This window comes from Corvus moneduloides, chromosome 3 (genome assembly GCF_009650955.1).
Source record: "Corvus moneduloides isolate bCorMon1 chromosome 3, bCorMon1.pri, whole genome shotgun sequence".
In the NCBI taxonomy this organism is placed as follows: Eukaryota; Metazoa; Chordata; class Aves; order Passeriformes; family Corvidae; genus Corvus; species Corvus moneduloides.
In genome coordinates, this window is record NC_045478.1 from 102,919,893 (window position 1) to 102,991,981 (window position 72,089).

Genomic DNA, 72,089 nt, shown 5'->3' on the forward strand with positions numbered 1-72,089 from the left:
CTTAGCTATTTCCTATTCATCTAGAGGACCACAAGAAATAGCTTTCCTCTGTGTCACAGGAAAACCTTCCTTTAGAGTTTTGATCTGTGGCCTTGCCCCAGAGGGGGTCTCAGATGGCTCAGAGACCTGGCTGACAGCTTCACTGGCATGAAACACATGAGGATCCTTTACGCAGATGGCCTCTGAGATAACACTCTCTGTTTGGACCTAAGGAGGTCAAAATCTTGAACTATTTTAAAAGAGGCTGTTCAGACGCAGCTAGCGGACTAACAAAGCCTGGAGAGCAGGGCTATGTCCCTTTCTTGCTGGGTGGTGGTGATGGGGCCTGTTCACACCTCACAGATGAACAGTTTTTTCATGAAGACAAAAAATATGAGAGGCATCTGTATTTATTTGCAGCAGCACTTTCATAAGAACAGCCTGGAGCAATATTAGGATTGTGTCTCCACGGAATTTATTAATCATCCATAAAATACATACATTTCTCCCCTGGGACTCATTAAGAGCCTGGGGGTAGATGGGGCCGAGCGTGCCCTTCTTGGTAGGTGGGAAAGGGAGCTTTGCCTACTGGAAAGGCTTGGGAATCACTGCCAGAGCAGGCTGTAATTTAATGCTAGGAAAAACTGTATCCCCTCAGTAAATGTACTTGGACTAGATTTTATGTAAGCAAACTCAGAAAAACCCTTACTCATTCTTATGTCACTAATCCAGGCACCTCATAATTTGCAGAGGGTGGGGGGAGGAGAGGAAAATCGACACACTGCTGCTTGCCAGCCAAAACACAGCACTGATTTCCCACTGCTCGGATCTCATTAATTTTCTGCAAGACAACAGCAGAGTATTTACTAATACCCAGGAAGCCACACACATCCCCCTGCAGGCATTTATTGCCTTTGCTCATCAATAAATGCTGTGTCTAACTGGACGTGTGCACAGGCAGATGGAGAGGCACAGCTTTTCATGACATGCCATGTTTTAATGGTCATAATGAAATGAAAGTATGCCAGTGGCTACTATTAGGGATGTCATCTGTCTAATTTCTGTGTTGTTGAAGCTCAAACATTTTACAGACCAGAATGTAGTGTCTTAATGTATCCTAGAGACAAGTCAGTCTTCCTCTGCATCCTTGTGCCTTCCCTGCTCTTGCCAAGAGAGCACAGTCATTATCTCCTCCGCTTTTCCATCCTTCCCTCTACCCACAAATACTTCAGAGGCATTGAGTAATTCAGTCGCTGATTCTCAGAGCTGCCTCTTTACCCGCTGTGAGAACGTCCTTCTGAATAAGAGCAAACAGCTTCAGAGTGTCTTTGAGGACATAAGCCAGCCTGAGTGCATGAAATGCAGGATGTCTTGATCAGCAGGAACACACATGGACTGAGCCCCACATGACCCAACACACATCAGACCCACAGAGCCTCACTCAGAGACTTGGAAAACTTCGGCTTCACGAAGCAATGGATGTGTTTTATCGACCACTGGCAGGACCCAAAAGCCATCTCTGCATAAGCAGAAAATTAATCAGTTGCTGAAACCTTTCCCAGGAGCCATATTACCCTCAGACATAATGGTCTCATCACTCTGGTTGCTGGCTTTGTGGTTCTCCTTAACAACTCCTGGTTCTCTCACTCCTCTTTCCCTAAGAATGCTGCTTTTTTCACACACAGGCACATAACTGTCAAGGCCAAATGCTGACATCCACTCTTTCCAAAGTTATTGCTCCACAATCACACCACCATGTTAGGAAAAAGTCCCAGCATCCACAAATCTGTCTCGTTCCTTCTTAGTCAGGCCCTACAAGCCTTTAGGAGCTCAGACAGCAAGAAGGAACTGAACAAATGCATCCACCAAGCAAGCCAAAACAGAAATATTCACCAAAAAGTTTCTAAAGTGTTCTCACCCTTGGAAACTTTGCTACCAATTGCTGAAATTAAAAGATAATATCCTGACCTTTCTGCCCCATTACTTGGTGTTTGGTCAGAAGGTCTCCCTGCCTCTTCAGCAGGGAGCAGCCATCACCCAAATTTTGCTTTAGTGACTTCCACACGGAGCTCCCTCCAGCCAGCATCTGCCTCACCCACCCAGGGGTGGGAAATGCCTGTACCATCAGCCCTGACACATCTTGTTCACAGGAGCACTTTCACCATGGATACTGGCACATGTGGAGCCAGAGGCACCCTCGGCATTCCAGCTGGAAACAGCACAGCTCCTCTGCCATGAAGAGCAGGATCTCCTCCCCCCCATTGAAAGGGGAAGAAGAAGGTGAGTACTCCTCACTCTCTGGTCATACCCTGTTGTAACCCTCCAGGAAAACCTGGTATAAGCTCAGGGGTGCTTCACCCTGCATATTTACCTGTTTGGTCTCCACCAAGCAGGGGAAGACGGGGACTCGGGATCACGAGAACCTGAAGGGAGATGACGGATGCTCCCAGCTCTGCCTAGCCACAGCCAGAAACCCATGCTTTGGAAAAGAAAAAGTCAGTTTGGAGACCCTCCCAAGGAAGCCAGCTCCCTGTTTTCTGGAAACAGGGAACTGGTGTACAACCAAAACCCCAAACCCAGCCCCATGAAAGTCACCCATCCCTCTCTGTCAGGAGTGTTTCACCACAGCTGCTGCTTTAGCCACTTCCAGCAATGAATGCATGAAAACTGACACCAAGTTTCATGAGCTTTAGCTGTGCTATGATTCACACTTTCCTGCAATTATTGTAATTTACTGATATTGTTATATTCTGATCCTATTACATCTAATTAGATAAGACATGGGTTTATGATGAGACTGTATTTCACACCACTCGATGACTATTTAGTTTGACGTCACATCCAGTGTTTTAAGCATTTTAATTCCCATTTAATTTCATCTTTACTCCAAGTTCATACCACATTTCTAACGAAAGGCTGGATTCCTGCTGCCTTTGGGGCTCCAGGTCTGTAGGCCTGGGGAACACAGCTTGCCAAGAGCAGAGGCAGCACAGGAGCCACATCTCACCGTTCTGGTGTCACCGAGGTTCAAGTCAGGAATGTCCTCAAACCTGGCAGGGAACAACAGGCTGAGGACATGGTGACACAGACTTTGGTAACTCAGCATTGACACTTCATATGTGCATAAAACAGCATCTCATCCTCACTGAGCACCCCCCTTTGCGAGGCAAAGCATCGGGAATGTCAGGATCTCTTGGGAAGACCCAACATTACGTTAGGATGAACTAGAACATTTATCACAGTATCTGGTGCAGACATTTTCGGGCAAGGTACAGATGTCCCAGACTCAAGGCTGTTTCCGAGTCACTTTGTAAGCTCTGCATAACAATTCTATCAACCCATCGTTTCCTCTGATGGGAATTTCCATTCACAACTGCCCACTTCCTCTCTTTCCGATCAGTTAGAAAATGTTATTTCTTGAGCAATCTCAGCCATAACCTATGTTCCCATAACCAAGTCCCCGCTTTGTTATCAACAAGGGACAGATAAGGAGAGAGGATCGTGGTTCTGCTTATTATCCAGAAGGCTACTTACTCTTTAAATGTCTTCAATTTGCTTCTTTTGAGGTATTTAATTCAGCTTTTCTCACCCCAAATTTTATGCCACTGAGAAGCACTATTCAGTCCTGCCTGGCAGCAATTACTATGGCCCCAGTTTGCTTCAGGATTTATGAAAAGGCTTCTATAGATTCTGGCAGCAGATTTGTTTGTTATTTTTATGGAATACTCAGACTGCAAGTGATCACTGCAAGAGTGTTGCTGCTAAAGAACTTCCTTCAGGCTGGCAGTAGCTCAGTTTCCCTGCCCATGCATACAGACCAGGAACAGCAGTGCCTTTAAATTGAAACTGTGAAGACTGAGCTGCCAATCATTAAATTTCTTACACATTAAAAAAAGAAAAAAGCATATTTGAGTAGAGGACTGCAAGTTCCAGCCTCCAGCTGGGCTTTAGTGGTGCTGAAATCCATTCACTGCTGGCATATTTCTCATATGCCACAGGTATCTCTCAGTTTTGGGAAACTACCTAGCTGGACTGGATCTAAGAAGTGACCTGACAATAGAGATGGACTTACCCTGCCACCCTTCTGCTGGGCCACATGGTCAGCAGGAGATCCAGAGTTAACACCCCAACTCAACACCAAATCAGTTTCTCAGGGAGAAACTTAAAGACCATGACGTCCATTAGGGAGGGAGGAGAGCATAGGAACAAGGTGCTTCAGAAACTGAATTTGTCAGGTCAGAGTAGCTTAGAAGTCAGGCATAAGGTTTACTTCTTTCTGATTAGAAGTTAATTTAAGTTATTCTTTGGAATTTCAAAACCCAGCATTGCCATCAGGACTGTAGTGCAGTAAGTATAAGAAAACCTCAAAACAGTTAAGGTAAAAAATGCTGCAAAGTATGTTAATAAAATAATTACATTGAATAATTATCCCCTTATTTGCATTCGAAAAGAAATCCTTTAAAGGCTTACTGAATAAGCTTGAAATAAAATTAGTCAATCATCCAGCTAGTCTGTGATTAGGAGGACAGAAAACAGGCTGGCTAAGTGTTTGTGGAGGATTATTTCTGTGGCATCCAACCTCAGGATCAGGTAAGGAGAAGATGATGAAGGAAGAAAGCCGAGCAAGTGCAAAATAAACAGGATGAACTTCCAGTAGTGGGAAAAATACAGTCAGTGGATTGAGGTGGGTCAAATTGTGGGCATGACTGAGGGTCACCACCACCCATGGAGTCAGGGGCTAAAAGCAAGTGATAAAAAGCTGGTGCTAAACATGGTAAGGCTTAAAACTTGGATTTATAAGTATCCATTTTCAAACAGACACACAGATTTTGGCTCGAACTGCCAATGTTAGTGAATAATTTTGAAAGCATGGGTACAGAGAGGCACATATATTTTGTAATAACTCCAACACTGTGATTTTGATAACTAGATTGGAATCTGAACTTTCACTGATTTATTTTCTGGGTTAAAGTGGGGCTGATAAGGAAGAAAAAAAGGACCACCTCTTCTGAGAAATACTGCATCCTGCCTGGAACAGGATAATCAAGTGGTTAAAACATAATATGGAGGGGAGGGGAAGGGGGAAAAGGAAAAAAGGGAAAAGGGAAAAGGGAAAAGGGAAAGATTCTTATCTCAGAGTTTCCATTTAAAGAACAGAGAACCTGGGGAGAGGAGCAAGAGGAACCAGGTGTGTGAAAAGAGAATCAAAATTTCCAGGTCCTTGCTTCAGGCAGCATCCACAGGACTTTGAGATCAGCCATTTGAGAGGGTTTCACTTTGCAGAAGCTCAGAAACTTTGGGGACTTCAGCCCCAAGGCAGTAAAAAGGAAAATATGACGTTTCAAAGTGGGTTTATCCCTAAAAATTTGCTCAAACTGCTAATTGCAAGAATGCTTTTGAGTAAATTAGATTGTTTAAATGCTGTGATCACAGGTCTGTAAAAATTTTGCTAGCAACTTTCAAAAAATGCTACAAACCTCTACAAAATAATTCAGAGGAGTCAACCCTGGTATTGTCCATGCAGAACTGAAACTGTGCATACAAGACACAAAATTCTGAAATTTTCATTTTAATAAAGAAAAGTTGCTGAAAAGTTGTTTAAAATAATACCTTTTACCTCATCAATGGAGTTATCTGTGTGAAATGTAACCAATGTCCCTGATACCTGTCCTGCAAAAAAGGTGCTGATGCTTTTATAAGAAGTAAGAGGTAAATTACCAACTAAATAATATATATGTCTGAATTACTAAAATATTAAAAGCCCTTTGAGGCATAATTTGCTTGCTTCTAACTCAGCCTTAGATGGCAGGTTCTCCACAGGGTAATGGTCTTACCATAATTATGAACAATTTTGCCATTTTGTTCTTTCCAGTGCATTTTGGGCTGATTTTCTCACAGTGTATTGTGGGTCTTTCTACCAGCTTTTACTGCTTGTTCTCCTTTATCACAGAGAAACCAACTTCCACGTGTTGCTTTCTTCCCTTCTTGACTATGTTAAACACCAAGCCTCCTTTAATTCAGCACCAACCATCCCTAGGGAATAGTTAAACCCCTTTGCTGCACCTCTGAATGTCCCTGCTCTAACAACAAGCATTCCCACCCTGACACCACATGCAGCACACCAAGTGTTTTCAGGGTGAATCCAGAGAAGTGCACCAAGGCAGGAGTGGAAATAGATGATCTTTAACATCCCTTCCAACATAAACCATTCCGTGGTTCCATGATTTGCTCCTTAGGCCACAGCTTCTCCTGAAGGACTTCCAAACTATCTTCTTCCATCCACATTTTCTGCAAGCAGAACTGAGCCCTGAGATGTAATTCCCTTCCCTCATCCTACAGAGGGAATGCTGAGCGTGAGAATTAAGGCCACACTTCAGCACATAAATGCCTTTCTGCCCAGAAAGAGGAGCAGAAATAAGAAACCCTTCCCTGACATAGGTGCAAGTTGAGATTCCCAGGTCAAGGAGACCAGTCCCAGCTGTAACTACTACCCTGGCTGGAGGGCAGCCCCAGTTCAGAACGTGTGTCAGGAGCTCACATCCCTCAGAGTGTGAGCACAGCATTGCTACAACCACAGCAGCACCACTGGCTCCGTGCTTTGCTCTTGATATTGGCTTGGAGTGGACAGTGTCCAGGCCCCCCAGCTGGGCTGGACCCTCACAGGGATATCCAACACGGAATGTCCAGCTCCAAACATGTCTCAGCTCAACAGCAAATGAGCAGTTCACTTGTCAAGACTACAAACACAAAACTCCCATAAGCCCTTCTCTTGCACTTTCAGGGTATCAAGTGAAGGATTTTCCCAGCAAAGACAGCTGAGTGCTTCCAGTCTAAGTGCTCCCCCAGAGGGGATCAGACAAGCATTAGGAAGGAAGAAGAGCAATACCTGCATAGAGTTTGTTGTTAGAAACCGTCATCTAAAAGGGAAGCTTCACTTCCCTCACAGGCTGGCAGAATAAAGAGACTGAAGTAGTAGTTTGGGAAATCCTGAAACTCTGGGGAGCCTCTGTAAGTCAATATTATTTTTAAGATCTCTCATGAGCATGAAAATACATCATTATTTTCCATAAAGAGAGTTTCGCCTACACATTAAGACCCAATTCAGAGATTTGTGTCTATTTGTACTCCCCTTTGCCACCGGATAGACATGGTAGAAAAAATACATTGCCAACATCCTCCAGGCAGGGCACAGCAGCCTTGCAAGTGCTGTCCAGCACTGACACAGGATTTTCCCCTTTTCCTTTCCCACCCACAGCCCCATGAAGTCTGGTTTAGCAGTAGTACGACTGCAGAGCCCGTGCTGTGGGACAAATTGCCTGAAGACAATACAAACCCAACACAGGAGCCCCTTGTTGTGTTTTCCCTCCCACCATGGCCAGGCTGGACACTTCTATTGGGTTCCAACCACAAGTGACACCTTGGATTCCGCTGGAAGAGCAGCAGCCACATTTCAGGATGTCAGCACTCGTGATGTGGGCAGTGGAGGCAGGGGCTGTGCCCCGGTGCTCCTGCTGGCCACCCACATAAGCCCCTGGCGAGGCACCTCCACACCCTCAGGGGGCTTCAAAGACTGTGAAACAACCAAGTCAGGCAGACAAAGCTCCCCTCTCTCTCACATTTACTATTTGGGATTATTATCCACCAGGAAATATTGACATTCCTTTTCAGAAGAAACACAATCTTTTCAAAAACTACCTACATCAAGCCATTTAAGAGATGGTTCCTTCACAGATGACCACAATGTTTTGAGGAAAGTCAAAGCACTTCTTTCAACCAGCAACTTCATTTCATTTTTGATGTGCATTCAGAAGATGAAGCCCTTTTTTGGGGCGAGCAATTGAGCGGCTTCATCACCAAAAAGGTCAAAGTGACACACTCTGACCTTATCAAAAGGTTTCTTTTCAATTGTTTTCTAAACAAAAGCCTTAGGAGAATTATGCATTCTATGCAATGTCTTGCTGTTAATGAAATTAATAGTTTTCCTAATGAAATTTAAATTATTTTAATCTTCCTCATGAATAAAATCAGAACATCTTATTCCAAGCATTCTCACCAGTTAAAGTTAAAAGAGAATTACCTACAAATACAATGGAAATAGATTAAATGAGCTTCAGATGTTCATAAAGGGGTGTTCAGCCTTGGCACCTAGCCAGCATGGAAAATTTTAGCCTCAAATAGCTCAGGTTCAGACAAATTACAAGGAGCTGAAAGCTGAGCCTTCTCATGATAAGTGCAAGGAAACCACAGTGAGACAGAGCCAGTAGGGTGATGACAAAGTGCCCAAGCACCCTCCGTGAGGAAACAGAATTTAACCTTTATGGCAAAAGGGCTGCAGGGAAGACAAGAAGGACCTCAGGTGGGAAAAGCTGCCGATATCTGGGCATCCAGCCTTGTCTCCCAGCATTAGGATGCCAATTGGACCCAACCAGCTTTCAGGCAGCTGGCCCCACACCCACCCTGGGAAGCTGGGGATCTGACAGGTTCTCAGACCCTCGGATGGGCACACAATGACTCCACCTCCTTCTGCAGGTGTCTGATCTCAGCCCAGCTGTCCCCAGAGCCCAGAGCAGGGACTAAGGTGGACTTTTGGCCACGCAGAACCTCCCTGTCTATCTGGTCACTCTTTCCATCTCTCTGAATCAGGCCAACATCATAAACAAATGGGTGAAGCAAAAGGAGTGGGGTTTTCTCCAGCCCAGCTCCCAGGACCTATTTCTATCCCCTGTCAAGAGGTCCTGCTATGAACTGCCAAACGTGGTGTTCCCAAATCCCTAGCACTTGGCAGAGACCTGTCATTGTCCCTCAAATCCATGTGAGGGGGGACTCTCACTTCTGTGCCCAATTTTCCCTGTATATGCCATCCTTTGCTTCTCAACATCTCCCTTACTTTTCAGCAAGGTGGTTATATCCTTTTCACCCTTCAATCATTAAAAGCCTGATTTTTTTTTTCACCCTAGGGGTGAAAAAGGAAGCAAAGAGAAACACTGTTTCCAGCTGAAACACAAAGGAGAATTTCAGTAGGCAAACCATCTTTATTCTGTGGGTGTACACCACGTGCCTGGAATGCTACTGGAGGCACCTGGCAGACAGAAACGTAGAATAGGAGAGGCTGAAGAAGCAAAAATACTAAACTTCCTTGGGATGTTAGGATGATCCAGAAATCCGTTTGCCCAGTTTACCCATACATGACCTTTACTCTGACAGATTGCACTGAGCCGTGGTTCCTCTGCTTCATCATGTTCAATGTGTGGTCATCCCAGCAAAAGGGGGACAAAGGTAGCAAGAGTTTATTTACTCAATTCCCCAATGGTTTTTCCAGCCACATCCAGCCCAGCCACCCCAGGAATTCAGCTGGGAGGGCATGAGGTTGAGCATACCCTGGGCTGGACAGCTTGCAAGATGCTCTTTGCAAGGTGGTGAGTGGAGAAGGGCTCAGCTCTGCAGGTGCCCACCTCGAGATGGGCTGGCACTGACCAAGTGGCCCCAGGCAGCTGCCAGCACTCAGCTGACCCATTCCCACCTCAGCAGTGTGCTGTAGGATGCTGCCCACTCTGCAGCCTTCACAGCCAACACAACATGCATAGTTAAAATGAAGAAAAAGGATGAGGAAAAAGCTCCTAGCCTTCAACAGGCATAATTAGCCTGTCCCCAGAGCAAACCTCCTGCCTGCATAACACTTGGTGACCTGCACACTACACGGCTGCAGAAGACTAAATCCCCATTTAGCAGCCAAAGCAGTGGTGCCATCACACCTGTGCTTGCCCTGCTCTGCATGACCTTCCTCCCTCCTGCCACGCCAGGTGGGCAGAGCTCTGCATCCTGATGCAGTAATGTTTCCTGAGCCACTGTCACACCCCAGATTTCCCTTTCTGCTCTGTGTAGTTCCTGACTCCAGGCTCCTACCACAAGGATTTCAGGATGATTGCAACAGAACTGAGTGCTGCTAAAGACTCAGGTGCAGTTTTCAAGAGGAGCTCACACATCTCTCTGGAGAAAATTTCTGCAAGAACGGCTTAGACTGAAGTCACTGAGGACAGCAAGAAAACACAAACCTGGCTTGTCAACAGCACTCATTAAAGCCCCTGAGAGAGCTTTGTGCAGGTGTTCAACAGAAAAGGGGGAAAAGAGAAGGGAGAAACACAATAGCATGGGCCCTTTGCCCAAGAGTTCTCTCTGAATTGCATCCCCTGGCTCTAAAGCAGAGGCTGTGACAGTGTAAAGCCATGCCAGCTCTGTTCAGTGGGGTGAGGGAGAGCAGCTCCCACCACACAGGTGCTTTTGCTGCACAGGCAGCAGCCCCACCACCCTCTCAGCCATGGGAGATGCCGGTGCAATGGTTCATCCCTTGCCAGTGGTGGTCGATGGTCAGACTTGGTCTTAGAGGACTTATCCAACCTTAACAATTCCATGATTCTCTGAGTGCCTGCACTACAGCACCTGCCAAAGCAGCACTCTTGCTCAGCCTAAGGTCAGGGTTACACAGACATGTGTGTGCACCCTGGCAGCCTCCCGAAACGCCGCAGAACCCCTCACACCCTGGGTCGTCTCTGCCGTGGATGGTCAACCCAGCCAAGTGGAAGTCCCTTTGGGGCTGTGCTGGAAGCTGGTCTTTTCCAAATACGTCGAAAACAGAAGGCCAGGGCTGGATGCAGGTTTGCTGAGATCAGGGCTATTCTGGTGCAGACAGGCTATGTGCTGCTGATAGGGAGGATTAATGAGCCAGGCTGCTCATCCGTTGCAATTAGAAACAACACTACAACTATTTTGGTGACATTTCTCTGCTGAGCACTCAAACAGCTTATCAGCCCCTTCTATATCGGCATGTAATCACGGCTTTGTTAAATATAGGAGGGGAACAGCCATATGTACACGTTGCTCTGCCCCTGGAGCTAAGGTGTGGAGGACCACTTGCTAATGCTCGTACAGCAGAGAAAGGGGTTTGGGTGATGGCACTAACAAGCCTTCTGTGTCACTTTGTGGCAGCTAAAATCGCTCTGGCATTTTCAGTGCTCACAGGACAGCTGGACACAATGAGCACCTAATTTGCTCCAGCTGTAAGGAGAAGGCCCTCAGTGTCTGAAGCTGTAGCTGATCACCACATTTATCAGCAACCAAATGAAGGTTTAAGAAATGGCGTTGTGACATTAGTCAAGGAAGAGGAATTCCAGCTCCTGGGCTCTGTTTCCCACTCTGGCCTGTGACCATGGACATCACTCTCATCCACCCCAGCTGCAGAATGGGAGAGACAACACCTGTCTAAAAGACGATGTCTTGCCTCCTGCTTCCATGTTGTTATTTACAAGTGTGGGTGATACTTCGAGGCAGAGAGGACTTCCAAATAAACCAAATCCTCTCTTAAATACAACATACTGTTTTCATACACATCCCACAGAGCTGTAAACTTCTTATCTGCCTAGATTCCCTGACAAAGGTTACATATTTGTGACTGTCCATCAAATCCTCATACTTCAAAATTCAGAGTAGGAACTGGACTCCTCAAACTTTCTAAGATTGTTACTGTTGCTACACACATGAGAGTTCAGCCAAATCAGCTGGAAGGAACAGCTCACCCAGGGCACCAGAGTTTCCCTCCCAGATGCTGTCACAGACCCCAGCACAGTAGGGTTTCACCCTAGATTGCTATCCAGCAACAGCTGGACTCCACACCCTGGCCCGATGGTCACCACAGCCCTCGCCACTCAGGGAGCACAGCTGAAAACTGAGGAGGATTTGGAGAAGAGGCATAAACCATCAGTGTGCCCCTCGGCACCTGCTTGCCTCACACTGGAAACCAGTCCCTACCAGCTGCTGTCAGTAACTGCAAAAGTTCAGTCCCAGGTGTTGAAGGGTTACAAGACAGAGCAAAGCATAGAGGCAGATGCACAACACTGCATCAAAGCTAGATGCCTTGAAAAGAGCTTCCAAATGGATGCTAGCAGGCCAAAGCTTGGTTCAGAACTGCCAGACCTTGTTCAGACCTCTGAAAACACAAACAGCTCCCCAGCCAGCTGCCAGTATCTCAGTTTTTCACACCAGCCTCCTCTTCCATCACCCCACTGGATTTTAACAACCAACCTGAACGTGCCCTCATTGAAGCTGCTGCCAACCCTCTGACTAGACATTTTGTACCTCCATGTGTCATGGACCAGAGAAAGATCCTACAACCCAGCAGCCCCTCTATCCAGAGTCCCTGCATCCCAGACAAACCTCTGCCCATCCTTATAGCAACTTACTGTGCTGCTCTACAATGTGATCTTCTTTCAATGCTCCACTGCCGTCTGCCAGAAGCGCAACTTGATATGAAACTCGCAAGTGCCAGACAGCTCCTTCATCACTCCATGACAAATAAATCTTCAGGACAAACCCATGCTCTCCAATGTCACTTCTTATATATAGACAATCAAAGAAACTAAGGTACAAAAGTGTGAAGACAAGGCATACGAGTCAAATTATATTTAACCTCTGGTTTAGCGATTTATCTAACAGAAATAGTTTGTTACATTTTTAATTTTACTCTCTGATTCAAATGAAGGTTTTTTCAAGAGTTTCTGTACTGTGCTGAACTCTTCCCCTCCAAGATACAGCCATCCTTATCCTCAGGAATAAACCTTTAGGTCATTTTTCCTTGCCACTGAAATGAACCCAGCCCTGAAGCAGGAGCTCACAGGCTCTCTGCTCAGTCTGACAAATTCCTGGGCACAGCCCAGGAAGACACTGAACAGATGGGCATCTCACGGGGCAGGGTTTAAGCCAGACTGGATCCAGCCAAATTCAACAGGACCTCAGATATCTTCCAAGGCCAGGGAATGCATCTCTACATATTGCAGGATACTGACTCCATAAAGATGCCAAGAGCAGGGCAGTTCAGTCACTGAGTGAGCAGTAGGATTTGTGGCTGCTCCTTAGTAAGTTCTGCTACTTTTCCTCTCTCCAGCTTACAGCTCACATGACAGGCTTCCCCACCTGGGTAGCACCAACTAGAGATGCTCAGCAGGTGATTGAAATACGCAATTTTGCCACCCCAACAGTGCCCTTTGTTTCTAGCAAGGAACCAGTTGCAAGCTGGAATTGCTGCAGGACATCTTGGGCTCTGGGCTCCCAAGAAGATTTGCTGCCTGATAACAACCAAATCTAACCAGGAGCCCATCAGGGTCATTGGAAACATTCATCCTGCTGCAATATGCCTTAAAAATTACTGACTTTAAGTTGCTTTCCTCCAGTCAGAGGAATGACAAGACTGGAAAAGATGCAGAAGACAGCTAAAGCATGACAAGAAAGGAGCCTGCTCTTCCAGCTCATGCTCCACTGGGACAAGAGCCTAACTGAAGGAGGGGAGACAGCAGAGGAAAGGAACCCTCAGCAAAACGAGCACTGGACTAAGCAGAGAGATTAATACTGCACCCAGCAGTAGGAGGATGACAGGGGCTGGCAGCACCCAGGATCACTCCTGGGAACACAGCAGGACCTGAACTTTGTTTCCAGCAGCTGCACGCTCACTGGGAAAACAAATGGCTCTGATTACCAGCTCCTGATCTCAGGCTGCCTCAAACCACTTGGAACCTGCTCATCAGTAACTCCTCTGTGGTACCTACAGGAATGGCAGACAAAGAGGCCACAGGAAAGCAGATACCTGCTAATGAGCCAGCCCTCAGCTACTTATTATCTCTCTTTGATTCCCTCCTTCGCTCAGCCAAGAGATAGCAGGCTTTATTTTTGTCCTCCCTACTGAATCAGCATCTTCAGTTCCCAGAGGCTTTTTTGTTCTCCCTACTGAATCAGCATCTTCAGTTCCCAGAGGCCTTCCTGCTGCTGGTAGTACACATGCCGGGAGCCAACTTCACCATGGCTAAACAGGACTGGAGGCCAAAACACTCCCCCCATCTGCCTTTTCCCACACCCCTTGTGGATCAGTCTCGTCAGCTCCTGCCTGTGCTTTTGAACACACCTCCCTGCAAGGAGTCCTTGGCAGATCTTGTGACCAGAAGGCACCACTGCACTTCCCACACGACTGCTTCGGCTCAAAACACTCCGAGTCTGTATGGGTCAAGAGGGTAGGGGAGGGACCTTCCATCTGTCTTTTCCCAAAGGATGCTGCCACATCTGTGAAAGGTAAAGCCATAGGAAGCCTCAGAAAATCATCTGCCAAAACAAGAAGGGGGATTCAGTTATCCCCAGTGTGACCAAGAAGAAAAAAGTGTATGAGCTGCTTAGCATGGAAAGTTAAACAATCTCTTGGCTCTGGAAGTCCAACCCTAAAGTCAGAATATCTTGCAAGATGGATGAATCAAACAGTTTTAGCTTGAATAGAGCTTTAGAGCAGGTCTCACACACTGCTGTGTCACCATTTGTAAAGAGAAAGCAAATTCCCAACCAGAAGCAGCACTTGCTCCCAACATGCTGCCTGCCTTGCTTTGCAAGGTGGCTCTCAGGGACCCACTCACAGGACCTGGGTGATATTCTCAGAAACAAGAACTCAGGGGAGAAATGGAAAATGAATTATGAGGCAATCAATTTTACAGGACTGTGCCTATTTTCACACACCTCACACAAGAGCACAATGCTGACGCCAAGCAGGGAAAAGCAGGTCCTGATCTCACTGCCACCCATGTGTGAATAAAAGGCTACTGAGTGATTTTCCCATTTTTTTTAACCATGCCTCATCTTGGAGGGGCTGAGGGGGTTTTTACAGCCAGCAGTAAGAGCAGGAGATGGGTGATCAAGCCTCAATTCTGTCCTTAAAGTCATAAAGAACCTTTCTGGTGTTCCTGTGCCACAGGAATAACACCACCTTTTTAAACCCATCACAATTCTGGCCCCCATCCCTTCAGCCTTGCTCCCTCCCAGAAATGAGGGCAGATTTTTTTTTTTTTTTTTTTTTTTTTTCTGGCTAGGAGGATGGAGTGCTCAGGCAGGGGCTTTCTACTGCCATGCAGGCACATACTGTGCATCATACTGGGCAGCAGAAAAGGATGCAAAAAGTGCACACAGGCAGGATTCCTCAAACCCTCACTGAATCTCTCCTGCCCCTAGCATAAAGATGCTAAGTGATCATTTACTAGCTTCAGTAAATTCTGCCTTAATAAAACCAGCATTTCCCTCCTACCTGCTCCCTGGTGAAGCAATTTCCAAGCTTTCCCAGCATTGCCTTCAGTGAGACATAACCCTCCAGAGGTCCCCTCCTGCGGGGTGTCTCCAAGGAATGGTGTGCACAAAGGAGGGGTTTGGTCATCTCATCTCCACCATCAACAAACACACAGCAAACTCCACTCACTCACAGCCTTGAACTGCTCTGCCCCATCATTTCCAAGACCATCACACAGGAGAATAAAATCAAGCATTGCTCCTCAGTGACAAGCACAGGCTGACAGGGTTCCTGCAGCAGAAACTCCAGCTCCACATCCATGCACGGAGCAGCAGCAGCCAAATTGCTGAGCCTGACTGAGGCAAACACATCAGATCCTCTGCTGTCAGTAACTCAGTCAAGGCTGCAGGAGCGACTCATTGGCTCAAGTAAGAATTAAACACCAGTACTCACATGGCTGCAAACTTCATCCTAATGTACTCAGCCTGTGGCAGCCAAGGCTGAACCAGAGAGGATGCTGAGTTGTGTTGGCGCAGCACAACCTTCCTCCCTCTCAAGATGTTCGACAGGAACAAGAAAAGCAGTAACATGGAAGACCAAATTTGAATCAAGTCCTCCTTCCCTTCACGCTGGGCTCCAGGTATGCAGCTTGCATGCTCCCTTTGGTGAATAACCCATTTCCCCAGCAGAGCATCAGCACTATCACACAGTGTTTCTGGCCACAAACAGGCTGCAAAGACCAACTTTTCAGCCAGCCCTCAGCCCTGCTGCTGCTGCTTTTGGCCCTCTGGCAAGAAGGGTTTTCTAACCTCCTCCCTCCTACCAAACAAGGGGCACCTGCAGCTCAAGGAGAACAGCTGGAAGAGGCTGGGCCCACACACAAGAAAAGCTGGGAGGGAGGGAAGCAGAGCAGCTTTGCTAAGAGAACTCCTTCTTTCCCAAAGCACAAAGGCTCCCAACCAGCAAATGGCACCTTCTCTGTCTAGCCACTCTCTCCTTAGCTCCAGGAGCAGTCACAGTCCAAGAGGTTTTGCTGCCTGGGCAACACTCACTGCCAAGGGTGTTTTCAATGAAAGGGCCAATAATAATCATAGAAAAGAAAATAAATTTTAAAAAATCAACTCCAGTAGAAAAATAATTTAATAAAGGGATAAGTTTCAAGAAAATATCTGTATAGTAACAACATTTTAAGTAAAATGTCCACAAAAATATACATGTCTAATGTGATTATACATTAAGTTTTCCAACAGGTCCTGTTTTACACTTGGTTCAGTCCATGTAGGTTTTCGTCTAGGAAAAGCCTTCACTGCTGTCAGACTTCCTGGGACAGATCGGTTTGCACAACAGAATCATATGAGAAATGTTTTCTAACTCATTTTAGGCTCGTACAAATAAACTTTAGAGGTGGTAACAGTCCAGAACAGATCAGATTATACCATATAATTAAAAAAAAAGGGAATACAAACAAGGAAAGCAAAAGTCAGCTGCCCAAGGGACACTGTCAGGCAGAAACATCAGCCCTACAATACACACCACACAACACTGACACAGCTGGAAAAGGAGGGGCAAGAGGGAAGGGAAAATCCCAGGAGGATGATTCCCAGGAACTGTGGAAGTGCTGAACAAGGGGGCTATAGAAAGATCAGGGAAAAGCACACGTGACCAACATATTTCTAAAAACTGGACATTTTTGTAACATAGAAGGTAAGTTAACTACAGGAATATGGAAGGGAATCAGTGGAGACTGTTTATTTCTTACATTTCCAAATGGCTACTGAGCTGTAGAAATAACAGGTCTGTTCCAAAGAGCCCTCACCAATAGTGCTAATTCAATCGAACCAGAGAGAAAAATCTGGTTACAGAGAGATGCAAGAGTACAGCAGAAAGTAAAGAAAACATGTTCCACCAGCAGAGGACAGGAACGCAACACTAAAGGGGAGATGCCAAACAAGAGAGATCAATTTTGTCCATGGCAGAGGTACAATGCCACAAAAAAACAAACCAAAGGGAACAAAACAAAAACCCCAACCCATAGAAAGAAAATGGAAAATGGCTAAAGAAATAAAAGGACACACACTTTCCAAAAGATTTTTTGTTTTATAATCAAATTTCTTCTACATAGACAACTGAAACACACCAATATTTTGTGCGAAAAATATTTTTAAATAAACTTTGCTCGTTCTAGATTTTTGTACATTCTGATATACATATGTAACAAGGTTTACGGCACTGTAACCAGGATCAAAATCATATAAAGGAACGAAATAATTGCTCTCATTTATCCTTTCTGAACCAAGCTGGCTGCTGTTGCACTATTAGACTTTAAAAATTATTATCTTATTATTAGTGGGCAGCCAACTCTGAATTGGTTTGAACACTCAAAACAAACCCCAAATTATTATTGCACAAGAAGCCAGTGAAGGCATATGGCATAGAATGATCGAAGTCCCTTACTGTTAAAACCTTACACCCCAAAATAGAAAAATAGAACTGGAACATGAAACACGCCAAATAAACTTTGTTTTCTTCTTTAGTTTGAGTCAGGAGTGCGAAAAGTGCCTTGCAGACTTTTAAGCTGCTCTGATTTCCTTTGCATCGGTGAGCATTTTGCCAGGTTATCTTTAGCAAAGCCTTTGCAAAACGAAGGCCCTTCTGTTTCAGGGAGGTTTTTTTTCTGCTTTGTTTTGGCTATTTGTGTTTCATCTTCAACTTAGGTTTCTTCAGTCTATGAACCTGCACAGACTACTTAGCCATAAACTCTACAAGTAGCCGGAGAGGAGGGAAAAATGAAAATTAAAAGAAAAAAAGCCCAACGTTTCTTCTTCTTCTTCTTATTTTTATTCTAAAAAGTACTCCTTTTGCTCTGAAGCCTCCCTGCTCTGCCAGCGTCTGAGAAGGAAATCACAACAGCATCCCAAACGCAGCAAAGTTCTCGGATCTTTTAAAAACCTTTCCTTACAAAAAAAGGTTTTTATTCACAAAAAGTTTGCCACAAAACTCCCCTTTGAAAGCTAAAAAGAAAACCCCACAACCCACCCATCACTGCCCCAAATCAGGTGAAGAACAGGTTCCGCCCCCTCACAGCTTGGCCGTCACACGACAGTCTCGACACCGATCAGCTTTGGTGTGAGGATTCGAGGGGTGACTCCATTGTTCAGGTCTTCTTCGAACTCCAGTAACTGCCCCATAAAGTTAAGGTTGGGGGAAATGATTGGTCGTTTGCCTTTGACAAATTTATAGGCATCTGTCATGGTCATGCGTGTGTGCTTCATTAAGTACGCGATAACGATGGTGGCAGATCGGGAGACACCGGCCTGGCAGTGGATGAGGAGACCTTTTCCACACTGATGAGCTTCCTCTGCAAACGAGATAGACAGAAGAAAGTAAGACTTTTGCTAGTTTGTAAATTAGAACAAGCTCAGTGCAATTAAGAGTAACTTAATGTGAAAAGTCCCTTGATTTGATTACAAGCACAGCAGCATCTCTTGCCCTTCCCCTCCAGCCCATCTTCCCCTGAGGTTTCTGAGCTACTGAATGTGAAATCCCCAGTCCAGTCTGACACTGAAAATCCTCACGTCCACTCTCATCTCTTTATTAGAGGAATCATGCATTGAGAGATGCTGCTGCACTGCCAGGGAGCATTCTGTGAGGAGGGCAAGGCCCATGATGAGGAATCTCGGGCTCCATTTCCACCTCAGTTGCAATGCCACCGCATCATGTCAGCATCTCAACCTCCCTGTCTTCCAAAGCAGGGCACCACTCTTTTAAAAACCAGGTATTTTCAGATTCAATTCAAAACAATACATCTGTTTCAAAACCCTGTTCTCTGAAGCTTTACAAAACTACTCTTGAAATGACCTTCAATGGAGCTCTCTGCTGTGGGGCCTCTGCAAAAGCAGGAGCTGGATACACACACACCCCCTTCTCCACCGAGATCCATCACTTGGAGGTACCCTGGGCAACATTTAGGGGGGACAGAGTCCTTCTAACCACATGCTAACAGGACATGAGAGAGGAGAGTCACTACCATACCATCCTCATCTGCCACAGCTTGCTTTTAAACCAGGAGACAGAACTTTTAGGAAGTGACACTTCAAATGACTTCTTTTGTTTCAATCCACAGGAGTGTGAATTTAGTTTGTAGGTTTTGGCACAAATCCAACCCTACCACGAGTACAATTCAACCCACCCTACATGTTCAACCTGTACTGTGAAAGCATAAATGAAGCCAACTTCCCTCTAGACATTTTTGCCAGTTAGTATTTCAGAAAGCTGAAACTCTCTAACGCATTTTGACACACATTCCCAGAGCGTTTCTGATGATTTCACTTCCTATGGCTTTAGTCTTAGCTAAACCTAGGATTGGTTGTGGTTTTTTGAAGACATATTTAAAGAAACACAGGCCAACAATCTGCTGTTTAAACATTTCCAAATCTTCTCAAATGCAATTTAAAGTTTACCCTGAGGAAGGGAAAGCTTTGACTGGTTACCTCCCCAGCTGGTTAAATTTGATATGGAGAAAAACTCTCAATGGAGAAATATTTGTTTATTAAAAACAAAGACAGACCCTCAAGCTGTAATTATTAAGGAAAGTAAAATGGGTTTTGAAACGCTTTCTAAACCTTTCCAGAGCAGAGCTGCTTTCTCTGCTCGTGGTAAGGTCACAAGCCAAACACTATCTTTCAGTGGTTTCGAGAACTCTAATCCTGCAGTTCACGAGGATGAGGGGAACAGAGATCTCTCTCTTCTACCTCAGAAGGACCTCTGTGGAGCTTCCCAGTCTCTTTACCTAAGCTTAGCCTATTGCACCTCCCCATCTTGTTGAACTCAAAGTCTAAGGTTTTAATGGATTTCTTGAAGCAGCTTTTTTCCCAGAGGATCAAAGCAAGGTTCCCTCTGCCCTGCCCTTCACCTAAACAAGGATGTTCACCTTCCCAGGCACACAGCAAAGGGCAGCTTGGGGAGCTGACAGCACTACTGGTAGAGCTGGGGCTGGGTTAGCAACACACAGGAAAATTTCAGTTTAAGTAGAGATCCTTTGATCCTTCACACTGTAGAAGACAAGCCCAAGGGCTCCCCGTGGTAAAACTCAAGGTTTAATCCTGCCCTCCAGCTGAACTGCAGCATTAGCAGTGATTTCTCTACTCACTCCACCAAAGCAGTGTGGCTACAGAGCACAGGCATCAGCACACCACGACCCCCTGCCAGACACAGCCAGGCGAGGCTGAGGTCAGCAGCTCTGGAGCCAGCCGTCTGCTCCAGAGCTGCCAGCCCTGCCTGGCACGCAGCAGGGGCAGATGGGCTCATAACAACATGCTGAGCCTGGCCCTCCTGCCCTGGCACCCAGACCCACAGCTGGGGCCAAGTCCTTGCCGAGCCCGAGTGCACCTGAGTGCAGAGCCAGCACAAAGGAGGGCAGGGAGGAACATGGCTCTGCACCCACTCCAGTACGGGGTCAGTCAAGGACCTGCACTGCGGTGCAGCACACAAGCACACTTCTTCCTTTGTCTAGCACTCCTCCACTGAGCCTGAAGTACTGGTAACAGGACTGGCTCAGCCTCAACACAAGAAAAGAGAATATTATGTCAGCAATCCCCCCAGCCTATTTCCGAAAACATCTCAGGACACATACTTGTGCTGGGGAAGCACCTTTACTATGCCACAAAAGCAGTGTACACAAAGACAAGGGTTTTTATCAACAAAGGGGCAAGGGAAGGTCCTCAAAAGCTTTCAGTACCACATGCTGAAGTCCTCTCTGACCAGCCCAGCTTAAGGTGGCCATTTGGCTTTAGCCTAGCTGAGTGTGGCCCTAAACTTGGCTGAGGGCAGTGCTGTGTTGATCGTAATGAGGTCCAGAACAACGCTGCTGGGTCACTTCTTCAGCAATCTCCACAACAAGCCGCATGTCTGTGGTGAACTCTCTCACACAGCCTAAAGGGTTTAGAGGCTTATTAATGCAAGTTTTCATCACTATCCACTCAACCACACGTACACTCCAAAGCTATAAATCTAATGGTGAAACAAGCCAAGTGTGAAAGTTTGGCAGTTTTCTCATTAAATTAGCAAAGACTGAGACACCATTAAGAATAGTCACTATGAGAAACTGGCTGGAAGCCACTGTGTGGAAACTAGGAATGCAAAGGAATAAAAAAGAGGGGATGGCGAAAGTCTCAGTTTTGTGGGGTTTCCTGAATTTAGAAACCTGGAGGTAGGCGTTACTATCACTGGATAAAAACTGTAACCTTGGGCTACTTAACCGGATTTGCCAGAGATGAGAAAGGACAGAAATATGAGGTGCTCAGCATTTCTGACAACCCAAACAAAAGGAAACGTGGCCTTAACCAGCCTTCGGAGTTGTTGGCAAATCATAAAGTCCACTCTAAATGGTTATAACTGGTAAAAATAATAACAATAAAAAAAAACCAAACTGGAGCATTTCCAGGCAAGGGTAATTACCAATGAACTCAAAAGCCTCTTCAAAATACTGCCTGAGATTCTGCTTGTTGCTGTCAGTGGCCGGGAGCCGCTTGTAGTTGAACATGCCTTTCTCGTAATGGTACAGGGGCAGGTGGGTGGTCACGTTGATGACGTAGCCGATGTTCATCCTCTGCATTTTCTCCAAGTCCTGAGCATCGTGCTCGTTTCCGAGGAAGAGGAAGGGCAGGATGGGGGTGAGCTCAGCGTTCTCGATGTCTGGCGTGGTGGGGATGGACTGAGGTAGCACGGGGGGCACAGCGGAGGCACCGCCCCCTCCTCCCCCCTCGGGACACTCCTGCAGCTGGAGGGAGTTGTCGCAGAGGTTTTCGTGGTTCTGCTTGAAACCGCTGAGTCCTCCTGGGAAGAGAGACCAAGCAGATGGTTTGGTTAGATACCTCGAGGTTTCTTCAGAGCACACAGTGGGGCCACAAGGGCTGGAGCTGGCTCTACTGTTCCCACCACCACTGTAGCAGTGTCACTGGGCTGTCAACAGCAAGGGTGGCATGAATCAGCAGCAGGCATTGTCCTCCCTGTGTGTGGCGGACGGCGCCAAGGAATGGGCTCACAGACAAACAGCCTCTGTGCAACATCAGCCTGCTGGGCTGCCTCACCTACCAGCCTGTGCCACAAGGAAGGTGTTTTTCCAAGAAGGAAAACATCACTAAAGGCAGGGGCCAAGGGGCTATCAGCACACTAAAGCAGAGCAGCGAGCCAGCTGGGACAGTCTTAGCTTTACCTGCCCTTTAGCAGCCCAGCTTGAGCATTCCCCACCCAGCAGCCTGAGGAGGATAGGAGCAGCTCACCCCGGCATCGCTCCAGGGAACAGCTCGTACCCGTTTGTGCTCCCAAACAAAAGAAAACCACTCCTTGTAACCTCACAGTGACTGAGGTGCTTGCCTAACATGTGGCAAACAGCTCTCCTTTTGCTGCCCCGGCCACCTGAAAATATCTGGCAAGAGTTATTTTTAGGACATTAAGATGGATGGGGAAATGGATCTGAGGGGGGAGGGAAAAGTCACTTTTTCAGCTCGTGCCTTGCCTGCTCTATTGCCAGCTTTTTCAAGCACCATTTCCCTTCCCCCTCAATTTTTTTTTTTTTGAGGAGGGTGGCTTCGCAGAGCCGGAGCAAGCAAAGTGGACCTTCTTTCTACACCTCATTCTGCACTGACATCAGCGGCAGGCTCCCCACCTGCCCCGTTTCCATGGCGATCACACAGCGCACACAATGACATCAGCTGGCATGACATCAGCTCTTTGAGTGCAAACAATACACGAACTACTACTTTGTTCGAGGCCTTTGGTAGGAGGCGGTGGCGTTCCTGGGAGCCGCTGATGTAATGCTAACAGGTGGCTCCTCCGAAAGAGAAAGGCAGAAAGAGGAGAAATGCAGGGATGCATTCTCCCCCACCTCATGCACGTTGCTGTTGTACCAGGATACTTGAAGTCATGCTCGGCATCAAGACGAGCCAAGTGCTCAGGCTCAATTGCACTTTGTTAACTGCAAGCCAAAAAAAACCCAGGAGAGGGGAGAGCTACTCTGAAGTTACTAGAAAGTGCCACACTAGCCAAAATAAATGCGGAGTGTCGCCATCCCAATAATGTTATTTAAAGAGAAAAATAAAAAAATAAATGAGAGGCTGTTTGTCTTTTCCATGCTCTTTCACAGTGATCTAGTGACAGTTTTAAAGTGAAGCAGAACATGCTGCCACTCAGGCCCTGGATCAGACACAGCAAGGGTTTCAGTGCCTCCTGCTGAGTGCTGCAATTCAAATGTCCAATTTGAGTGTCCGTGACGTGCCTGCCCATGGGGTGGGACCCACCCAGGGCCATTTCGGTGTCCTGTGCTATATTCCATGAGCATGAGGCACCCAGACTAGGTTACAATCATCTGAGCCCCTCTAATGCAAGTGCCCTTTTCCACATCCAAACTTGTGTCCTTCACACGCTGCTAGTAACGTAATTTCCCAGAAATCCTTGAAATGCCTACAAAGTGCAGAATATTTCCCCTGCCTCAAAAGTGTGCTTGTCTTCAGCTATTTCTGCTGTTTACGGGACACAGAGCAAACAGTTTTGCCTTAAAGATCTCTATTGTCAAAGTTGTTACAACAGGGAATCAGGATAGAAAGAAGAGCAAGGGCAAAAATCTGAGCTCAGCTGCACCACCTGGCCTCAACGGGTCTGAAAAGTTTTCTCAGTCCACCCAAGAAAACAAACAAGATGAAGGTCTCCAAGCTGAAGATATTTGAGGTCTCATCTAAACCAACAACCCCAGCCTATAGCCTAGGCTAAAGGCTAAACCCTAAACCATATTCCCATCTTTCTGAATGGGCAAGCAACCCATTCAGCTTGAATATTGCTGTTTAAACAATAACCAGAGCATGCTGGGATTCCCAAGAAAACCCCTGAAAAAGTTGTCTTAGTGACCCCAGAGCCAACACTCATTGTCCACCTGTGCTGCAGACTTCTGGGAACAAGCAGCCCCAGGTGGAGGTAGGATCCCATTGGTTCATCACTCAGGTGGGGACACACTGATGGTGTGGCAGAAACCATCCTGCTTCACCAGCTGCTTTGTAAGACATAGCAGAGCATCAGGGCACAGGATGGGAAGAAACCCCAAACACACCATGTTGATGATGCCCAAACAAGTGGAGTAGCCAAACATATAATACCTTCAGCCACAATTTTTTTACAGACATTTGCCAGTGTCACCATTCCTAATGTCAGTTCACATCCCCCATTCTCCTTGTTCACCTCCACATGTGGGAGGAGAGTTAAAAAATCAGTTCAAGCAAAATTTAAAGCAACTCTCAGAGCAAATGCTCCTGGAAGAACATGTTACTGGTGAGAGGATTACTAACCTGAACTGGCTCAGAGATGTCAGCAAGGGAGGACTGGACAAGAACACTGGTACCCAGAAAGGATGCAGCAAGATGCAGTCATGGAGGGAAAGCTGAACCCTAAGCCAACAGCAGGAGCTTAGCTTGGATCTGTACTGCCATATGAGTCATGCAGGTCCCAAAACAGGACCCAGACACCTCCTGAGTGCTGTTCCATTCTCACCACACACGATCCTTGCACAAACTGATTTATGAGGCGCTAGGGTAATTTAAGTGGAGCTCATGCAAGCATAATGCTCAGGCTTTTCTAATGTTTGAGACTATCTCCCAAAACAGGTCCAAGCAAAGTTAATAATGATCAGTCAGAAAGAGAGGGATGGACTCTCCTACTGAAGGTAAATACAACGTACAAGGTAATCAAATGCATTTGTATTCCCTTGTCAAGCAGCTGCTATTTCAGCATTCATGCAGGAATGGTAGAAGAGGTAGGAGAGAAGAGGCTGTACCCAGAGGGGAGGCCAACACAAAGCTCCTGCAGGCCTGGTCTAAGAGTTGATTCATTAAACTCAGTAAGGTGCAAGACCTATCACTGCTACTGACCACAACTCCAGATCACAAAGAAGCTTGAGGCATGGATGCAGAGATTCCACTCAGGGTTGTAATAAAAGCTGTTTTGTGGCTGACCCTGCCCAAACCTTTCCAAACCTGAGGAATGAAGGAAGCATTACAGAGGGCAGTAACAGCACCCGTGACCAAGCAGCACAACTTAGCAGAAGCCTCTCACTAGCACAGAAGCTGCATTTTAAAAGCAGACTTTCGGATGCCATTTGCAATATGGGAAAAGCCTTCATCAGACAGAGGCAACCCAAATAGAGAGGCAATATCATCGATCCACCAAGAAAGCCCATGGGAACGCATGGCTGTGCTGTTAAAACCACAGCCATGGAGCCTGGACTCAGGAGTGTGGCCACCTTCAGTGACAAACCAAAATGCCAGCAGGCAGATGAACCACTTGCGTCCACTTCAACAGAACGTCCTCCCTGCACCATCTCTCCTGGCTTTAAACACTCCACAGAGCTGCAATAACCAAAGCTTGGGGAAAGTGTGGGGAAGTACACCCAGCCAGTGCCGTGCAGCCTGTGCATGGGCACAGAGAACATCCCAAGTGCTTTTACTCTGTTCCAGAATGGCTGCTGGGCGGGCGTTCAGAGGGCTGAACCTACCCAAACCAAAACAGAGATGGACATACAAAGACCCTCAGCACTCTGAGGAACCCGAGGTATTTCTTCCATGAGGAAATCAATCCATGAAGCAGAACCCTTGCTGGCAGATGGCCTTGCCTGGTATTTAGCAGAATACAACAGAACACCAAGGGCTCTTGCTCACTACTGATGCAAGACCCAGGTTGCAGAACCATTTTTGCAGTTGTAACTGCATGACATTTTCCAACATCCTGCCCTGCCAGAACACTTAGTGAGTGACACCAGACTTTGGAGTGTCTGAGACCTCAAAACTTTTGGGAAGTTTCAAGTCAGCACCGTACGTGCTCCAGCTATTCCCTCTCATTCATTCAAGTTCTCTGCAGCCATCTGCCCATAAACATCTCACTTAATGCTCCTCAGACTCCCCCACCAGGCAGCTCCCGAGCAGCAGCTGCACACAGGTTTCCCAGCTCCAAAGCCACCCAGGAGCCCTGGGCTCACATCAGGACTGCAAGACCAGGTGAGCAGCTGGACAGCAGCCAAAGCAGCTCCGAACAAATAAAAAAAGACAAGCAGCATGGTGCTGGCATAAAAGTCATGCTTAACACAGTGTCTGTCATTTGCCAACAGAGGAGGGAAAATATGATGCAAAACAGACACAAAAGATACAGCAGGAATGAGGCAGCCAGCTTTTTATGAAGAACTGTGACCTTGCAATAGCATCATCCTCAAAGAAATCAAGAAGAACAAACCTTACCCCGCACAAATTTATGAAAGTGGGTTGGCTGGTTGGGGATTTGTTTGCTTATTTTGTTTGGGGGAGGTTGTTTGTTTGTTCCATTGCAGCTTTTTAGTTTGGGGTTTTCTGTTGTTTGTTCAAGAATGTTGCAAATTTAAAAGTACAAGGAGTACAGTAACACCTGCCCTCCTCTGTCTCTCCTTTGGCATCTCCTTCAGCCACCACTGCTGCTCTCTGGCTCTGTGACTATATGCAAACTAGGATGTAGGTTTACAATATGCTTTGGCATATTTGCAATGTGTTTCCTATCTGGAAACAGGCTCTTACCCCACAGTTAAGGGAGAAAATGACCTTGTTCCTTCTCCAGTGGGAGAGCTTAGAGAGAGGCAGCTACAGTGAAATATCCCCACCACAAAGCAACACCTTTGCATTACCTCATCGGTGTGGATATACTTTGTTCTGAGCGTGGCAGGTACTGGGTGTTCCCGCTCCCACTGCAAACAGGAACATACTTTTATACATGACAGACTGCAGATGTGGGAGCCACATTTAGACAGAGCACGTGGTCTCAGGGAGACAACCAGACCTTTTATACAGCTTTCAAAGCTGTCCAGGCGGATTTCTGGCTCTGCTCATCCTCGATTACAATACCACACAGCCATCTCAGGAAGAAAAAAAAAAAAAGAAAGAAAAAAAATGAAAAGCAACACACACACAAGCACAACGAGAGCAGAAATCCCAGGACACTGGGACCTATCAGCAGAAGAGATGTTTGATCTGTAACTTCCCCTCCTCTCGTGTTGCTGGGCTCTTGTGGGGTGCGCAGCAGAGAATTTGGCGATACCACAGTTCTGGCCACCAGAAGCGTTACTCCCTCAGGAATGAAGCCAAGCTTTAAAACACCCACTCAGCATGTGCCCTGTCAGTACCACCACAGCAAACCCTGAGGCTGTGTTTGAGTGAGTTTAGGGCTGAAATGTCACCGAGAGCATTTGGGGCACAGGACGGAGACCCTCAAACAATTGGTGCGTATCTGTTTAAGACAACGCTTTGAATTTGTGCAAGTACAGCCTGTTCCCTTAAACCCGTGACCTCATTTATTTACATTACTGCAGAAAAGCAGTGCCAGAAGCAACAGCTGATGACAGTCTCATGTATTTTTCCACTAAGACAACAATTAAACTGCTCCTGTGTTATTAATGAACAGATGACTTTGTGTCAAGTTGATTCAAAAGCACAGGATGCCTCAAGGTTAAGCAAACGTGACTCCAGCATGTAAAAATAGAAGCTAGGTATTGTCCAGATGCACACCCAGTGCTCTCCCCCTTCCTGAGCCTCCTGGGGAGAAGGGCCCAGGTCCCATGGCCACCCCCCACCACGCTGCCACCAGTGTCTGGAGGTCCTGCTGCAGGGTGGCACAGTGGTGCTGAGCCACCAGCACTGCAATGCCACTGTTTGGGCTGCTCCTGTACCATGGGCCTTCTACCAAGGAAGATGCTGCTGTACAGGTTGAAGCAAAATTCTGCCATTATAGGCCAAATCCACTTCCAGGGTATGGACAACCACCTAGACCATCCCTTCATACCACCAACATGGCTACAGCTGCAGGTGTAGGTCTGCTGAGCTCCAAGGGCACTGTCAGGGAGGGCATGGAGGCACTGGGGTTGCACCCATAGGGCACAGGAGCTAAGGCCACCTTGCAGTAGAAGATGCAGCCACCACACTTGCTCACAAATGCTGCTGGCAAGACTTTAGCCACGGCAAAGATGGTTCCTGGTACGTCCTGGGGATTATGCTCTGTTCATCCTGAAGCGCTGAAAGAAGGGATGCTCAGATCTCCTGACAAGACACACACTCTCCTTGTCCAAGCAGGGCTCTGCTTCCCACACTTCTGCTAGACCAATGGAGCTAATCCAAGCAGATCATTGTAGGAGTGTTCCTACTCTCCAAGCAGATGTCCTTCTCACCACAGCTACACCAGAGCAGTGCTCAAGGCTGCCCTCACTGCTGCAGAAACTTTCACATGGCTGGAAATACTGTGTTTGCCCACACAGCAGGAAGGGCAACTCCCTTCTATCCAGGGGGGTGGGGACCTGTTGGACCACACTCAGCCAGGTGACATTAGTGAACTTCTCACCTGTCTGTGGGATGTTCCAAGGAAACCCCGCCATGGGGCTTTCCCTTTCACTCACACAGCATTCAGCACCAGCCGTGCTGCAGAAGATTAAGCTTTGAACAAACATAAAAAAGTAAAAGTAAACAGCACACACAAAGAACAGCTTCCACCTCGATACACTCAATCTAATCTAGTCTCTCCCTTGAACTGAGCTGCCAACGGCACTTCAAAATAAAGGCAAAACTTTGCATTCCGAAGAACTTGCAAGGTCAGGTTTTTTCCATGTGGGAACTATCCCGAGAGGTCAGTTTGTACACGAATTCTGGCTTAAAGGAGTCACAAGCACATCCTTGACACAATGGCTTTGAGGTCCCTTTAGAAGTCAAGAGCATGACACCGGATGAAGAGGAAAGGTTTCCCCTCAGCATCGAGGGACGTGCGCACACGTTTGCTTGTTATTTCTAATTTTATCTCACTATGGTTCACACCCCTTGCCGCAGCACATCCTCTCCCCACTGGCTTTTGAGTTCCTCAGCCTCATCTACTTTTATATTTTTCCTCTGACACCAGGCACAGCAAAGCTGGCTGTCCTAGGGACACATCCCAGGGAGGCAGGAGAGAGGTCATCCAAAGCCTCTTCCCATGCCAGGCTGTGCCAGAGCTGCTGGCTCTGCCCAGCTCCACTCTCAGCTCCTCCCATCCCACCACCACCCATTCTCAACCACATCATCACTCCCAGGAGCCTCTCACACCTCAACACGACTTGCTTTTTTCCAGCTCTCACCCCTTCACTTTTCCTCTTCTCATGACTACTAGATCATCCAAATTCATTCCAATTAGAAAGAAACCATTTTTTTTCTTGACCTGTCACTAAAAAAACCTTTCTTGGATTTCAGTTTAATTTTTTTTTTCTTTATACGTTTTTGTCTTAAATTTAGGGTTTTTTTCTCAGACCCTGGACACCCATGCAAACCCACACATCACATCCATATCATCCCTTTACCTGCCAGCTTTTCCAAGAGATGCTACTAACCTTTGGACTATTCATCAGCATTCAAGACAGTGGTTCCAGCTTGTAACCGGAAATCTGCCCTATGCTATGAGAGTGCTGAGTCTGATTACTTCAAAATAAAAACTCAAGTATTCACAGGAAAATAAGCCAGCATCCTTCAAAGCACTGCGTTATCCTTGGGGAGCGGTCAGGAAGGTGAAAGAGGAAGGAGAAGGCCTGCTCTGAATTTCGGTACAAGGACTAAACAACACAAGAATGTAAATAGGAACAAGGCAAGAAACCCCACAACCCAAACACATCATGGTGACGACTCTGCAGCCACCGAGGGGGATTGGACTTACCCTCCCTGGAGAGCAAGCGTTTATAGCAGAAACTCAAAATTAGTCACATTACAACTTCTCATGGCACAAGTACGTGTTCCCGTGGGGATGCAGGCTAACATGAAGTCCAATTAAATAATCACTGGAAATGTCAGCGTAAACCCTGAAGGAATACATACTTCTACTGTGAAATGCTCCCACTGGAAATCATATTAACAAAAAGGTCATCAAGAAATGCTAAAGCTATGTACAACGGAGGCAGGGGAAGTGAGGGGGGAGGGAACAGAAACTATTTTAATGCAATAAAATACCACAAATGGTTTTATATTGACAAAGAGCTATGGGTCTGTTTACCCAGACAGAGGTAGAGCTGAGCAGATTTGCCCAGAACACCAAGTTTCATTTGTTTTTTAAACTATTACCAGTTCCCTCCCTGGCCATCACCATATGCATCTCAAGCAAGTGGCCTGGAAAGAGCCAGCACATGAGCAGGATGCAGGGAGCTGTGGCTCAGCATGTCTGAGGAGGGAGAAGGGTCCCAGCACTGTCTCAGACATCCGTAATCCTGGATGCGTAGGAGTGGACCTTTCTGTTTAATCTGCGTGTTTTAGAGAACACTGACATTTTCATGCTTCAGCCATCCATTTATTCTCTTTCCCCTTTTAAGGGCAACCTCTCCAGGACAGCTTCTTTCTAACAACAGAGCAGGCTGCTTTGTTTCTCCTGAGGATAACACAGGCTCTTTTCCAGTTCAAACCGCTGCTCCTTTACATCAGGAACACCAGCACCATGCACATTAATATGAAAGGAAAACAGGGTGCTGATATACCACACCACCATTTGGAAGTACCATCTATTCCTGATGAATTTAAACCCTTTTTAGACTGAAAAATTTCTACCCTCCTAGCTAGAAATACTACTATCTGGCTCTGATTTTACATTTTCCAGCACAGTATTCCAAAGCACATGAAAGAAAAATGGAGAAAATAAAGGGTGTTGTCTTGACATAGCCCAGTGCCACACAGTCCATAATAAAAGCAGCAAACTACTGGAACTAGCATAGTGCATGCCAGTCCCCACTTTGACACAAGCTTCAGGGCAAGCTCTGATGGCACATAAATCCCAGTCCTAATGGTCAAGGAACCAAGGCTAGCCCCAAAAAACCCCATAGGGAAAGAGAAAGTTGACCCAGATTGCATCCATATTCTCCAGAGTCAAGACAAGAAGGAAGCGGGGAGAGGGGGAGAAGAAAAAGGCACACTTACAGAATCCAGAGCTAAACAGCAACGAAACAAGGAATATCTCCAGCCAGATGAAAATCAACCCTTGTGTCCAAATAAAATGACTCCTTGTCTCCACAGGTGAGTTAACACTAATATTGCCCAGGAAACATAAGAACTGTGTTATCCCTCAACAGAGATGTTGCTCTGCCTTGCTGGACTAACACCTATGAATTTAAGATTAATTTCATTTTAAACAATCAGAGTGGTTTTGTACCTAAAATATGCCAGCAAATTCTAAGCAGCAGCAGAAGTCTTATTCTTAGCTCTCATCAACTGGGCAGACAGATTCCCATTACCTTAACAGAGACCAAGAAAAATTAAGAGCCCATCACCAACCCAGTGCTGGTCAACTGCTCCAACAGCAGCTTTTGCTTTAAAACATTAGTGTTCAACTGCTTACATAAGGCTTAATATCACACTTTGGCATAATGAACAAATTCGACTGATATGACAGAAGCCTGCAAGTTATCCTCTATTTTCCAAGTCTCTTCAAGCCATTGTAAAAAAAATAAAATATATGATAATTCATGTGTGGACAAGGAGTAACATTTGTTCTTCTTTTTATTACCTTTAATTAGAAGCAGCTCTTCTCTGTTGCAGTGAATCAAGTGGGAATTAATCCAGGCATGCTGTAGACTTTTTAAAGCTAAGGCATAGTAAAAGAGTTAGAGCCAATGTGTTCACATCTCTATTATTATTCTCGTAATTTATTTTTTCCAACTTACTCCTTCAAAGCCCTGATCTTGGAAGCAGGGTGTTGCATACACATGAACCACCACTTAACCCTGGCAGGAGCAGTGGCTCCCAAGCCCTCCCACCCAGTAGGAGCATTCCTGTCCCTCCAGCAGCAGGTGATGACAGATTTACAGTTCCCTCCCGACCCCACTATCCCCAGACCCTCCAGTGGGGACAGCTCAGCGCAGGAGCTCCCACTGAAGGAGCTGTTTGTGTAGTTGAGCTAGACAAGGGTGGCACTGCCCCAGGCAGCAGCAATCAGCAGCTCATTCCTTCAGGTCAGAGGGGCTAGGTGGCACCTAGACCTACAAGGTCCCAGTTGCTCTCTGCAGACTCACCAGTTTGGGTCTCTCTGCACACACTCTCCTGGCTCAGGCTCACTGAAACCATGTTCCAGGAGATCAGAAGCTTGTGCCCCTTCTGGATCTCATTCTTTTTACTGGGAAAAGAGCTGTCCTTCAAAAAGAAGGCAATCCCCTCACCCAAGCAAAGAAACACACAAAGGTGAACCTCGACTTTTTTAAAGCACAAGAAACACCTGGAGGCAAATCAGAGTCTACAATTTAGCAAAAATGTACTGTCAAGGAATGAGGGTGTTCCTGAGTCCATCTCCCACTTTCTGCAGCAGGCACCTGGGTTGCCCCAGGGCACCACTGTGACTGTGGATGAGCCTGGGTCAACGACACAACACCAGTGGCAACAAGAGAGATAAACTCAATGTTACAAACGGGGCAAAGGACAGCAAAAAAAAGCTCAATCAGACGAAAATAGCTTCTCTAAAGCCTCATGGAAAGTCTGTCATGCAGGCTTAGTCAGAGCTCCCCTGGCCATGAGACCACCCTGCTATCTAGGCCCAGTTATCCCTCTAGTCCAGTTACTCTCTTTTTGCACCACATGGTGGACTGACTTGCTTCTCCCATCTCTCCCCCTTTACTTCCAACCTCAAAATGCTGCTGTACAGTTCCAGAACTAGGTCAGAGACCACCTCCTGCTAGGACACAAGCACCTGAGGAATCAACATCTTTCAAAGCAGCAAAAACAACCAAAAACAACCTTCAGAGTACTCCCGGATGTGAGGCTGCCTCCACCATAGATATTAATTGAAGCAGAGAGTTTCAAGTACTAAAAAGTCACAAGGTGTCAAAACAAAACAACAAAAGCTCCAAGCTTCACTAGTGAACCACAGAGCATTGACCAACACACTGTGCAGAGAGCACGAGCACCTCTGGACTTTCCAGCTGCAGAAACAGGTCCCGTGAATCCCTCCGTGCCTCCTGCACACTGCAGTCCCCATTCTGCCTCCTCACAGGGCATCCTGACGGGCACAGCCAGGACTGGTGGCCAAACCCAAGGGTACTGGTGAACATTTCAGCTTTCTCACCACTCTCAACATTCAATGGATCAAGAGCAGGTGAAAGGCCTGCCAGAGGGAGTTGAAGCAAACACAGTGCCCAACACAGCACCTTGATCCCATCCTCTCTCAACGTGACTCTTCGCCAGCTTTAACTTTTAGGTGAGGCAGGGAAAGGTGACATCCATGATATATACACTGCTCTTCTTTAAGCCCCAGCTTACCAAACACCTTTGTGATAACCGCAAATTAACTTTTACAGTACAGAGGTGTTTAAAAAACTGCTAAAGACGGATTCAGGTGAGAACTTAGAATCAAAGCTTCAGAAAAACAAGCACTCACAATAATTCAGGTCAGCCTTGCGATTTCTGTAGCCAGCACTCTCCCAGACCCACCAGGGACTTCCCAACAAGGCCAAAGCACCACACATAATCTTATCTCACACACAGAGGAACAATGCATTAGGTTATCTTCAGATTACCACAATCTATTTCTTTAAACAGCATGACTTCTATAGCCCTGCAAGCTGATGCTGAATATTTGAGAGGCATTTCCCTCCTGGCTGCCGAAATTGCAAAACAGGGAAACGTTGAGATGTGTGCATGCTGCTCATGTTTATGGCATTTCTTCACTTTTGAGTTGCTTAGTTGCTTGCATAAATAATGGGGCTTTTCACAGAGTACAGAGTTACAGCCTAAAGATAAGGGATGAGTCCCCACTTCAAACGCATCATAAAGCCAAGGCAATCTCACTAAAAACTTCTGTGCTCGTGAGTGTAGTAAAAACTTTGGAAGGCAAACCACCCATGCATAGGTCTAAAATAAAAGTTTTAAAAATAGTCCATCTCTATTAGTTAAGATGTAGACACCACTCAAACCTCAAACACAGCTACCCTTCCACCCTGAGCCTCTCCAAAAGGTGGAAAGGTGCTCACCTCAAGAATAAAAATCTAGAAGACAGACCAGCACACTGTCCTAGAAAGATTTCACTAGCAGAATTTCTCACCTCTGGCAGGGCAAGGGTAAGGGCAGCACATGAGGCACTCAGCTAATTATAACCCAACATCTACCTACCAGGAAAATCACAGGGAATGTTACCCCAGTTTACACAAAACTGGAACCAGATTTTTCTTTACAAGCCTCAGAGAGGTTTACTTAATGTAAGTTTGCCTCTTAACTCCAAGGGTATGAGAAACTGGGGAGCCAAAAATAGGGGGGGAAAAAAAAATCTCCTTCCTGTTCCTCCCTTTCCGAGGCAGTGTCATTGCTCTCTTCCCCGCAAGGACAGTTAAAATGTGGTAGGCACCATTCAAGCCAGGACAGCAAACTCTCAGATGCCATAATCTGGGAGAAAATGCCACATTTACCACTACTGTTGAACAGGCAAAGTTTGGAGGTACCTCTCCTCTGCAGAAGTACGCCCTCAAAACATGGTAAAGACCATGGTCTCCAGCCACACCATTGTCCCAATTCATCTACATGCAAAAGCTACAGACACATACAACCAATTTTCAAGTGTGACAGCCAAGAAGATTATTTATTTATTCTAGTAGAAAGATACTTTAAGCACCAGCAATCAGAGTCTGAACACTGATGGTGAAATCTCAGCCCTGACAGAGCCAGCAGAAACTTCTCCCCCAGTGACTGATGGGGCCAGCTCTCCTCTGCAGCACAGAGGGAACACACTTTATTTTTAAATGTTAAGTAACACATGTGAAACGTCCAGGGTTTTTAAAACTACACACTTCCCTATTACAGCCATGACCTAATACTTATTCAGTGGAGATCTCTGGTGGAAATAAGTGCCAGGCACATGTTTTGTTGGTCAGCTGGACTTGTTGACCATTAAATCAAGTTTTACTTTCAAATACACTTGTGCACTGTAATCCAATTAGGGTTTAAAGCAACACTGACACTGTTAAATTACATAATGAATGACAGTAATAATTAATGTATTTGTACGGATTATGACCAGGTCAGGTATTTCAAAGGCAGCTGATCACAGTATTTATATGAATACAGAAGCACATAAAGCAAGTAATTATTCCTTTTGTAAGCATCTCAGTCCCTCTGTAGTTGTTTCAACTTTGCTGATATGTGACTCTAGTGTGGTAAGAGATCTGAAACTATTCTTAGACCATGGCAGAAAGCATGAAGTGGTTTGTTGGCAGATCTTACACTCCCCACTATAACGAGAGCAAATCACTTCGTGAAAAGAGAACACTGAAAGCCAGTGCATAAATAAGCTCCTCAGACTGTGAACAAGAACAGAGAAGGAACCAGTTTTTGTGGAGGAACCAGCCAGTTCCTCCCCATCTCCTCTGCTGAAATCCAGCCATGAGTTTACACCACATAGTGGGAATTAAAAAAAAAAAAAAAACAAAAAAGCCAAATCATATTTTGCACCTCTGCTTTTGAATTCCATTGCTTCCTTGAAGTCAAACACAGAAGCCTTTACAAACTAAACACAAGAATTGAGCAAGTTTACAAGGCTCCTGCTGCTGGCTCTTGAAGGAAGTGGAAGAATGGCAGGATGGAGACAGTACCACTAGACCCTGGTCAGGGAGACAAAGGCAACTCCTCTTGTGTTAAAAGCTGTCAAGATGTGCTGGCACAGATGCTTCAATTTTTCATTTTTGTTTCCTTTGTAGATTTAATTTAACTTGTGAAAAAAAATGCTGAACTCCAAGCCTAAATGTTTCAGTCAGGGAAAAAGAACAGTTTTCATCTGAATGCAAATGAATTTCCCACTTTCCATTTTTAGGTCCCAGTAGCAAACTCAAACACACAAGCCCCCAAGACTCCAGGACACTTTGCTACGAGCAGAGGTGCTCAGGGAAGGCAGAGATGCCTCACTGTTGGGTTTGCAGGAGGGAAAGGGGTACAACCTTACCAAGGAGGGCCAGGGCTGCTGACCCAGCCCAGGGTCACAGCACCACTCTCTCTCCCTCCCCAAATTTAGCTTTGACATTGGCCTCAAGCAGAAGGGACACTGGGCTCATATCACTGTTTTTCCCCCTCTCCCTTCAAATGCTAAGGAAAAAAAATACATAAATTTTAAAAAAAGCATCCACAAAAAGCGAAAAAAATCATCCTCTAGGTTTCAGCAAACATGGAATAACATGGTCTAGGGGTGTTGGGGGAAACATGACTTCTTTCTATTCTGTTTATAAACAGACTGAGCAGCAGCTTCAGCCCTGACAGCTCAGGCTGCTACAGCCCATGTAGCAGGACTGTGAAATACAGGATTGTTATGGTTTATTTTTTGTAAAAATAGAGGATTTATGCCTGTCTCAAGTGTTGCTGTGCCTTGTGGCAAAAGAAATAAACAAATATTTCCTTTCAAGAGCTTAAATCAAAATTATGCATATGTTATGTTTATGACCAAAAAACATTAAAGGAAGCAGCAAGAAGGATGGATAGAAATGGATAGAAAGGGTGGAACAGAGGTCTTAAAATCCTCCACACCACAGCATACACGAAAACCTCTCTTGTCACAGTGCTAGCTTATACACTGGCCTGCTACATTAAAAATAAACCAGACCACCTCTTTTTAACCCGCGCCTAATAAGGTGCACCATACATACATTTATCTATAGATCACAGCCCTGTCTTGGAAAACAGCACCGGCTTTCTGTGCTGCTTAAAAAGCCGGGGGCACCTCGAACCCGCACGCATGCGGGGCCAGGCGCTGTCAGCCAGAGCTGTAACTCAAGCCCCGGCTTCGGCGATGGGACTGAGCCCCCGACGTGACAGCGGGGCCACGACATCGGCAGCGGGGCCGCGGGCTGGCAGGCAGCACCAAACATGGAGAAGGTGGCACCGGATCAGGGGGACGGGAACTTGGACAGCCAGGCTAGCAACCAGTGTTTGCAAACACAACACCGGGGATCAGATGGGCCGGCAATAAATTAGGGCCGGGCAGCGGAGAGCAAGAGAAATCACTCAAAGGAACGAACGCAGGCAAAGAGGGCTCCCCGGCCACCCCCAGTTTCGTTCTAGTGCCTGCACCCAGCGATGGGGATGCGCCTGAAGCACGATGGAAAAAACGCTATCTGTCAAGTGAAACTAAATAACGAGTGCTTCCAGCGCCACTCCCCCAGCTCGGAAACTTAGCCACAGCCTTCCTAAATGCTGCTTTATCCCATGCTCAACTCCATCTGACCCCAGCTGGAGCCCCACTTCAAAGAACGGGAGGAGACTTACGGTGATGGGGGGAGCTCCTCACTACAGGCTCCACGAGGTGAGGTCTGCTCCAGCCCAGCTCATCACTATATCCAAAAAGCAAAGGATTCAGGCTGTCTTCTGGCACACTTCCAGATCTGTTGACAGGCCACTTTGGGGAGGGGATTTCTGCTAAGCAGGGCTTTGAGGTAACATTTCTCAGTGTCTGAAAACCAAAAATGGCCCAAGGACTCCCACAAGCACTTGGTTAAACTCAGTGCAGCACACAGAGCTGGAAGGTGGGAGAAGGGGCTGCCACAACCTGCCCACGGGGCCCAAGAGCTCAGCGCTGCCCAATTACTGCTCTGCAGCTTCATCTCAGCCACAGTCTTACTCCAGGTACTGAAAAAGTACCAGTGTGAGGTTCAGAGAAGATGCAGCGTTTTCAGACAAACACAGAGAACACCTTCAGCACACCACTTCTCTAAGGATAGGAAGGCTTGCAGACTACAACCACATATCCAGCTGCAGAGGCTGTACAGAAGGATTACCACCAGAAATGCAGGACTCCAGTGGCAACCTCACTCTGCCCAAGTGCCTCATCTCCCTCGTCCACAGATGAAGGGCATCACCATGACCCCAGAGACTCAATAAAAGCATAATGGGATCCTGTAGCAAGTATCAAAACAAGCCCAGCATGACCATACTCTCGCCAGGAGCAAGGAGACAGTTCAGCAATTTTAAGCTTCCACAAGAGACACACACCGAAGTATCTCACAGGATCTTTAGGTCCTACAAAGCTATGGAAGTCAGCCGAGGAAAAGGGATAAAAGTACCAGCCCACTCCATTCTCCTGCCACACTGTGCAGGTTGGACGTAGCCAGCTGCACAGAAAAATTAAGTGAATTAAACACATAGAGTATGAGCTAAGCAGCAAATCCTTCCATAGCTTCCCAGTGCCACAGCCAGTCTCTGCCAACCATGCCTCTGAATGGCATAAACACCCAGGGGAAAGGAAATTTAATCTAGAGGGCAGCATTGTTATAAATAGGATCTCGAGAATAAAGTGAAGAAAGGGAAGTGTCCTTGGATGATGCCTTAATTGGTGGGGCTCATCTCTCCCAAAGCACTAAGGGATAAACCAAATTCCATATTAAAACAGGAGCCTTTGCAGGAAAGCCATATACATACATAAGCACACATACACATAAACACAACACTTTCAGATCACTTTTTAAACAAATAATCTCCCTCTGTCCATTATTCTGACCCCATATTACCAGAACAAGGCTTGCTCCTCAAGTTTTGCTGACTGGTCCATGACACAATGCCTCAGACCAAGTGACCTCCCTCATCTTTCCTCCCCCCTCCTTCTACTCTCCTACTGTTCATCTCCAGCACCTATGAGTCCAGTTTTACATGGACTAAAATAAGGCTGCTAAGTAAAGGTCAGTCTGACAAGCTAAAAGAGAAGTATCCCCTCCTGGACCTCTGCTCCTTGGGCTATAAATACTCAGAATAAGCACTGGGGGAAATTCTTTGTCTGCACAGACGGACACCAGGAAGCATGTTTCCTCCTCCTTCCACTTCCCACCCCTCCTGCTACTCAAGGACAACATTCAGAGGAAAGCAAGCATCTCCCTGCTACCAGCCCCATGATTTGTCCATGGAAGGCATTTGCTTTGCCAGTGGTGACCTGAGGCACACAGGCCTTCATAGAGATAAACGGATGTTTTCAAGGTCCAACCATCAGTGAAGCTGACAGCAGAGAGCACACGCTGCAAAGCAAACCAACATACTATGTGTGGGACATGAGGAGGATTACCTTTTAGGACTAGGGGCTCCTTGCCTTCTCGCTTGAGTGACTCCAGCACTATGTGGAGTGGCTGGGAAGGCATTACTCTGCTTGGCTCATTGGTATTCTCATCATAAACTATGATTTCTTTGGAAAAGATTCTCTTGAAGGAGTCCTTGCCTTCCCGGCAGGAGATCAAGTCCAAGACCGTGATCTTGCCCTGCTGGAGCCTTCTCCGGCTGATCTTGTCAGAACAGTTAATGTGGACAGCCCCTTGAATGTGGCTCTTATTATACTCCATGAAAGGCCTGCAGTCAATGATGACAGGCCCTTGGTTCTGTTGGTGGCTCTTGCTGCATTTGGTCATCTTCTTGGCCAGATCATTGGGGTAGATGATTTTGATGCTGGCGAGTTGCTTGGCGCTGCCCGAGACAGGGCTCCCCACTCCGCCCAGCGGGCTCAGGCTGCCGGCGTTCTCATTGCTGTTGACCATTTGGTTGGCGGGGCAGGCAGGGGAGGCTCCGGCGTGGGTGCTGCTGGTGCTCGCTTGAGTTTGGGCCTGAGTGTCCTTGTCGTACGTTGCCACAGTGCAGCAACTGGCACTGCTGCATCCACAACTCAGGGAGCGTGCAGAGCCGTTGGATGAGGGCATATACGTGAGATTAGCAGTCTTTAGGGACACAACAGCTGCGCCAAGCAGACTGGAGTGGCTCTCACCAGCAGAAGCGGCAGATTCAAGGAAGCTAGAGTCTAAACACAGGTTGAGATCCTGAGGTCTCACTGGCCTCGAAAGTGCCACTACTACCCTGTCGTCTAAAGGAGATGGAGGCATGAGGAGGCTGAGCACTAGCAAGTTAAGAAGAACTCAAGATCACCCTGAAAGAGAAAAAGCAGAAGGGAAAGAAGGAAAAAGGTGATGAAAACAGATCATGGAATCACATAAAGCTACAGATCCAACAACTTATTTTGCCAACACCCATTATCCCCAACCTAACAACCCCTTCTGACAGTCACCAGCTCACAGTAGTTGCTAAAAAGCCTTTCCAATCCTGCAGAGAATACCTGAGCTATCTGCATGTGCGCCCATGGCACACAGAATCCACACAAGCAGCCTGGACTGTGCAGTGGCACCCAGGAGGAGGCATTTAGCTACATGCAGATGGTGCTGAGCTATTCCGAAACCCCAGGCTGCAAGGCTCACCACTGACAATGACAGAGGCACGTTCCCTCACCCGTTGCTCACCGAAAAGGAAGCAACTACTGGGCTGACTTTACTACAGGGAGGAACGCGTAAGAGCTGAATAGCTGAATGTGTCAGGGGCGATATGCAACTTTTCCAGCATGCTGGAATAAAATTAGCCTGTGAATAAATTTTCTGAGACAGTTACAAACTTAAACACGTAAGGCTAAACAAAAAATACCCAGAAGAAAACGGAAAAAATAGGTGCCGGAGATTCTTATAAGTGTGCACCTTACACTTCCCTCCCCCTGTCAGAGGTGAATCCAGACCCAGTTAAGCCCCTAGCTCCAGGCTGGGGAAGGCTGTTGTTCTCCAGCAGTCCGTGAGGCAAGTTCCCCGCTCCCCACCACATTTCACAGCTTCTACAAAGAGTGGTCCCCTCCCCCCCTAGCCAAGGTCACTGCCTGCCCAACCTTTGCCTTTCCATTTGCTGAGACGCAGCACGCAGAATTAGAACCCCCTATTTCTACTCGGCAGACGAGGAAGACGACAAAAGCAAAACACCCAAAGCCAGCCCTGACAATGCGTCCCCTTCACCAGCTACTTTGGGAGCAGCCGCAGCTCTCTCTGAAAGACCCATCCCAGCACCAACTTCACCAACTCCACCAAGCCCCCGGAGCGGGGCGAGCGCTCGCAGCTCCCGTTTGCCGCCCCAGCCGGCTCTGCACCGGGCCGGCTGGGAAGCGGCACGGAGATGCCCATCCCGAATAGGGGGTGGCCGGGGGGCACTGCCATCCCCAGCAGCCACCGCTTTACGGAGCGAACCCGCGGGCACCTCCGGAGCGCGGAACGGTGCCGCGACCCGCCCGGGGCACGGCGGAGGTGCCGCGGCCGGGCAGAGCGGGGCCAGCGGCGGCTCGCTCGGGAGGCTTTCCCAGCCCGCTCTTTTCCCAACCCTTCCTTCGCCCTACTTTAGGATAAAAACTAGGATAAGGGCGCCCTGAGCGTCTTCGCCTGACGCAGTTAAAAATTTTAAATAAACGAGGGAGACAACCCAGTTCCCCCAGAGAGTGGAAACAACGAAAGAGCCCACGAGAAGCGGGAAGCTGAAGTTTTGCCACCGAACGCAGGGAGCCGGGGCCGCCGCCAATCGCGCGGCGGGCCGGGCCGGCGCTCACCGCCGCGGCAGCCCCTGCGCGGACTCCCGCAGCCGCGGGCCCCCGCTCCGCGCTGTGCCCCGCACGGCTCGGCTCGGCTCCGCTCCCCCGCACTCACCGGCGCGTCGCGCTCCGGCCCGGTGCGCGCAGGTGGCGGCGGCCGCCGCGGGAGGTGCCGCTGGTGCCGGTGCGTGTCGCGCCCGCTGCCCCGCGCGCCGCCCGCCCCGCGCCCCGCGCGCCGCCCGCACCATCCTCGTTACTTTCTCTTTTGCTACCGCGTAAATGTACGGCCCGGCGGGGGCGGGGCCCGCGCCGACGGGCGGCAGCGCCGGCCAATCGGCGCGCGGGGGCCGGGCGGGGGCGGGGCGGTGACGTCACCGGCAGCCAATGGGGAGGGCGCGGCGCCAGCCCCGCGCCCCGGGGCAGCGGCTGCTCCCCGCGGACGGGCGGAGGCGGCCCCGCGGCAGCGCCCCCCGCAGGACGGGGAGCGGCACCGGGAGCGGCACCGGGAGCGGCACCGGGAGCGTCCCCGGGAGCGTCCCGCGGCCGGCCCTGCGCCGGGAAAAGCCACCGACCGGCCCACGGCAACGGGGCAGCGACACCAGCTACGGGGGCCAGGGAGCGCATCAGCCCCGCTCCCGGAGCGCGGGGGCAGCGGGCAGTGCTGCCCGTCTGCCCCGGCCCCGCCGCAAGCGGCTCGGCAGCGCGCGAGCGGCGCCAAACCGAGAGGATGCTGTTTAGGTGCTTTTCCAAGCAGTCCTCCCCTGTCACAAACAAGCCCGCATGAGGTACTTGGGAGGAGAAAAACCCGGCCATCACATCTCATCGTGGGTCAGTCCATCATGTATCAATCCAGCAAGGCAGAGACAGGGAAAGTGGCACCTCCAGCATGATGCATCCTACCACATCCTCCCTGACCTCTCCTGGGAGCACTGGAGAGTTTCACCTACAACCCGGAACGCAAACCGTTTCAGTTAGAGGAGGAAGGGTGAAGTTGGAGCAGATACGAACAAGCCCACACTAAACACTTGGAAATAGAATACCAGTAACTTCCCCACACAAAAGCAGTAAATCACCAGGAGGGCAGGAGATGTGCCCCACACTGCCCAGACACAGCCAGGGCTGGAGGTCCCTGCCTGCCTGACTCCCAGGTTAAAGATGGATCTAGTTTCTCCACATTATGGAAACTCAGATCAAATCCAGCTTCTGACACATTGTCCATTAAAGATCCTGAATGTTCAGGTTAGACTGGACTCTCCCAAAGTAAAAAGAAAAGCAGCACAGGCTGGAGGACAACATTTTAGGGATCTGTTACAAGAACAAGCATGAATCCCTTTCATCCTTTCTGTCAGAGGCTGACATGGGCAAAATGAGCTCTCACCCTTGCTACCTGAGCACTACAAGGTGAGAATTGATTTTCAAGCCACATGGATCAGCTCATCACACACTAGGAGGGTACCTGGCAGCAGCACGGGATTTCTGCACCCCTTCCTTCCCCACTGTGCAATCTGTTTTCACATTTCCTGGTTTAGCAACCACATCTCATCGTGTACCAGTCCATCACGTATCAATCCAGCAAGTCAGAAACAGGGAAAGTGGCACCTCCAGAACGAAGCATCCTCCCATGTCCTTCCTGACCATGGCAGTGCCGAAGCATTTCACCTACAACTGGGAATGCAAACCCTTTGAGCTACAGGAGGAAAGCTGAAGTTAGAGTTGGTAAGAAGATGTCAGCATGATAACACTGAATCTAAATTAGCCCCCAAAGATCTTGGTTCTGGGATGTATGCGGATAATTAATTTTTCAACTGGGATTTTCAAGCTGTAACTACCGATCCAACTGGGTCTACTGCAAAAAAAAAAAAATCGTTTAAAATGCAGTAATATTATCATTCAGCTACTCAGAGTAAAAAAACTCTCATGAAAACAGAGAGCAAGATTTTAGAAGCACTGAATACTTGATTTTTTTGATTAATAGTTCTAAGGTAAACAGCAAGTGAAATCCTTTTCCTCACAGCCATTCTTTAAACAATCAGTTGCTTTCCCCTTAATGTTCCTTGTAGGACAGCAACTCATCCAGCACAAACTCAGGCTTTTGGTTTCCAGTGTTGTGATATCACACCTGGGCACCAGTTCCCCTGCATGCCAGGAAGGAAGGGGAAGTGGGGGAAGGCTCTCACTTGTAACAGCTTCTCCTCCAGTGATCTGCTCCCACTGAGACCAAAGGTGGGGAAAGACTTTGAGCAATTAAGTCCCAGAATGGCTTCACCGAGCAAAGACCACAGTCTGGAGGCTTATAAAATATAAATCCCTATGCTACCCAGCATAAATGCAACCCAGGCTTTAACACAGTGCTGTGCACTTGCTGCATGAACAGCTGCCCTCCCCAGCGAGAGAGCAAACAGCTTGATGGAGAAATGCACTGCTCTCGAACTCCACAAACACTGGTCAGTTCCCCAGAGGTGCCACTGTGAGACACCACTGTAGCAGTTCCATGCGCTCTCTTCCTCCTTGTCCCTGGCTTGGTGAGGTTGGCACTGGGCTCACTGCAGAGGAGGAGTAGCTTGTGCTTCCCTCAAAACATCCTTTCAGGCCACGCTTGGGCTTGGGGAAGGGGCTCCCCATGGGCTTGTGTTCAATTCACTTTCTGAAATGGTCCTTCCAATGAGGGGAGCTGGAAAGTGTGTTCCTGTTTGTGCATGTCCCAAAGCTAGACATCCCCTAAGGCAAATATTTGCTAGAAAGCACTTGCAGTCATTGATTTAGCAACCTTTTACTTTCTGACCAAACTTTCTGACTGTCAGTACGGTACTAATGATGTGCACCACGGAAGTGTTTTGTGACTTGCTTATGGAGGAGTTCTCCTCACAGGAGAGCTGTGCAGAGCTTACTCACAGCAAGCAGTGCTCCCTTCTGAAGGATACTCAGCCTTTGCCAAGTTTTCTTACAACACAAAGAGAGGCCAAATGTTATCTTGTCTCATATTTTATATAACTTTTTATTTTTCTAAGAATGTCAACTGTAAGTTGCTATTCCACCCCAGTTTCAGAGGATTTCCGACACAACTTTTACTGACTTCATGCGTAATACATTTTATTAGCCTATGACATAAGATTGGCCTTTTTCCTGCTCTCAGAAACCACAGCCTACTGTGATTTTTTTTTTCTGAGCATATTCAATGAACAGCTTTCTAAATGCTTTTGCTCTCTGTAATTCAACACCCAAAACAGACAAGACTTATCTATTCCCTAAAAACTAAACTCCTATTTTCTGAAAAGCACACAAGAATTCTTACTAGAGAGCTGGCAGATCTTAGTTAAATTCCCACTTCCAGCAGTAGCAGCACATGGGATTTTGACATTTATTTTCCTCAAATGCTTTTGCCACCATGGTGCACTTGCTCAGACATTTGAAGAAAACCACAAGCAGACAAAGAGAAATCATCTCAGAATTGAAGCAAATTCTCACAAACTCTCACAGTATACTAATTGCGTAAAATTCAATCAAACCCGTTCAACCTCACAAAAAGGGTAAAGATTGCTAAAAACACATGCTGAATATTTAACAGATGTGAAAAAGAAGCCATAAAAATTCTCGCCAACAACACAGACACCCCTTAAGTGCTCTCAAACTAAATAGTTCCTTCTTATTGAAAGATTTCTTCCACATCAACCATTCTTCCACTCTACAATCAGGGACATTCTATCTTGTTCAGGATTAGAAAAACACCCAAAACATAATTACCTTCCTCAACACAGCCATGTACAGCACCTGCCCTGCACCTAAGCAGAGAATAGGGTCTGCTGCCTGTCCCCTGAACATTCAAATCTCTGGAGTCATGCATGAGGAAAGGATTTCGCCTGTTGTACATAGGACTGCAGAATGGGGCACTCCAACATTGGCTGCTCTCTGTGGTAGCATTATTCTGATTTTAGGAGCACAGTAACAACCAAAGCCAGGAGTTCACAGTAACAGGCAGTGTGTAAAGATAACAAAGGACAGATGCCTGTCCCCTCTGAGACTGTCATTTGAACAGAGCAATGCAAGTTCCCAGTTTTACCAGCAGAAATGGGAAGCAAGAGGCTGAGTGACTTCTCTAAAGTGACACAGCTTACACGGTGGAGAAGAAAACTGAGAAACCTGGGGAAAACAAAGGTGCTACCCAGCAGAGTATTTCAATTGCAAACCTGTAGCTTGCACTACACATGAACTGGCTAAAAGAAAATGTTCTTGGGGGCCAGACTGAACTTCTGTGTCTTCACTACTTAAGTTTGCCCATTTGGTTTTTTAAGCACTCTTTGATTCTTGTTAGGTGTTAATACATCACATGGCACCTTTGTTTGGCCTTGTTAGAAATGTCGGTTCACTACGCAGGCAAAGCTGAGAAACCACTGGATTTAGTTTCTCTTAGCCTTTTGCAAGTAAAGGATATCCCCTTTTTCCTTTCTTTTGGAAGCCTGTTTTAAAGGCACCTTAGTAAAATACAAGCTTCCCTCTTTAGTGATCGTCTGGTACGAGAGGAAACAACCTGTTTTAGACAAACAGTTCCTCTTCTAAGCAAGTGGGTGGGTTTAAAACTGTGCATAAAACGAATTTATAAGGAAAATGAGAGCCAGTAGTAAACAAAGATGCATCCTTGTACTCCTGCTTGCTTTTTATGGCTTATCCCCAGTGGGGAAGATGCTATAAAATGACCTAAGTGAGAAACTGAAATGCAACAGTTCTGGCACTGTAACTCCACATGGATGCTTTTGCTGCACAGTTACCAGCCTGTGTGGGTTTGGTAAGGCACAGGTGATGACAGGTGTCCCTTCCCTGGGGCACACCACAGGACAATTAGGGCATAATGGTGAGCAGCATCCTTTAAACAAAGCAACAATGTAGGCAATCAGACAGGTGAAATCAGCCCACATCTCCTGACCATGCCTGCTCCAGTTCAACTCTGGGTCACTGCTGTGGGACTGTGGTCAGATACTCGCCCCACAGCCCTTGCAGACATCCCTGCCTTCCTCCTGCTTGGTGGCAGATGACAGCTCAAGAGACCACCCTGCAAACACCTTGAGCTGCTGCAGATGGGATGGGTTAGTTTGATGAAGCAGGGGACAGGCCAACCTGGGGAAGTCTGCCTCCAGCACCCCCATCAGCATCCCTGTGACCCTTCTGCCAGCAGAGTGTGGGGATGGCTGCACATTGGGAGGAGTGGGAAGTGGTTCAACACCTTTAAGATGCTGGAGTGAGATGATACGTGCTCACAGACTTGTTTATACAATTTCATTAAACAAATGCAGCTACGGATTGACATTTTAATTCCTCTGTATGACATTTACCCATGGCTTCAAAACAAACATATTTCCACTTACCTGGCTGTATATGCCACCTTTAAAGCAACAGAGGAATGATTAAATAGGAGTTTGCTTCAGTAAAGTCAGCTAGTGTTTCAAACCTGCCTGGGTCCAAATTGCTCATTTTTATTTAAGCTTCTCTAATCATCTCTGGCTGCAGCCTGGCCAGGAATCTCAGCAGGACAGACAGAAATTATTATTTTTTTAACAGTCCTTTTATCATTATGATTTTCCCATTTAAGCTGCATCTGTTTGGGTGAACAGGCAGTTACTGGTCTCCCCAGGGTATTTGTACCATAGAGAGCAGAAGAGACTCTGGTCACAAGAAGTCTTCAGGTGTGTTCCTGCAGCCCCCACACCACCAGCATGAAGCAATGCCAGGAGCATGTCAGCAGGATATCTGTGCTGCCAAGGAGGGGACATGAGGGCCTGAGAGGAAAGGAGTAAAAGAGTATGAAAAGAAAAAAGGAACTGCTTTCTGAATGTCTTTATTCATAAATTGCCTCCAGGCCGGACATGGTCTTACTTCCTTTTCTTAGAGCTTGGGTGAGATTCCTCACTCTATCTCTCCTTAGAAGAGCCAAAGGGGGAGACACTGGTGATGAGGAGCAGAGCAAGAGGGCTGGAAAAAGTCCAGTTGGAGTCATTCCCACAACTCTGTTCAGCAGTTTGGGGTCATAAAGGCTAGTCCCTCCTGGCTTCAGAAGGAGATCAGAGAAGGTGAATTATTCAGATTGGCTCTGTTGGAAAATAAGTGCATGGACAGTCACTGCCCTGACAATCGCTGTGAGCTGAGAGCGCTGTGAGCTGAGAGTGCTGCAGAGCTATTGATGGCCAGCTGGGCCAAATTCCACTCCCTGTCACACCCAACCCACCCGATCGATGCTGTGAGAGCAAACACTGCCTTCCGTGCACAAGGTCTCCTTCCCAGAGGCAAATATCCGATTGTCCAGGCCTGGCAGCCTGGCAGCTGCAGGCAGATGTGCATGGGGCAGAGGAGGGCATGCTGTGCCTGACACACTGGGACAGGGCACTTCTGGGGGTCCTTTCAGGACTCCAGCTGAGAGATGCTGTAGGTGTGGTCCTGGGCAGGCCTAAGCTTTCCTGCCCCTCTGCAAAGCCAGGTGACAAAGCCTTTGCTTCTCATGCCAGGGAGGATGGCTCCCTGCCGGCTAAAAGTGACAACTCTTACCTTTGGTGTGCTCTCCCTCCTGTTTTTTCTTTCATGGACCAATGTGGCTCCTCTCTCCTGAGCCACAACAGTGAGAATACTCTGTCTCGCATATTTCTGCCTCTACCCCCAGAAACAAAAGGGGAAGCAGGACAGGAATATGACCTTTATGACTTATCTGCACTTGGAAGTGCACCAGAACAGATCATCAGAGATGCTGGTTTCAACTGCCACTGTAGCTGCTTGAGCAACAGCCCTGTACAGCCCTCCTTTGGGAAGGGCAGGTCCTGGTTCTCATCCTCCAGAGCAACCTTTCACATCAGACCTTCCACCTGGACTACAGTTTTTGTCCTGCTTGCCTGCAAACACTAGCCAGGCTCTGAAGGTCAAGGGTGTGAAAAATTGCAATGCAAATGAAGCCCTTCTAGACAGCAGATTTGTGTCAATAGCAGAGCTGAGCTCTTACCAGCCTCACTTACTGACATACGTGACCTGACTTTCGGGGGTCATGTCACAGCCCAGATAACTGGCATTAGCTGCCCTGATTTACAGACAACTTTTTAACCCAGTGTTTTGTGCCTGCATCACCTCTGCTGCTGCTCCTGCCTCGCTGCCTGCCCTGTGCTGGCCCACTGAGACAGGAACCAGCAGAAGAGGCACAGATCCCTCTTCCTCTGCCTCTCCTTGTACCAGGCTCTGTGCCAAAACAGCAAAGGGGCACAGAGCAGAAGAGCCCCACGGGCAACCACCCATGCAGGGAAATCATCAGCTCCTCTCCTTTGCTCAAAGACCACCTGAGCCTCCACAGCTTCTCTCGGGGCATGAATGGCATGGCTCACTCACCCGATTAACCAGGTGGAAGGGCACTGGGCTCCCAGCCCTCCCACCAGCCGGGGGGAGATGAGGGGGTGGAGGACCACACAAGCAGGCTTCAAGGAACAGCACTTCAGTCAGTCGTCAGCAGCACTGCACTTTGGCATTTGCAGGTGTCTTGGAGGAGACTAATTGAACTCTCATGGAACCACTCCAAATGTTTGTCCTAAGAGAACATCCTCACTCATTTGTTTGTGGTGGATGCTTTGTACTGTGAGTTGCTGCATTTAGATTAGCATTGAGTGCCACTTTCCACCTCACCCCGTTTCTGTCTGTATTAGACAGAGCTGTCAGCATCTCACCTTCAGTGAAAAGAGCATCAATATTCCTTGGCAGCAGGCAGGGGAGGCTCTATGCAAAGCCAAAATTTTAACAGTTTAACAAATGTGCAGACTTGCAAACCTGGAAACTTGTTCTTGGCCAACTAGATGGCTCAGCCCAACTACCTCCCTCCTTCAGTGCAGCTGCTGCCAGAAGGGAAGGAGAACAGGTCCTCTTCTGACTACATGGCTACACTGATGGGAACAACTCCTGAATCACACAGGCCCTCCCCATGGGTTAGAGAAACATTTCTTAAAGTATATTTTCAAGCAACTCTTCTCTTCCAGCCTGGGCCTCAAGCAACTTCCCCTCCATGGGATAAATGGCTTCTTCCTCAGCTTGATTACAGCAATCCTAAAATTGGAACTGAGGAGCTAACAGGAAGAAAGAGCTGGGATCTTATTGAGATCAACACTATTTCTGTCATGTTGACTGAAATAGGCAGTTGACCTTGTTCTACTTATGACTACCTCAGTGCGAGCCGCAGCTTGCTTTATCACCAGCATGGGGCAAGCAGGTACAGCAGAGAGTTCTCAGCACCTTCTGCCTGTCTCACAAATCCCACTTCTCCCACTACAGTCACGGGACCAGCGGTCATCCCCATGCAGCCAAAGCCAGGCAACAGGGAAAGTGGAGTTCATGTTAATGGGCTCCAGAATTTCAACTCACTAGTGAATGAGCAAAGTGCTCTGGGTCACAGGATGAGATTTTCTCCCTCCTGCTCCATTTCCCTGAGGCAGTGAGCAATAATTACGCTCACCATTTTCCTCACGCTGATATGACAAACCAGTTTAACTGCAGAGGGTGCTTCCCTCACCAGTCAATTGTACCAAAGGCTAGTGAGGCCCACTTGAGTTTACACAGCTTTCGTTAAAGAAATTTTCCCTTTGAAAGGGGTGAGATTTTAATCAAAACCATCTCCTGCCTCCAAAGAGCCTCCCTCCAACCAGAAAGCCATTCCTCACTTCCTTCTGCTCTTACAGCTGCCAGCTGAGTCCCACAACATGCCTGGGATCCCCCTTAATTCTGGCCCAACAACCATGATGCCAAGGGGGCTGCCAAGACTTGCCAGAGTGGGTACAGGAGGCCAAACCCCCGCTAATCCCTGCAGGTGAGGTGATGCAATGAGGGACACCGGCTCACATGTTGCTGCTGCAAAGTTCTTTCCTTGCTAGGTCACCACCACTTTTATCTTAGTGTGGTGCTCTGGCCTCGCTGAGCCTCTAAAAATGTTGTTGTCCCAAGGGAACAGCATGTTCTCTCACCATGGTTTAGGTGCCCCTCTTCCTTTGTGGGGTCCATATGTACCAAAGCCACCAGGAGATGAGGGAAGGACACTGATGGTTGAAGAGGGTAAGAGAAGACTACAGATCAATTTGGCTCTTGCCAGATAAGCCTGTCTCTGTGATTCGTGCTTGCAAGCAAACTTTAAGCAGGCGGATACACTCCTAACACATAAATTAGTGACAGCAGTGGGACAGTATAATCAATGCTTGCAATTGTTAAACATTTTATGGCAAAGCCTGCTTGGTTTACTCATGAAATTGAGGGACTTCCTAGGGGACTTTTACCCCTCTGGGTAGAAGGAAAATAACATGATGTAATCGAGGCAGAAGACGAAGCCGGCTTCCTTGTGTCCCCTTCTGAGAGTACAGCAAGCAGTACTTGGCCATAAATACAGATCTTGTGCAAAATGCTTTTTCTCACTTAGCAGGGAGATTACCCAGTCTGGGTTAGGCTGACTGTTCCTAATAGGAAATCGCAGTGCCCTTTTCTTATATAGCAAGGTACTAAATATAAACCCAAGTTTCTTTAGGTTTAATACTAATGTCCCAGGCATTTCTCATGACTTCTGTTTTCCCACGCTGACGATCCTGCAGCTGATGGATTGTGAAACCATGGTGCAGGGACTCACACAAGAGATGTCAGCAGGGGAGATTACACACTATGGGCTTGCTTCCCCAGCCCACTGAGGATTAGCACCACACCTACCATGTACTTAGATACCTCCTTGAGAGATTAATGCATTGGTTGGACCAATAATCATTTTTCCCCCTGTTACTTACGGAAAGCAATTTGGCATGCAGTCACCACCTGATCAATCCTTTTTCTTAGCCCAGGCTTCTTGTAGTTCTCCTGACCTCTAATGAGCTCCTTCAGTCTTTAAAAGTATCCTATTCTCACTAGGCAGCCACATGGCTGCTCCTGAGTTGGCTGTAAAATCCCTGCAGGCACCGGTAGCCCTGGCTCCAGATCCCAGAAGCACTTTTCCCTGCAGCAGGTGCAGGGTGTTGGAAAGACATCTCGTAGTGAGATGTTCGTGCCCCAGATTTGGGTTACACAGCTCTGCTGGTGTACCAGGGTCTCCTGGTGGGGTTGGTCAGCTCAGCCCTTATTTCTATGCTCAGCAGCAAACAGCAGATGTCAGGAGCTGGATGGGCAAGCTTTAATCACAGCCCCTTCCCTGTCTCAAAGCAGCACCTCAACCAGTGCATGCCATATTCAGGCAGCAGTGGAACAGGCTGTCACTACCCTGAGCATCATCATCCTGCGATACCCTACTGCTCCATCACTTCACCACAGTGGCCTTTTGCAGGTGATCTCTCACTCATGGCTCATCCTTTGAGATCTGCCTGGAATGAGTCACTACAGATGAAAACAGTGGTGGTGCCAGTCCTCCATGGCTGAGGCAGCGGTGCCCATGCCACCCCCATGACAACAACCACACTGACCCCCAGGATTGCCTCCTTCCTCATCACTGAAAGGCAGTTTTGTGTGGAGTCATAGCAATGGAGCTTGTCCATCCTGAGAGCATTGTCAGCACATTGACCAGTCCTCTGTGCTGCCTGCCTGAGACAAGGAAAAGAGGACCTGGCACTCTGCAATCCAGTCAGAGGGTGCCATACTCCAAAAGTGGCCCTACAGGCTCCCAAGTGACCATCTGAGAGATAAGATCCTGTCCAAAGTGAGGGATCATTGGAAGCTCAGATAACTGAGGTGACTTAATCCCAGACTGTTTAGGACATAAACGGGTGAGAAGCAATCCCAGAAAGAAGAATCCAGGGCAGCCCCAAGACCAAACCATTAAGAGCATGCCAGGACACCCATAAGAATTCCAGTTCTATGTGAATTAACAACAACACGCTAAGACGGGCTCTGATGGCATAAACAACGGCTGGTGTTTTGCACCCTTGTGTTCAAATTCTGCTCTTCCTCCTAAAACACTGATCAATTCTGCCTTTATAAACATTCTCAAAGAACACTGCTTCCCCTCCTTCTTCTCCAAAATAAGGCCATTAATTATACAGATATAATAATAAAGATACAGAAAACTTAGAGGACTTTGTATGTTATTTATGAGATGGTGACTCAGCCTTAAAATGCTGTGGAGGCCAGTGTAAGTAGCTGTAACCTAGCAGAAGGGAAAGGTTCTGATAGCAAAAGCAAGTAAAACAGTCACCTGTACACCAGGACAGAGCACTGTGCAAATATTTCTGGGCTGTGCTAATCATTCATGCTGCATCAGGCAAATTAAGCAGACTTCCTCGAAAATAAAAAGGATTTTTCCTAGCTGAGGGTGTACATTTACTATTAGTCTGATTAGTTTTCCTAATTTCCATACTTATCCTATCTGGCCAGCAAGAAAGCATAGATTTTTTTTCCCCCCCAATCAGATGCAATGATACCATAGTGAACACTGTCATTCCAGATATCATATGGGTCTGCTCCGAATCCTGTCACAGGACTTTCATTCAGGATTTTAGTCCTCTTCCTTTCTAGGCAGCCATGCCATCCAGATGAGGCAGCCAAACCACCCAGATGAGGCACCCAACTGTCTCTGCCTAAATTAGACACCACCCCCACATCACTCCAGAGCTCTGAGTCACCCACCCCCCACCCTGTCCACTGCTTACCCCTGGAGATCTAAGAGGAGATGCCAAAGTCAACAGTGCGTGTAATTACTCAAGGTTTTAATCAAAGGAGTGTAAAAATAAAAAGTGATGATATTATGAAGTGAAAGATTCTTTCTTGATGAGTGTTAATTAAGTCATGGTCACACAGGCCCTGTGGGAGCTGGGAGTAGATTATGGTCTTCAGGTGGGACAACAGACCCAGCCTGGTGTGCTGAGCCTGTGGCCATTATGAGATTAATGTTCCCTGATGTGCAGTCACCACACCCACCCTCACAGAGGGGATTACACCCTGCATCTAGTGTAAGGTATCATAGAATGGTTTGGGTTGGAAGGGACGTTAAAGATATCAAGTTCCAATCCACTGCCATGGGCAGGGACACCTTCCACTAGACCAGGTTGCTCAGAGCCCCATCCAACCTGGCCTTGAACACTTCCAGGGACGGGACATCCACAGGTTCTCTGGGCAACCTGTGCCAGTGCCTCACCACCCACATGGTAAAGAATTTCTTCCTAATATCTCATCTAAACCTACCCTCTCTCAGTTTGAAGCCATTCTCACTTGTCCAATCACTACACTTCCTGACAAAGAGTCCCTCTGTGGCTTCCCTACAGCCCCCCTTCAGATACTGGAAGGCTGCTAGGAGGTCTCCATGCAACCTTCTCTCCTCCAGACTGAACGGCCCCGACTTTCTCAGCCTGAACATCCTGGTGGCCCTCCACATCCCGTTCCCATTTTGCTTCACTGCTTGGCCGGCAAAAATCCACCCCATATGCAGTGATCAGGCACATCTGGTGTTTCAGAAACACCACAGAAAATCACTAAGGAAAAACAATTGTTCCAAGAGGTATTTCCAGAGGCATTGCAGCAGACACATGCATTGACAACAGCAGCTACCAGATCCTTGTGTGTCTGTAGAGACGCAACACATGTTCAAGATTTATCTTCTCTATTCCTTTACTTCCTACAGTGTAGAATGACCTCTTCAGAAATAAACAATCCAAAGGGACTTTTCCCCTTCTATACCAAAGATGTACTTCCCTTACCACATGGGAAGCCTCACAACACAACTACCAGCAGTAGCAAGACTGCTCTGGGACTGTTGGGAGGACAGAAAGGGATGGGAACTGGACCTTCATTAACCTTTTAAGGGCAGAGCTTATCATCTAAACAGGTTCCAAAAATAAAAATGTAAAGGATTAAAACAGGGTTTGCATCACCTTCAAATAAAAAAATATTCTTTCTGGCATTATGGCCAGACAGGGGCCAGCAAATGTCACAACCCAGCCCAGCTGAGTGTCCAGAAGCACCAGCATGCACAGCTGAGTCCACCAGTGTGTGCTTGTGTGCTGCTCTCACTGGCATACATGGAGAAGCTCTGGGGTGCATTACACACTCAGCCATACAGCTGCCTGCACGTTTCGAGGACAAAGCCCTGAGTCCACACCTGGATAATTTTCCGTGAAGATCTGTGCCTGCAGCTAACAGAAGGGGCAAGTCTATTTACTACTAATTTTGCCAAGAATGAGAGATCTTTGCTATAAAAAACGTTCCTTCTTTCTGTGTTCAATTTTAGAGATGAGCAACTCAATGTCAGTTTTTAGTTCTGAACTCATTTTAATGGTTGAACCGTAAGCACTCGAGCAACAGAGTAATGGAAATCGTCTCAAGCCTTATCTGCAGCAGCTCTGCCAGCTGCTGCTCTGATGTGGCTTCTGACTTCTGACTTTTTTTTTCTCTAAAGTCTTTGCCTGTTGCCTAGTTATCTGCAGGACAAGCAGAACAGCGATTGAGAAATGTGCAGTAAAATTGTTTGAGACCCATGGAGGCTCTGATAATGAATCACCAAAGCTTTCCCTGCCAGCGAACACATTTTTAATCCCAAGCACAGCCAGAGCACTGCTTCTCCTTTACCCTCATCCTTCCACTGCTCTCTCATCAGGGCATCGAGACCAGAAGAGAAGAGGGGTCCTGCAGTTCCCAGGAATCCCAGGTTTGTCCTGTTCTCTGGCTGGCCCCCTCCCAACTCTTGAATCACACCTTCATTCCCAGGAGGGCCTGGGATAGCACAGGGCACCCGGCAGGAATAAAGTCTGCTCCTGATGAAGGTAATAGTGATGTTCCCACCTCGAGGTTAAACAAAATCAGGACCCCTTTGTGTACTACTCACTGTGATAGTCTGACTACACTGCTCATGATTAGCACTCATTGTAGATGCCAGGGGAGTGAGCAATGTCCTCTGTGTTAAACATGGAGCAAACACAAACAATTAGTGCTCAATACACAAATAAGGAATTGCTTCATTGGGCAAAGGACGTATGTAACTGCCACCATGGGCCATAAACAACAGGTCTCTTCATCTGTTCCATTTGTCACTGCAAATACAAGTCATCTCTCATCCACAACATGTCTTAAAAGACTGCATTGTATTACAGGATTATACATCCTTTCAAAATAGATGAAATAAAAGCTTAGGAGGACAGTGATCTTAAGGATATTTCATTCATGACTAACGTTTTTCTGGCAAACTGTGTAAATAAAACTTCAGCTTGGGCTCAGGAGAGTGATGGGGGCTTCCAAGCATTCTGTCATCCTGGCTGGCTCAATGTCCTGCAGCCTGGCCTGCTGGGGAACACCAGGGACCTCGAGCCACTGCTCAGAGGATTAGGACATGTACGTTTCACTAAGATATTCCAAAGAAACACAGATATCAGGAAGAGCTTGGAAATCTTAGTTTAAACAGCAAACTTTGGTGTGAGGATCTCAGTGCACATTTGGGTGGGGAGTGGGGAAAAGGAGGAAGAGGAAAGGAAAAGGAGGTTGTTTTAATGTAATTGCTTGTTCAGCCCATTATAAAGAAAAGATTTTGCAAAACTCAAACCTAGCACAGTGTAGGATTTGGGAACATGCATGTGTAAGCAGCCAGGAGGCTTTGTTTTGATTTTTTTCCTTGATACTGCTGTCTTCATTGCTACAGCTGCTGAGGTCAGTATATAAAATGGAGACTGCAAGCAAAAAGGGGATAAATGCAACATTTCTCCTTGACAATGTCATGGCTTCAGACTTTTCAGCCATAAAACTTGGTGAGGTCTGAAGAACTCTGACTATTAAATAGTTCCAATTTACATAGTCTGCATAGGCACATTTACACACACACACAAAATGCTTTTGGCTGATTCCCTTCATGCTACACAAACAAATTTGTGTTATGGACAACCCCAGTGAGCGACTACTCCGTTTTGAGCCTCTGACAGAAAAGAGATCCAGCAAAAGGTTGAATGGACCCCTCAGTGGACAACCAAGGAACAGCCACAAGATCCAAGCCTTGGCAACTGCTCCTGAAGGCAAGACTCCTCAGTGCTTCTGGTTCCTTCTAACAGAGCTGCTAGGAGCAGTCTCATTAGCCTTCTAAGTGCTTCGTTCACTTTCTTAATCCCTCTCTCCTGCCTCTTGACCTCGAGCCTCTCTCTGAAAGGAATTTCCACGTGTTAATTATTCCTTGTGTAAAACAGAGTATTACTCCACCACACATTCACTGCCTCTTAATTTTTCTGGATACTCCCACACTGCAAGAAGCACATAAAAATTTGGTGAGCTAACTTCCCCGATTCACGTGCTTAGTTACTGAGTGAAAAGGGCTGTGACAATCTCAGGCAGTTTCAGTGAGCCATTCCCTAATCTTCAAGTTTGATCTTTCCCATTACAGGAGCCTTCCTCCTCCTCTGTGACTTTAACCCCTGCTAATGAAGAAAAGTGGCTAGGAGAAGATTCACCCTGGGCCCTAAATGATGAGGTCACCCCTTTTCATCAAGGGACAAATATTCATCAAGGGACAATATTGCACAATTTGCAATCATTCACAGCAGAGATGACTAGAGTTGATCAGTCACGGCTAGACTTTAAGGGGAAAACATTCATTATCAAGCTATGGAAAAGGGAAACAGAAGGTGACTCATAAGCTTTAACCATTTAGAAATCAGAATTGTCACAGGGGTGGTAATTACACCAGGAAGGTGGTGAATACTTTCAGTGACTACCCTCCAACCTGCATGCAGCTCACACCCTGCCAGGTCACCACCACCTTGCAGAGAGATTTTCTTTTCCAAGATAATTATCCATAACCCTTGCTGGGTGCAAGAAGAGAGGTTTTGCTGAAATGCCACCTCCAGTGGAGGGTATAACATGTACCCAAGGGTTTTGTGGTGCCACAGTTTATCAGCAGTCGGGTGGATGCACCATAAAACACAATCATTCCCTATGGACACTGCATTCCCCCCTGAGATTTGAGAGATTTCAAGAACAAGGCTCCTGCTGGTACAATACTGCAGCTCCATAACCCCCTGAGCACATGCTATGCATAAATATAAATTCACAGGCAGGATATGGGGCTCTTGACTTTTCATCTCAGATCTATTTGACTAAACCAGCCAGTTTGTTTTTGTTTTCCTCTGAAGATACCTCTTTTTTTGGCAGAAAAACAAAGGGTTCCTAGGTTTTTTCTTTGCTGACGGACTTTTTCCCAGGTTTGCAGGCCTGCAGAGGCAAATGGATACCAGAAAGCTGTTCCCACAAGGGCGTAAAGCTGATATTCCAGTGTCAGAGGACCACAGTCACCAGCCAGTACTGCACACCCACCACACAGTAGGAAGACCAGGGACAGTATTTCTTGGGACAGCTGTGGGCAAGTGTTGGCAAATGTCTCAGACTGCTCCTTTCTGAACAGACACTGGGAGCAAAATACTACATTTAAATGCCTTTTTACCTCCCAGTTCCCTTAGTGCATCATTTTACATAGCCCCACGTCTTGGGGTAATTTTATGATAATACTGTATTCCCCTATCATCTGCTGATTGCCCAGACATGGGTCCCCCAGCTTTAAGCAGGGTCCGAGGAAAGAGTGGGGGGGAAACCGGAGAATCCTTCAGCACGGTTTGTGTCCAAGGACTCACACACACTCCCCCGCACTCCCACCGCTGCAGAGCCAAGGGAGCACCTGCTTGCTTTTAGGAACTTCTTCCTCTGGTGGCTCCTGTGGCTTCTTCTGGAGCTGTTGGGCCTAGCTGTGATCCGAGAACCACATCATTGGACCCCGTGGACCGGCAGGGAGGTTGTGGGGACGCCGCATCCCGGCCTCAGGCCTCGGGAGGGGCCAAGCCAGCTACAGAGGGAGCTCTGAATCCACCAGCTTTCTCCCCAGAGAGGAGGTTTATCATCTGACATTACTCATTTTTTCTGTGCCCTGCCAGCACTCTGCTTGCTAAATAAATAGGTTTTTTCACTTTCACCCAAGAAATTCCTTTCATATTGGTGGGGGAGAGAGTGCTGAAACCTGCCTTCTTACAAGGGGACGTTCATTACAGGACATTTCCTCCTAAACTTGTCTCAAACCGAGACACCCCATAGAGCATTAAATCCAATTCTATATGGTTGCATACAAAATAGGAAGCACCACCAACTGCCTGAAAGTTGATACTACAAGGAGAGATCCCATATACAGTATACTCATATATAATACCCATCCTCCCTCAGTATTCATACTTTTCATAAATCAGTATATTAAAAATGACATTTTATGTTAGCATAAGATACCATGAACTGTGCTAGACTCATCCAACCCTGCTTAGTCACTGCAAATATCCCATTTGAAAAACTGGTGTGAGTAATTCTGAGTGGAAATCAGAAAAAATGACTAACAAAGGCCAACAGTAACAATGAGGCCAATGTCCCCCATCATGTTGGACAGAATGGCTGCAATGACACCAAGGGAGTTTTGCCTTTTTAGGCCACTTGAGGCTCATGCCCTTATTTACAAAGGGATACTGGAAGCTATCGAGAAATCCCTTTAATAATCCCGAAGAAGGGCAGGTATTTTGCCATTGCTACCAGACCCATTAGTAACAATCTGCCAGTTGAAGGCTTCACTCCATATAAGCACATCCCTCGAGCCATTCTGGTGGACCGAATGTTTAACATTTTGCTGCCTCAGAGAAGCAAGTGATGAACTCTGATATTGCTTCAGTGTCATGATACCTTGACTCTGACCCCAGGGAAGAGTTTTCCCTCCCAGCTATTTCCACTGCCACGGATGGAGCAGATCTTCAGCCAGCAGTGATGGGCATAACAGCAGCACTGGTCTATCCAGGCTTGCCTGCTGAAGCTGACGACAGAGCCATTGCCTCCAGCTCACATGCAAAGTTAATATATGCTCAGGTTATGTGAATTCTGAGAAGAAAAGCCCTGGGAAATCATTACAAGGGTTATTCAATGGTGCATAAGTGGTGCCCAGCATTCAAGAATCTCTATTCCAGGTCTGGCAGTGAAAGCAACATCCTGGCCCTACTGAAGATGCTGCAGATTTACCACTGGTCTCCAGCTGAATGGAAGAGCTGAACATCATGCAAGAGCAAGGCAGAAGGAAAATTTTCCTAAGTGTCATGCTGGGAGATAGCTATGTCAAAAGCCTGGCTCTAATCCTGACTTTCAAGTGACTTTTGTTAGCCCTAAGGTGTGGCCTGTTACCATTCTCCTCCATGCTGGTGTGCCAGGAGAAGCAGTGCCCTGCTGAATGAATGAGAGATGGAGGATGATGGCTGAACAGCCTTCTAAAATAACATATGATATGAACAAAATTGCCTACAAAGCTCAAGGATTTTCCCCGTGCGTTCTCATACTTCATGCAGCAAACATGCAAGAGACGTGCAGCACTTGCATCACGCAGGCTCTTGCCACATCATTCCCCTTCTACTCAGAGCCGCAGCTGCAGTAAAACCTCTGCCACTCCCACACATCTCCCCGATGTGCTCATGGTCATGAGACACCCTGTGCCTGAGCTGCCCTGGCCTGAACAGTCACCTCCATGAAAGTTCACCTGTGTAGGGGAACAACCTCTGAGTCCATCAGACCCCCCTGCACCCATCTACCGTCTGCTGAAGATCTGGCCCCTGTCTATCTACCCATATCAAGGTCTCTGTTTCCACACAGGCATTTCCACACCAGTACTTCAGTCTCCCTCTTAGCTAGTAACCACAAGGAAGCAAATCAAAATAAGAGGGCAATTAAAGGAAGAAAGCTATGGCAGAAGAGAAGAAAGAAAAACCCACTGAATCCGAAACACTAATATTTTCCTGCAGTGTCTTATGATACATAAGCCATGAAATGCGTCCTACCCAAACACATGCAGTGAGGACTACTCAAGGCTTCCACTTTGGATCATCCTTCTTGGAAAATTCCCAGCAGCTGCAGACAAACCTTGCCTCTGGAAATCCCCTGCTCACTGCACTGCTGTCCTTTTTTGCCAATGGACTAAACCCCAGCTGAGCACTTTACTCTCCTATGTGGGTGCTGGGAGGCCAATCTTGCATGAACAACAGTTGGACAGGAGGCAGAGGTTATTTTTGGCTGCTCCGATAAGGAAAGAAGTCCAGGCTGAGAAAGACAGGGAAGAATTAGACATGCCTCAATTGGCATTTCCCCTACCAGGGGTAGAGGAAAGTTCAGCTGAAGAGACAGAAAATGGGAGAATCACACAGATTGGACCCAGCTCTTCCCCATGCTCCCAGCCCTGCTGCAGCCCAAACCAGGCAAAGGGGACATATCCTGACAACAGGGACCACACTAAGTGTTCCACTATGGAGAATGGCCTTATCCAGCACAGTGCTGGCAGGATTGTTCCCTCATCCCACTGGGCAGGCTGGAAGGAGCAGCCCAGCAGAACTCCATGGCCTGGAGTGACTGAGTCCCTCCTGGGTGACCTGAAAGCTGTAGCCACCAAGTGAGTGCTATGGTCATTCACGGACTGTAGCAGCTTTAAAAACTACCAGAAAACCTCAGGGATAGCTGCAGTGCCTGACAAGTACCCCTCTCTCCTGTGCCAAGGAGATCTTGGCACAAAAAAAATATAAAGAGCTTGGCACAATAAACTGAGGGCTTCCCTTCAATGAAACCAATACTGGCAGGCACGATGAGCATGTCTGAGGGCAGACACGGGGCTGGCATCACACAGCACCGATGTGTTGGACCTCAGCAGCGAGGGGAGCTGACACCTCCCTGCAGAAAGGGTTAAAAAAATGTCACCTCATGCATGAAGAGGGGGCCCACCATCTCTAGGGGTTACCTGGTGCAATCACCTGCTCACAGCAGGGCTTGCCTCAAAGATGCAGCTGACTTTGCAACCAGATCCCACCACTCGGCTTTTCTACAGTTTTAGTAATTACAGAGGGGAAGGGGGGAAGAAGAGGGAAGCAATTCCCAATCCAGCCATCAAGTTTCAGAGACTTCCAGGTAGTGGGTTCAGCACCCTGGAAGGGATGTGATGGAACGTTCATGCTGCACCAGCCATTTCCTGCTGAGTTGCTGCCAGCGCAGTCAGCGCTGCGAAAGCCGCACCACCGCGGCATCACAAATCTGGGTCAGCATCTTGAGGCACCCTGTGGAAACAAATGTTCCCTCCCTTCCTCCCTCTGTCCTGGCTCTGGCCAGGGTGTGCACTGGCATCATCATTTCTTTGCATCCCCTCATCTGACGAGGATTTCCATCCACTACCCTTCACCCACGCAACACACCCACCCACTATTTTTTGGACGCGTTCCCAAATTCATTCCAAGCCCCCAGCAGCCGCAGAGCGGACATTTTTAGCGGGCTAAACGCAAAGGAAAATTCACATGGAACAACATGCCTTGCAGCTGGCATCTCAAGTGAACAAAATCAGGGCGTGCTCCAGATTTGCTGCAACTGCCCTGAGAAAGGTTTTTCAAAAACCACTGTTGTGCGAGTGCTTCTGCTGCGCTGCACTCATTAAAGTCTTCTCCTAATCTCCAGCGAATATTTCCTCAAGGCCCTCAGCCCACGTCTTAAAATTGACATGAGACTGGAAGTCTCTGATAAAAGAGGACACTAGACAGTGGCAGCCAGAGATATCAAAGGTCAAAGTTGAAATACATTGCAGGTCCAAATAGATTTAGCCTGCTCATTTTTAGGTGCTTCCCATCAGTGCACCACACTTCCCCCCAGGTATTACGGACAGAAAAAAAGTGCAGGCTGCACTATCCATGAGGCAAGGTCCAGTGCAGAGTGGAGACTCCACTGCCGCTGTGCCTCTCCTGAAGCAGCCTTGGGGAGGATGTGTCAGGGCACCCCAATGGATCCACAGATCCACATCCCTGCTCCCTTCCCCAGGGTTGAGAGTCTCATGGCTCCATTGCAATAGAGCATTTTCTCCAAATAACAGCATTTTCCTCACTCAAAGGTCTGATGGATCATTTATATCTAAACCATCTGAGCCAGCAAAAGGCTTGAAATCTTTCTTCTAAACCTTCAGTGGGCTCATAGTTTAATTTTCAGCTCACAGCCCTTTCCATCTCTTGTCTCCCTGCTCTGCATCAGAAACACCAGTTACACAGGCGATCACCTCCCTGCTGTTCCGGGCTGCATCCTGCCCAACTGGGAAACACAAATGGCCATCCCTTTGATCCTGCTGGGCTAATAGAGGCTGGATAGGAACAGGATTGGGAAGGAATTCAAGGGAAAAATTGTATCTTGTTCCCCACTATCTCAGAGAAAATGTCCTCCAAAGTCAGCACTTCAGATGAAAAAGGGGAAAAAGAGGGAGAGGCATTGAACAGACCTCCACTTAAATCAGGGTAGCACGTAAAAGTTCAGAGAAGTTTCTTAGCAAGGTAGCAGCGGACAGAGACCAAGAGCTGTACACAAAAAGTGGGTTTTTAATTCCTCTTGGGTTCAGGGATGTGGGCTGTACCATGGTTAGCAGCTCCATTCCCTGTTTCTCCATCTCACGAAAGCGAGTCCCAAAGAATCTGACTTGGGGTACTCGCTCTTGAACAAAATCAATTCTTTAAGTTCATTGGGCACAGCCTAATCGAGGGTTTGGAGAAATTATTCCCTCCAAATGAAAATCTTTTCTACTGTTATATGAACTAAAACATCCTTTTAAGAAGTATTTAATTTTGTAGAAAATAGCATCAGAAAAAAAGGAAACCAAAACCTGCACTAAATTTCTGCACAGCCTGCAAAGCCTCATTTCCTATTTCCTAACAAAAATGCTACCATGAAACAGTCTCAAATTTTTAATACCCTGCAAAAGTGTTAACAGTTACTGGCCACGTGTAATTCAAAAGAATCACATCTGATAATTCTGAGTCATCAAAACTGTAGCGAAAATCCTGCAAGAGCGGGTGTTCTGCAAGACTATCATTATTCTGCCCCTTAAATAAGCCTTATTAACAGGAAGAATCGAGGTGGCCCCGCAATAGCCTGCTGCATGGAAGTTAATCAGCAGGAGCTAATTTCAGATCCAATGTTCCTGAAACACTTTTGCGGACTTGCTGGAAATTCTCTTAGAGCCATTTAAAAAAGGCTTTTTTTAAGCAGCCGCTTGTCAGTTTAACCCACGTCTGAGATTATTATTTGCCAAGCTGATGAGTCGAGCCAGCTTGCACACAGCAGAGGGCTAGTGAAGTAGAGGGCTCTCATGCAAGGCAAGTCCAGGTGAGACTTCCAAATCAATTTAAAAGGCCTGCCTGAATACAATTTCCTTCTTTACTTGGGGACTGCTAAAAGACAATCAACAGCTACATGGCCCTTTCTTTTGTTTTAGATGATTTGGGGGTGAGGAAAAACATTGTTCTGAGCACAAAAATCCATCCAAGCAGAACATGTTTGAAACAATCCCAAGCACTAAAACTATTTTTATTAACAAGTTGCAGTAGCTCATTCTTCCTTTGTGCCTGCTGGATGACATTAGCAAGACAGTAGCTCATGGCAGGGCAGCAATCTAAGCACCACAGATGATTTAAAAACTTTCTCCTATTAGGAAAGCTGAGTAACTGTGTTACTCACAGCAAAAATTTTTAAAAGGCTTATAAGTGAATTAGTGAATAAAATTCTCCTAAGCTTTTTGGTCTGGAAATTTAACTTTTCAGACACTGGTATCTGGCACAGGTCAGAGCAAGAAATTATGTAGTCTCAGAGACACATTCAACTCCAGCATTTCCAACTCTGTAATGATAAACCTAAAAAGTCCAATTTTTAAGTTTTTCTGTTAGCTAGAAATTATTTTAAAATAAATCAATTCCAAAGTGCAGAAATACCTCACTTCTACAATATGAAGTGCTGTTGCCTTTGTTAGGTTTTAATGCTAACATTCCCTTCAACTTAAATCGACCAAGTGAAAAGCAATTGCTGGTTGAAACAAAATGCCTTCCTCGTCACATCAATCCAGTCTGGCACCACTCAGAACAAAGTGAAGATGCCCAAAGCAGCCATGTATCCCCTCCTGCTACGCCCTGAATGCTGGTGTGAGCCCACAACATGTTATATTTTGACAGACTCCATTTTCCAATGCAAATGTGGTTTGGAGAAAAGCTCTGAGCCATCTCTGGGGAAAACGGCTCCAAAGGCTCCGTGCCGAGGCACACAAACACACAGGCTGAGCTGAGCGCTCTCCTGTCAAAAAACAGGCAAAAATTCAGCACAAGGAGGCACAAAAGGCATTTCACCAGGGGTACAATGACCTCTTCCTTGCTTTTCACATCCTTGTGTAACAATTTCACACTCAGATTGCAAGGGGTTTTTTTCCCCCCCTTCGCTGTGCTCTGGGCCGTGCGGATTCTACCACAACGTACACATTAGACAGTCACTGGCAGTACTCTATAATCACCCAGGAATGCAATGGGTGTCACATGGGGCTTTGCTCAATACAGCTGTTCACTGGCCCAGCTGAACAATAAACATTTGAAGAATGGCAAATGTTCTTTGAGGGAGAAGGTTTGTTGTTAGTGTAAATACAAAAGGACTCTTGAAATGGCCCAACGACTTCAGCTTCACTTCAGGAGTGCCCAAAGTTATGAACCCTGACAATACAGAAGTTGAAAACCAAGATGTTATTTTCTTGTTATTCAAGCAGTGAGAATTCATTTAAAAATATCTTTATCACCTCAGGGGAGTCACAACCACAGAACCCAGAAGATTAAAGAAAATAAGCTTAAAATACCTTCCTCAAAGAGTCATGCATTTCTTTCCCAATTGTAAGAAGTGATGGGCAAGCCTAAAAAGGTCCAGAGGTTTGGATACATCTCCAGAGCAGCTGATGCCTTCTTAAAATCTCCCTCGGGGAAGATTTCTGCTCACATTTATGAGGAACGAGGAAGCTGGTAAGATTTGAGCTCATGCCTTTGCGCTGCCAAGCAGAGTCCTTCACTACCTGCTACTACACAAATAATTGAGTTTCCAATTCCAACACCAATAGCAACAATGTTGGCCAAACCACAGAAGAGATAAGAAGCTGTGAAGAGCCCATAGAAAGTTGTTCACATGGTATTTTCTGCGGGCAGAGGGTCCTGCAAGAGATTAAAACCAGAGAGTAATAAATAGAAGAAAATGCAACTGGAGGCTTTCTCAGAGGGTGCAGTTTTCCCCATCAGAGATATTCTTCCTGTTTTGCCAGACTACTCGTAGCTGACTACATTTGCACAGCAACCAGCCAGCAACTTTTTTTTTTTAATTTGCTTTGAATTACATGTTTTCTGGTGTCAGCTTTAGAGGTAGATAAAACCTAGCTGCAGCAACAGCTTTTAAATCAGCTATCATCTGTGCTTCAGTCAACAGAAACCTTTAATTAAAGCATTGAGTTACACGGGTTCTGGTTACCGTATAACTAGCAACATCTTCAAATATTTGGATTGTAAACAACCTTCATAACTTGGAGACAGGCATCATCTTTCCTACTTCACGTTGAAGGCTTTGCAGGCATTTTGTAGAGGTCTGGCAACAGGGAATGACAGAAGGAAGTGCTGATAAGGCACTGCAGCTCAGCAATAAGGTAGTACAGGGAAAGTACAGTAGATCCATAATGGTTTGTGATCTCTTCTTTTCCTTGCTTTAGGAAAAAAACTCTAGGATCTTTGCATTTATATTATCCCAGACCTGGATTTGATGGTGCAGCAAGGCATGAAGCTCACTGATGCTCTAGTTGAAAGTACAAAAGGATGCTGATTTTACAGAATTTACTAGCCAGCTGCTTTCAGTAGTACAGAGCTACTTCTTTATAAGTGATACTGTAAGCATCCTATTTAATCTTGCTCTTCACATTCAGGAGAAAGGACTTGCATATTAAAAAAGATCACTGGACATTAGAAGGATTTATGGAGGAAAAGAACAACTGAAGAGATTCCTATTAGCTAGATGAAAAACATTAGATGTGCTAAATCAGTAGGTATTCTGATTAGTATGCAATAAGTATCTGCTCAGTCTAAATAGGCTGAGCTTGCTAGAACACTCCACAGACCAGATGTAAAATGGTATTCAGGCAGCCTAGTAAGTAACTTCAAATTCTTACTCAATTCAAAGCAATAGAATTTTGTATATCTGTACCTTTTTGTGAGTATCTATTGCAAATTATTTCTGCCCCATGTTTCTCTACCATCAATCAAGAAATAGTCAGTTGTCTATAATCCAATATTAAAATACGTGTCAAACAGGACCCCTCACAGAAGAACAGACAGCAGATGATTGTAGACATATGGCTGTCTTTAGAAATCCTGCCCTCATCCAAAATCATGAAATTGCTACATTTACCTATTGCAAAAAAGCACTTTGAGGTCTCTGGGCTTAGGTTTCACTTTATTAAAGCATTTCAGAAGACGAGAAGCATCTAAGTGTAAAGCCATGACCCAAACCAGAGTCTGTACCTGCCACCAATCCCTGGAGGAGCATACATTCATGAGATCCCTGTCGGATCATGAGCTCATCAGGTTCACCAGAAAGTCTCTGCATGATGACAGCTGCCCTAGAGGAACCTGCTAATATCCACCCTAAGCCTCAGCTGTAAACCAGATATCTCCTCCATCTTCCATGTCTCTTGAAAGATGAGTCCAGCGGGCCCTCTCCTATCCTCATCAACTCTTAAAATGACACTTTGGGGATGTCACCTCCTCCCCAAGCCTTTGAGTATGAATTGTATTTTTATAGCAGCTGGCCTAGAAGGGGAGATTCAGCTCTTTCCTCAGCCCACCTCATACCTTATCATGGGGCATTTAATTGCCAAATGCAGTCAGATTAGAAAGAGAGTTGGTGAAGAACAAAACAGAGACAAGAACAGCTCTGCACCTCTCCCTCTGGAGCTCTGTCACCACACAGTAAAAAATCCGCTGCTCATGGGACTAGACAGGAAGAGGGAGAAAACAAGCATGGAGAGGGCATCAGTCTGGAGCCTAGTCAGGCTGGACTGGTCCCTGCTTCTGAGGCTGTGTTTGGGTTTTAATCAATAAGCACTCAACTTTAAGTGTATAAACAGCCACTGAAGGAGCTCCAATCTGGGCCAATGCCTAAGAGAATGCTATTAAAATGCAACAGACATTGCCTCATTAAGAACCACGCAGCACAAAATGTCCTATTTTGCAGAGCTAAGCATGAGACACCTTGTCTTGTCTTGGAAGGTTTTTAAAGGGTTATGGTATCATACTCACTTCAGTGGGGAGGTTTTCACTGACTCACCAAAGTAGGATCAGGTCGTTATGGCAATAGATCTTGCTAAACACAGAGACACATCCCTGATTCCAGAGTGCCCAGCACACTGCCGTGCTTACATTTCTGCACTGGGCCACAGGACAGGCAAGTGCTGGGAATATTGTTATTCTTCTGGCATCCCACAGCCACACGACCACTCCACTTAAAGCACCGCCCTTAAGCACTTCACATGTATTTGCTTGTGTGCTCCCTACAACAGGTGTATTTTTGTTTGGGTTTTTTTGTGGGCCGCACTTCTAAATCCTTAATCTGCATTGGTTAAGGAAGCAAGAATGTATTGTGTGTTCAAAGCAGTGTAGATATAGCTAGGCAGGCCCCCTCCTCTAATTAAAACCACCCATTTACTTTTTGTGTACAGAGAAACATAACACAGCAGGAAACAACTGTCATATCAAATACCCCCTTATGGTAATTGTGGTTAAATACCGACTTTTTAATGGTAACATACTTATAGGAGTTTGGCAACAGATGCAAAAATAAGTAATCGCTTTTTCTGGAGGGCTACCAAAATGGCAGGTTTCCCAAGTCAATCAGTTCTCCCAGGGACTGGGAATGTAGAAAGCAATTTAGTGCTGCAAGGAATATGACAATCTATTTATAATGGCACAGTGTGTGAGGCTGAGAGGAGAAACTGCAGCTGTTGTATAAGGATTATAAGTGACTGATTGTTTCTAACAAAATGTATTGCTCTATCAGAAGGAAGTACAAATTTAGCTGCCTGGCTGATTTTCTTTCCCTTGTACAGGTGTGGTGCCAGCTTGAATGAAATCAGGCGCCAAGACTAAAAATGCCGCTTTGCGATCTCCCCCTTGACGCTCCTGGGAAGCCTTTGTCAACTCTCTCGGGGACTCACTGCATCAGAACCCATCCAGCCTTTGTTAAGTGAAGAGAAAGGCTAGCCCAGATTCAGAAGACCCCACGGGAGCATCATGAGGGATAGAGAGCATCCCTGAGTGTTAAATAATAGTCCTCCATCTTCAGTTCTTGAAAAAGCTTTTCTTCCTGTTTCATATTTACTTCCTTCCCAGCTTCCATATGTATTTCTATGGGCTGTTAAATAACAGTCCCTCCATCCTAAGGGAAGGCTGCTTGCCAGTGCAGAAAACCAAATGATTCCTGTATTCTATGTACAGCACATTACACATGCCAGATGTTATAATGACTATTATGTTTAAGTTCAAGGGCACAAAAATCAGCAAACAGAAAAATTATCAGAGCACCCAGAGCCACCCACTTTGAAGAAACCATGACCCAGCAGCTGCCCCCCCCCGCCAGGATACTTGGGTTCATACTGTGCTTTTTACCCTGGTTTGAAAGGGCCAAGGACTACAGCAGCAGCAGTACAGGACTTCTTTAGCTGTGTATGCAAGGCCCGACATCCTTTGTAAAAAACTGAAACAGAAAACAGGCTTAGCAAAACATGCTTTTATCAAGTAGGATGCTAAGCATGATCTTGCTGTTAGTATAAGCAAGGGGACTTTTTGCTCGTTGATGTGGTTAACCATAGTGCAGGGTGTAGTCCATCTCCGAAATCTGTGCTCATGCTTTCCTGAAGATAATCCAGGCCTGATGACTCTTTCCTACACTCTTATCTATTACATAGTCAGCTGAAATCTGGGAGACAGAGATATGTGAAACCTCCTGCATGTAAATCACTGTATTTTACAGCCTTTATGCCCTTGGAGCACGCATTTTCCATGGCTGTTTGGTGGAAAGAAACCTAGTCCTCAGTTTATGCATCCCACTACCCCAACTTCCTCAAAGCCAAATACCAGCAGATACCCTTGGGTCTCTTGATTATGGGGATGAAGGGCTAATAAAGGCACCCATACATTTAAGCTGTCCCCCACTGTTTTGTCTTTCCCCATCACCTCAGGATCATTCTCTGGCACACAAAGGTCTGATGCACATGCTCACTCTGTGGCCAGAGTGGTCATTCCTGTGGGTTGTTTCCAGCTAGCATGGTACATCTTGGGTATGTGGCACCTCCATGTGGATTTTTGCCCATCTGGAAGAACCCCCTGAATATCTGGCAGGCCAGCTACAGTGTCAGCTAGTGACACCCAGAGATGCCACCACACCAGGTGGGGGTCACCTCAGCACTGAGACAAAGCCAAAGCAGACCGCAGCACATCACTAAGGAACAGATCACACACCTGGCTGCTGCAACCCAGCTGCCAGCAGTCCTTCATTCCCACCTGGCTCTAGCATAGCAAGTCACCTACACACACAAACCCTGCACCTGGAGGAGGTGGGGTGGGGTTTTGTGCTGTTTGTAAAGAGGTTTATTGCTCTTTGAATCATACAGACAGCTGTGGCAATATGACTCTATCTGCTCTCCTAGCCCTGCCCAGTGGCACAGAGGGAAAATCACTTTTTGTTACATTCTAGATGGGCAGCTGGGGCTTGGGAATAAGATCTCTCTATAAATATACACGGAGTTCTATCATTTCTATGGCACCTTTCTTCAAGGATCTTAAAGCACTTTGAAATACCAACCATCACCAGACCCCTGTAAGGGCTCGGGTAGTGAAGGGAAACTGGGAGGGAGCTCTTACCATGCCTTGTTTCAGCAGGCTGGTGTAAGAACAAGCAACCACATAGGTAACCTGAGAAATGGTGTGTGGGGTTTCAGGGAATTTTTGCTTCTAGAAAGTTTCCATTTGCATCTTCAAAACTTTCTCTTTCAAAACATCAATTAGAAAATAATTAAATTATGTTCTGAGACAAAATCCTAGCCCTGGTACCTTCTGGAAACCTCAAGTGAGCTCCATAGTTATGCTGCATCCACTAATGCTCTCCAGCCATTGCCCAGTTATGATAACATGAACATAGATGGTCTGAATAGATCAAGCAGAGATAACAAGAAGCCAGTATAATTCTTCTTCACTCTTCAACACTGGAGCATAAATTCAAGTAGTGCTTTAAAATTGAAACTAATTTCTGCCATTAAAATGCACCTTTTTATCCCTTCAAATTGGTGGAATGAGGCCTTACTACAATTAAAATTAGACCTAATAGGTTTTCGGTAACTAAATAAAAGACTTCAATATCACCTACCCTTTGGCCTCATCTAAACTGCAAGGCTTTGTTATATCACCCACCTCCATGCTAGAATTGGCCCAGGTACGTACGATTTTCTCTCCTTTCCCCTCTCAACAGCCTAGTTTCTGTGTGAAAGAAAACCAATCACAGAGGCCAAAGGCAGCTGCAGGATGCTCCAGACAGGCTCATGGGGCACCTGCAGAGCATTTCTGCTCCCCTCTTCAGCCAAGGCCCTCTGAGTGGTTGTGCCAGAGCAGAAGCTCAGCTTCTCCGGACCATCACAGCATGTGGCAAGAAGGTATCACTCAAGGAGGATCAGAAGCAAGAGCACACAGCAGGTGGGGATTGCTATAAGCAATCAAGGTGAATCCTGCTGGTTCTGGGAATTAAGAGAGAGCCCCCAACCACAAGCTCTGTGGTTCCCTCCCTAAATCACACGCACCCCCACCCCTTCCCAAAGCCAAAGGGCAGAAAGAAGGCCACGTCTGAGAGTCCATCCTCTCTGGAAAACTTTCCTCTATAAGCTACTATCTTCAGGTACAGGATCATAGCAAAAACTTCTGGCACAGCATCCTCTTTCTCCTTAAATCCAAGAGCTTTATCCCATAAAACATCCCAGGTGCTCCTGAAAAGAGAGGCCAGCACGTAGAACCAACTGTTCCATTGGGGTGAGTGGGTACAATGGAAGTACGGAAATTTACAGCAGCAGACAGGTACACCATGGATTCAGGTGTTCATGGCAGCTGAAGGTATTGACAGCTGCCTTATGTAGTCATATCCTGCAGCTGCCCCTCAGCAGCAGCTAAACCAGGTAGAGAGGCAGAACAGCACTCCATCTTCTCCATCTTAAGAAACCTAGAAGCACTCTGATGAGGAATGCCCACACTGAGATGAAGGTTACTTCATTTTAGTAGCTGGATCTTGCACATATCTCTTCAACTGCAGTCTTTTTATTAGTCATATTTTCATAGGTGCCAAGACTCTAGCTACAAAGAACACTGTACAATTCAGGCATGGAAAAAGTTAGTTCTTTGTGGTATCACATTTTAGATGAAAAACCACTTCCTCTCTTCCACAGCAAAGCAAGAAAGCGTAGGCTTCGGTTTTATCAGTCATTGCATCTGTGCCTTCTTAACAAGTTTAAAGTCTGTGAGCCAAAAATGTATCTTTCCCTCTTTGACATTCATGTAAATTTGAAACATGTAGAGCTTCATTGGAGTTTACAATGGTAAAAATGATGAATGCTGGAATTTTTTTTTTTTTAATTCAACGAGAACAAATTGTTTCACAGAATAATATGCTTTCTCTTGAGAAGGCTCAGAAGTTATTTCTCAAGCTATACCAACAAACCACGTGGATTTTCAATGTACTGCTGCACATGGATTCAGGGTGGGTTTCAGATGAGTTATCTGCTGTGGGATAACAGCATGGCTCTGTAGTGACAGGGGTGGCTGGG

At 46.8% G+C, this 72,089-nt stretch overlaps 1 protein-coding gene across 1 annotated transcript; it reads right to left on the reverse strand.

The window, feature by feature from the left end:
- Window positions 1-17,138: 17,138 nt before the first annotated feature.
- Window positions 17,139-41,683, reverse strand: DUSP10 (dual specificity phosphatase 10). Its single transcript, XM_032103057.1, has 4 exons — window positions 41,547-41,683; window positions 39,122-39,967; window positions 21,518-21,895; window positions 17,139-18,419 (listed from the first exon to the last, which is right to left on the reverse strand). Exons 2-4 carry the CDS (start codon window positions 39,921-39,923, stop codon window positions 18,154-18,156), a joined length of 1,446 nt encoding a protein of 481 aa, XP_031958948.1. The 5' UTR covers window positions 39,924-39,967; window positions 41,547-41,683; the 3' UTR covers window positions 17,139-18,153.
- Between the last annotated feature and the right edge of the window lie 30,406 nt (window positions 41,684-72,089).

Coding starts and splice junctions, on each gene's coding strand:
- DUSP10 (XM_032103057.1), bottom strand. CDS start 39,923: ATGCCTCCATCTCCTTTAGACGACAGGGTAGTAGTGGCACTTTCGAGG. Junction 21,896..39,121: donor GGAGCCCCTAGTCCTAAAAG/GTAATCCTCCTC, acceptor CTCTCTTCCCAG/GAGGACTCAGCGGTTTCAAG. Junction 18,420..21,517: donor AGAGGCTTTTGAGTTCATTG/GTAATTACCCTT, acceptor TCTCGTTTGCAG/AGGAAGCTCATCAGTGTGGA.